Source organism: Centropristis striata, chromosome 1, assembly GCF_030273125.1.
Source record: "Centropristis striata isolate RG_2023a ecotype Rhode Island chromosome 1, C.striata_1.0, whole genome shotgun sequence".
NCBI classification, from domain to species: domain Eukaryota; kingdom Metazoa; phylum Chordata; class Actinopteri; order Perciformes; family Serranidae; genus Centropristis; species Centropristis striata.
The window spans coordinates 4,142,124-4,196,594 of record NC_081517.1 but is presented as its reverse complement, the minus strand read 5'-3'; the positions used below and the strand labels follow the sequence as shown (position 1 = coordinate 4,196,594).

The 54,471-nt window shown below is 39.6% G+C and overlaps 2 protein-coding genes across 2 annotated transcripts; both read right to left on the bottom strand.

Annotated features, from left to right (window-relative positions):
* Window positions 1–1,898: 1,898 nt before the first annotated feature.
* cep20 (centrosomal protein 20) lies at window positions 1,899–8,056 on the bottom strand. The gene is made up of 4 exons (XM_059355004.1): window positions 8,008–8,056; window positions 5,101–5,298; window positions 3,270–3,354; window positions 1,899–2,460 (listed from the first exon to the last, which is right to left on the bottom strand). The coding sequence occupies exons 1-4, from the start codon at window positions 8,033–8,035 to the stop codon at window positions 2,337–2,339; spliced, it is 435 nt and encodes a 144-aa protein (XP_059210987.1). The 5' UTR covers window positions 8,036–8,056; the 3' UTR covers window positions 1,899–2,336.
* Window positions 8,057–12,346: 4,290 nt separating this feature from the next.
* Window positions 12,347–49,397, bottom strand: abcc6a (ATP-binding cassette, sub-family C (CFTR/MRP), member 6a). Its single transcript, XM_059354543.1, has 31 exons — window positions 48,923–49,397; window positions 45,547–45,723; window positions 45,318–45,443; window positions 38,469–38,606; window positions 34,473–34,595; window positions 33,337–33,398; window positions 33,079–33,210; window positions 31,261–31,467; window positions 29,052–29,229; window positions 28,699–28,860; window positions 28,516–28,608; window positions 27,767–27,970; window positions 27,163–27,309; window positions 26,943–27,030; window positions 26,308–26,377; window positions 25,364–25,490; window positions 25,091–25,267; window positions 23,839–24,006; window positions 23,505–23,688; window positions 22,529–22,613; window positions 22,309–22,426; window positions 21,049–21,256; window positions 19,782–20,092; window positions 18,719–18,918; window positions 18,405–18,531; window positions 17,488–17,589; window positions 16,002–16,148; window positions 15,720–15,878; window positions 15,036–15,202; window positions 14,702–14,896; window positions 12,347–13,770 (listed from the first exon to the last, which is right to left on the bottom strand). The coding sequence occupies exons 1-31, from the start codon at window positions 48,962–48,964 to the stop codon at window positions 13,662–13,664; spliced, it is 4,533 nt and encodes a 1,510-aa protein (XP_059210526.1). The 5' UTR covers window positions 48,965–49,397; the 3' UTR covers window positions 12,347–13,661.
* Window positions 49,398–54,471: the final 5,074 nt, after the last annotated feature.

Here is a 54,471-nt window from a genome sequence, read left to right as displayed (position 1 = left end):
GAACGAAAACCTGCAGCCACACGGCCCTTTGTGGAATAGTTTGGACATGCCTGTTCTAGACCCTACTCTCTCTTTCCACTCCCACATCGAAGCCATGACTAAAACTGCATTCCTCCACCCCCTGACTCCGTTGCAAAGGCATTGGTCCATGTCTTTGTTACATCCCGTTTGGACTACAGTAATGGAGTCTTGTCTGGGGTTCCCAAAAAAGCCCTGGACAGACTCCAGTACGTCCAGAACTCAGCTGCCAGGGTTCCTACTGGCACAAAGACCTGGCAGCACATCACTCCCACCCTCATCCACCACCACTGGCTCCCCATCAAATCCCGCATTGACTACAAAATACTCCTGCTTACATACAAATCCTTCCACTCCCTTGCCCCCCAGTACCTAGCTGATGTCCTCCACCATTATATCCCGTCAGACACAGGTCTGCTCTCCATCCCCTACACCAGACTGCAGACTTTTGGATACAGAGCTTTCAGTGCAACAGCCCCCAGACTCTGGAACTCTCTTCCACCAGAAATCAACACGACCTCATCCCTGGACCCTTTCAACACCACCTTGAAAGGCACTATATAAATTAAAGTTATTATTATAATTAAAGAGAGTTGACTTGTTTGTGTGTCCAGCAAGGAGCATATATGTTGGTTGTTCTTTGTGTGTCTTGTTTCTTTATTGTATATTTGTGTTGATGTATCTTTTATGAGTTTCCTGTACATTTCAGTATTGCTATCATAGCTGTGATCGAGGTTAAAAGCATTAAACAGCCCTGGTTGCTGCAGACAGCAAAAGAGGTGAACAGCCAGGAGAGTGGCCACATAAAAATATCTGGAAGATGTTTCATTGAACTCAGCATAAACATGTGGACTGCCAACTATGTGAGCACGCGATAAGAAAGCTTAAAGTGGAACACCTCCTAAATTAAGAATTCAGATATGTTATTTCCATGGCCCGAGAAAGTTCAATCAATATCTGTGATAAAGAGCCAGGAAAGTCTGCAGCTGTTCCACAGACGATGAATGGGAAACTGACTTTGTGGTCCCATAGAGGGTTTGTTTTCATTTTTTTTAATATCCAAATGAGCTTTATTCTATTGCGATGATCTCAGTTCTGAAACAGAAAATGTTCCCATATACTCAGACGTTCCCCTGGGTGCTCTCAATGTCATCTACACCATATTTTCCCAATTTGTCAACTATGGAGCAGCTCCAGACTTTATACTTGATGACATTTCAAATTTGTTTTCTAGCACTCAAGTTTTTTTGGATTTGTTTGCTAGTTGTTTATGTTAACTAACATGTTTTAACTCTTTTAGACCATATGAATAACATGTATGACTATCCCCTTAAATAATAATAATAATAATAATAATAATGTATCTGACTATTACAGACCAACAGGGCTTAAGTTGATTTGAAAAAAGGGGCAACATGGGTGGGTTTAGCTGCACAGACCAACACAATGAGTGTCAAAATGTTAAGACAATCACAGGAAAGCAACTGAATATAAATTTAGAAAAACATATTAGGTGCATGCTGAAATAAATATTTCAGCACTATTTAAACTGTAGTGTGATGAACTGTACAGCATAAAGCAAATACTCAAAAGAACTAACTGCACTTGCAAATACAGTTCTGATTACAAATGGTACATTTTAAGTTTAATAAAGAGTTAACTCTGTATCTTCATATAGTTGGACTGACATCATGTAAGTAGCTAGATCTTTTAAACCAAAGGATTAGATTAACCTGTTTTTATATGGATGAACCGAGCAGATAATGGCCATGAGGCTTCAACAGCTGTATGTTTAGTGTTCAGCCTTGTCTTTGGTGAGGCTGCCACCATGTGGTAGCGGATAAAATAACACTTTCACAAATGTTTTTGACTCAATGAAGTGAATAAATATAAAACATTTATTTATGAACAACTAAAAGACAATATAAAAGTAGCAGACATTTGTAAATTAAAACAGAGAAGCCACAGAAAAATGCTATCTCAGATAACATTTGGCCTGAATTAACTGAGAGAACAAGCAATATGAATTAATGCAAGCAGTACCACCATGACTGATGATTAAAAAAAACGTACTAGTAAAACCGAACATTCAAACTTAAACAAAAAAGGCCATCTGGGATCATTGGCAAAATGAGATCAATAACAAAACATTTGTGCATTTTTATCAGCAGAATTGATATAGTCCATGCTGTAATGCCTTTAGATTACACTTAGGTGAACAAAAGTTGGAAAAACTATGGAAAGAACATTTAAATCCCCTAAAAAAAGTATGTGCAAAGGCATGTCTTAGTCCATACTGTGACAGTTCTCTCAGTTTTTTAGGCGTCAGGTCCAGGTACTGTGTTGCTGGCAGTGGAAGCAGCAGGCAGAGAGCCCCGCAGAAACACCTTCCCACCACTCTCACTGTTCACAAAGTGGCTCACCAAGCCGTAGAGAAGAGGTCTGGGAAGTAAAATGTAAAACATTTTAAATTGTGATTAACCCTTAATAGGGCACTCATTGAAATACTTGCAAATTCCAAATTTGGAGGACATTACATACAGCCAGAATGTGTCTGACTGTGGAATGTGTAAAAACACACACGGACCCAGGGGAGGGGGATAATATTTTGAGAAATAAATTTACGAGATTAAAGTGGCAAATCTATGAGAAAAAATGCGCAGATTTATGAGATTTAAAGTGGTGAATCTGCGAGGAAAAGTTGCTTTTTTCCCACTTTTTTCTCGTAAATCTGCGACTTTTTTTCTTGTAGATTTGCCACTTTAATCTAGGAAATTTGCAATTTTTTCTCAAAATATTTTTTATTTTTTATTTTGTATATCCGCTGAAGTTACCAAATACAGTTCTTTGCCCGATAAAGGGTTACATTTCTGTAAATTATTACTATAATTTTAGCAAAGACAGAGTATGAGAAAATAGGTTGGTTGATAAGGTCCTGGACCAGAATCAAACCCAGGTCGTTATGGTTACACTGGTACACATTCTAACCAAGTGAATCACCAGTAAATATTCAACTTGTGTGTTTTTCAGTTCCCCCCCCAGAGTGATTAATCATCATGTTTTTCCAAAGCAGTGCTGCGGACAAGCTGAAATTATTATTTTTTAAATCTTGAGGTATTTCAAGGTGGAACTACGAAGCCGGTGATGATTCACAGAGTTTATGAGATGATTATCCCGTAACTGACCATACCCACAGGGAGTTTAGGAAAAGTTTGAATGCTGTGTTGGACAGCAGACTGTACTGCACTTACACAGACTTGGAGCTTGTATCCTCTGTGACTTTAAGCTCATTTGCCAGGAACTGTCTGTCCAAGGGAACTTCAGGTTGGCCTGACTCTGAGAAAACAAACACAGCTGAGTTTAGAAGGAGTGAACTTTGCTCTAAAATAGTGAGCCTCAAAAACAAAAGCAACTGGAATCTGAAATGTCTTACTTAGAGTCGTTATTGTTTTGAAGTGTTAAGGTCGTAAGGTTCGTAAATTGGAAGCCCAGAGAAAACACACACCGAAAAAAAAGTCTGGTCTCAATGCAGGCCTTTTATTAGGTCACATGTAAATTTATGCAGCCCGATCTCTGTAATAATTCACATTTTCATTCTTCTACAGAAGTTGGACTGATACGCAAACCAAATCCTATTGGTCAGTTACTTATGACAGTTCAAGTCTCTTGGAAGGTTGTGATACACATAGTCGGGCGACTTAGGACCAGATTTAAGAAGAACGGGGACACACCGGACAAAAGCACCACATTTTTCCCACATGCTCTCTATCACTATATGTTTCAATTTTTGGTAGGAGCCACTTCATCAAGATTATGGATCAGAGATGGCAGCCATATAAAGTCTATGAGAACCAATATATCTTCCAAGCCACTTTGGAGGTAAATCTTCTGTGTCAAAATATACATTTTCTGTTGGGAAAAATTTATATACAAGATCCGACATGAGATGAAAGCATTCCCTTGATTTTTTTGAGCAGTGTAAATTGCAGCTAATCCCACTCTCCCGTGAAGATAGAGTCCAAACATTTTCAACTCAGGATTCCCTGCTGTAGCACTTGAAGCGAGTTGCCTACCAGTCTGGGTGAAAATGAACATATCTATTTGATCAAATAATCATCTTGTGATATTCTCAATAGCTTTAAATGATTCCTAGGCCCAGAAAATTTAGATTTTGACACCAAGATTGACCTTCTAAGTGGCTTGGAAGATATATTGGTTCTCATAGACTTTATATGGCTGCCATCTCTGATCTGCAATCTTGATGAAGTGGGAACACACTGCCCTGTCTCATGCCTGTCGGTGAAAGAAGGACAGAGCTACAGTGAAGAAAAACACATTGGCAATCTGTCTTCATATACTTTTTCAAATATGAAAACATGTCTCCACTTGTTGTTTTTACTCATTGATTCTTAAGTAACAATCCAATACACTTGATGAGCAAAATCTCCAAAATAAATCAGATTTTCGACTAGGGCTGGGTGTTATATCGATATAAAAAATATATTGATATATTTTGAAATGTGATATGGAATTAGACTATATCGCATATATATAGTTCTTTTTTTTTTTCTTTCTTTATATGTAAATGCTGCCCTTACTAGGGTTTGTCACACTTAGTTATTTTGTAATGCTCGTTATTCTTTTCTCAAATAAATATATTTATTTCAGAAAAAAAGATTGGCCTATTTTGTTTTATTTAAGATTTTTTTTATTTAAATGTGCACTTGATAAAAAAAGAAAAGGTACTCCTGTTTTTATACAGTATTTATGTTCACTTAAATAAACTGTTTGAATAAAACTACTTGTGACATGTCATATTTGGCTTTGACTTTGACTGAACATTTGCTCTCACTTTGCGATTAAAAAAAATATCAGGATATAAATCGTATATCGATATTCAGCCTGAATATATCAGGATATGACTTTTGGTCCATATCGCCCAGCCCTATTTTTGACACATAGTGCACCAAGTGGTACTTAAACCTAAATAGACAGTAAATACATATCATGAATTTGTGGAGAAATGTTCCCCCAGTTTGTAAAGACAGTAGTTGTGAGGGCCTTTAATTTTTTCCCACTCACCTGCTGTCAGGACTGACGCAGTGTATCTGTACTTGTTGAACTCCAGGTACTCCCTGATGAGCTCATTGATGAGCAGGTTTTCGTGGGACAGCGGCGGCCGAGGTTCCCGCTGATCATCCAGGGCGCTGAACACCTCTGCCCGGATACGAGCCTTCAGCTGGCCAAGCACACCTCGGGACTCCAGCGTTTCCCTCACGGCTAAAATATTCACATTTCGTCACACTGTTAAAATAATTGCCTAAATCATTTTTTGTCAAAATTGTTTTTTGTTTTTTTCCCCTAAATCATCTCCTCATGACGCCGGCCACCTATGATAAAATCACCTACATCCTCAGTTGATCAGATCATGTGATTTTACCCCGTTAACCCATTGACGCCTGAAAATGCCTGTAAAACCTCTGGGCGATTTTAAAATCAGCCCCTAAAACCTGAAGTTTTTCTGGAAATTCAACAGAAGTGTCAACGCTTCTACTAAATAATAGATTTTTCAGCCTCTGTTGCAGATAGAAATGAAATTCAAAAAGTATTTGAGAGCTTATACAAATACTACAAAACAACATATCCGCTTTCCAGGCTTCAATGGGTTAAGATCATCACTTCTTTGACAATTTGCCACATTCATAGACATCAGATAAGAACCCAGCAAAGAAGAGCTGGAGGGAGATTGTTTACTTATCAGTTTAGTTTATCAGTGTTTTATTGTTGACACTAATATTGGTAACACTTAAGCAACAAACAATAAAAACAGCATTGACCCTCGTTTTTAAAAATATTCATACATATTAAGCTGATGATGTCATTTTTTTGTCAAAATTGTTTTTTTTTTGCCTAAATGTCCTCATGATGGCGGCCACCTATGGTAAAATCACCTCCATCCTCAGTTGATCAGATCATGTGATTTTACCCCTTTAAGATAATGGCCTATGTCAAGTGTGTGACTTAAGCAGATTTATTAAAATCAAAATAAAATGTGACTTTGGCAATTTTTTGAACATGCCTTTGTGACTTAAGCAAGATATGGTAACATTTTATTTTGAAGGTGTCTACATAGTGACATGTGACATGAGCATGTCATAAACATGACATGGGATGTGTCATGAACATTAATGACACTTTGAAGTAACATTACTGCTCATGATACTTGTTATGTCATGTTTCTGACAGGCTTGTGTGACTCTTATGTAGAAACACCTTCAAAATAAAGTGTTACCATATCTTGCTTAAGTCACAAAGGCATGTTCAAAAAATTGCCTAAGTCATTTATTTCTCTTAAGTTACATAATTTACACACAGTGTTATCACTATGCCAATAGCCATCCTTTGTTACATCCTTTTTGAGCGAAATGATCAACAAATGTCATAAGTTTTTTTGTGTTTGCTACAAAACTTGAAAAAAAAAATGAGTTAGGCGATAATTTTAACAATTTTGACGATTTTATTTGATTAATAAGATGGTGTGTTAAAATGATCGGGCTTACTTTGCGTTCTGGTGGGTTAATATAGTTAGTAAAATTAGCGTTAACGTTTGGCCAAATGGGCGGTCTTTTTCTCTCTCGCCGTACTCCACTCATTAATGTGTGAATTTAATGCTCTCTAACCTATTACCAAAAATAAAGACATGTTCAAATATGATTCAATATCGCATTTGAATCACCTGGAACTAGTCTGCAGATCGGCATATATGTGACGATTCAAACTGTCTTGATTAAATAAATGTACTTTACTATTTTGGTTATTCATACAATAGCAACCTCGCTTACAGGTACTGTAGCTCAGTAGTTCTCAACCTTTTTGAGTCGCGACCCCACACGCAGAGTTCAGATCACCCAAAAGACACAAAATGACCAAAAAAAGGAAACAAAATGACCATAAAAGACACGAATGGACCACAAAATGATTTAAAAAAAGACACAAATTGAGCAAAAAAGACACAAAATGACCAGAAAAGACACAAAATGACCAAAAAAAGACACAAAATGACAAAAGAAAAGACACAAATTGACCAAAAAAGACACGAAATGACCAAAAAAAGACACGAAATGACCCAAAAAAGAAACAAAATTACCAAAAAAAGACACAAAATGACCAAAAAAAGACACAAAATGTCCAAAAAAATAAACAAAATGACCAAAAAAGACACAAAATGACTAAAAAAAGACACAAAATGTCAAAAAAATAAACAAAATGACCTAAAAAGACACAAAATGACTAAAAAAAAGACACAAAATTACCAAAAAAAGACACAAAATGTCCAAAAAAATAAACAAAATGACCAAAAAAGACACAAAATGACTAAAAAAAAGACACAAAATGTAAAAAAAAATAAACAAAATGACCTAAAAAGACACAAAATGACCAAAAAAAACCGACAATGACCAAAATTAAGTGACCAAAAAGACTAAAAAACATTAACACATGAACACTTTAACACAGTGGAGACAGAGCTGACTTCCAAAATGATTTGGCGACCCCCAGAAATCATCTCGCGACCCCAATTGGGGTCCCGACCCCAAGGTTGAGAATAGCTGCTGTAGCTAACCTTGCTAACGTTAGCCGGCTACTGTAAACTGGTGAGTAACCCGTTAAAAACTACATGTGCGTTTTACATAGGTTGTTTTTATGTATGCCGAATTGAAATATAGATATTATCAGTAGAGACAATCTTGAGTCGCGTCAAGGCGTCAATTTGATAACAACTAAAGCGTCTTAGCTTCCAAAATTGTTGTTTTTTTGAATGGAGATCCATTTACACGAGTGTGTAATGTTGTTCTGGGTGGGCTAGGGTTACCTTAGCCAACCAGTGTTATTAGAAATTTGACAAACGTGTACAGTAAAATAACCTGTCGTTTATCTACACTAGTTTGATTTAAGGATGTGGTAAACTCAGAGATGCTCCTGAGCACTTACCACACTTCAGCTCAGTGATGGTCGCCATTGCAACAAGTGTAAACAAACTGTCTGCCAGCTACGTCATCTAGTGACGGAGCTGCGGAACTACAACTGACTGCTTCATTGGACTACAGACACCACCAGAGGTGGAAAAAGTATTCAGATCTCTTACTTAAGTAAAAGTACTAATACCACACTGTGAAATTACTCCACTACAAGTAAAAGTCCTGCATTCAAAACATACTGGAGTAAAAAGTACAAAAGTATCAGCATCAAAATGTACTTAAAGTACCAAAAGTAAAAGTACTTGTTGTGCAGAATGTAGCCACTTAGATTGTTTTATATATTCCAAATATCATATTATATTATTATTATTGATGCATTTATGTATACAGCGTTTTAATTTTCTCAAGTTAGGGCTCATATTGACTATTTAATATTCTGTTATGAGGTTTATTTAAAAAAGTGTCTAATCACCTAAATTTATTGTGTTTTTTATGTTAAACCTCGAGTGAAAAGTAACTAAAGCTGTCAGCTAAATGTAGTGGAGTAAAAAGTACAATATTTGCCTCAAAATGTAGTGAAGTAGAAGTATAAAGTGACATAAAATGGAAATACTCAAGTAAAGTACAAGTACCTCAAAATTGTACTTAAGTACAGTACTTGAGTAAAAGTACTTAGTTACTTTCCACCACTGGACACCACATACATTATCGTCACGCTGTGAAAATAATCGCCTAACTCATTTTTTCAAGTTTTGCAGGAAACACAACAAAAGCCACCAAAAGTGTAACATAACAATGACATTTATTGATCATTTCACTCAAAAAGGATGTAACAAAGGATGGCTATTGGCATAGTAATAACACTGTGTGTAAATTATGTAACTTAAGAGAAATAAATGACTTAGGCAATTTTTTTGAACATGCCTTTGTGACTTAAGCAAGATATGGTAACACTTTATTTTGAAGGTGTCTACATAAGAGCCACACAAGCCTGTCAGAAACATGACATGACAAGTCATCATCATCATCCTTCGACTGTCGTCGAGATCCTAGATGACACGTCTTTCCATCGGGTCCTGTCGGCCATTGCTGCTCCCAGCTCCTGGATTGTAAGTCCGGTGTCCCTGGAGATTGTGTCAGGATATGTATAAGGCCTGGTACCTCTGGACGATTGGGGGAGCCGCCATAGCAGGATGTCGGATATTACTTGATCCTTGGCACGATAGCAGTGACCAGCAAAGATCGCTCTTCGACGTGCTACAGTTGTTGTTATAGGCGGCAGTTCACCATAGATTTGCTCTTTGGTTGGATGACTTTTCCAGGAGATGTTTCTGACACACATGAGGAGTCTTGTATATGTGCCATCAAGCCGGTCTTGTAGTTCTTTCTTCATAGTCCAGGTCTCCGCACCATATAGCAAGATGCTTTCAACACAGGCTCTGAAGAAAGAGACCTTGATGGAGGTTGAAATGCCGGACTGCCAGACTCCGAGGAGTTTGTTGCAGGCATTCCAGGCTTGTCCCTTTCTGGCTAGAAAGTCCTTTCTGCTGTCAGCCACATATGAACCAAGATATTTAAAGTCCTTGACTTCCTTAATGTGTGATCCATCCTTTGATGTGATAGGGTTGATAGGGTCCTCATTCATCAGCATGCATTCGGTTTTCTTTGAATTTAGCTTGAGTCCCACTTTGGCAGCGGCCTCTTCAAATGAGATGAGCAGAGTCTGGGCAGATGATGTGTGTTCTGCGGTCAGGGCGACATCATCCGCATAGTCGAGGTCGGTCAGATATTTCTCGCTCTGGCGACCAGATCTTCTTCCAACCATGAGGCCGTGGTCTTTGATGTTGTCCACTGATTGCCGCAGAGCATAGTCCACCATGATGACAAACAAGAAAGGTGCAAGCGTGTCACCTTGGAGAATTCCCGCTGTTGTTTGGAATTCTTTTGTTGGACCATCGTGGCTCTGAACATGACAAGTATCATGAGCATTAATGTCACTTCAAAGTGTCATTAATGTTCATGACACATCCCATGTCATGTTTATGACACGCTCATGTCACTCTTTTGTAAAAGAAAAAAAAATTCAAAAAATTGACAAAGTCACATTTTATTTTGACTTTAATAAATCTGCTTAAGTCACACACTTGACATAGGCCATTATCTTAAAGGGGTAAAATCACATGATCTGATCAACTGAAGATGTAGGCGATTTTACCATAGGTGGCCGGCATCATGAAGAGATGATTTAGGCAAAAAAACAAACAATTTTGACAAAAAAAGGACATCCTCAGCTTAATATGTATGAATATTTTTAAAAATGAGGGTCAATGCTGTTTTTACTGTTTATCATCATTAGAAGACAGACAAGCTGAATGTATGTAAGCTCACATACCTAGTTGTTTGTATGAATCAAAATATGGACCTTTTCTTTATTTTTTATATAACCTTTGATGCAAAATGAGTGTGTTATTAAGAGATGCAGAGTTGATAAGTTATACTGTGCATCACAAAAATTAGTATTTAAGACATTTTAAGACTTAAGATTTAAGACTTGAATGACATAAATATGTGACAAGAGACATGAAAAAGCAGAAGTCTTAAGTTTAACCTGTGGAAATCAAGGAACAATACACTTATAAAGATATAAAATAAGCAAATTAATAAGAAAGCATCAAACAGGCCTTGCTATGTTTTTATGTTTTTTATGTGTATACATGCATATTTTATTTTGTGCGGGCAGTAGATTTAATTTATTTTATTTTATTCTATTCTATTTATTTTTATCTTATTGTATTTTACTGTTCTATTGTTTACCTCATCTATTTGTATTGTGTTATCTATTTATTGTTGTGCAGCACTTTAGAAATCTTATGTTCGCTAAAATTGTGCTATATAAATAAAGGGGATTGGATTGGATTGCTTTACCTCACACTTTGAATCAGGCATATGAAGGGTCAGTGATGTAAAGTAACATTACATGTACATTTACCCAAGTACACTACTTAAGGGCACATTTGAGGAACTTGTGCTTTAGTATTTCTATTTTATGTGATTTTATACTTCTCATCCACTCCTGTTTTTTCTGGCACTATGAAAATATGTTTTCAGAAATGCTCACAGCAAAGCCACACTCCACACATATCATTATCTATAGAATGTAATGCATTGCTTTAGAGTAAACTGCCCAAAAGTATATGGAGTTAAAATTAGCAAAACCATAAACATATACAGCAGTAAAATGCATCATAAACATTGATGCAACATTTTACTGCACAATGAATACTTTTACTTTTCATACTTTAAGTACATTTTGCTGATAGTACTCACATCATTTTACTTAAGAATGCAGGAGTTTTACTTGTAGTGGAGTATTTTCATAGTGTGGTATTAGTGAAGGATTTTAATACTTCTTCCATCACTATGCATGGTTAGTACTATTTATTTTTAATTTAATTTTTTTGTTTTTGTTTCTTCGACTTTTGTCGATTCTGTATTTTATTGCACTTTTTGCACTCTTATGTGAAGCACTTTGCTGCGGCTCAGCTGTCTGTAAATGCGCTATATAAATAAATTTGACTTTGATTTTGAGTACTATCAACATATCTTTGAAACAAATATCCTCAAACATTGTTTTAATAGCCAATTTTCAGAGAAAGACTTCACTTCACTTATAATATTAAGATCTGATGTTAGTTCTACTGCAGTTGTCAGCCATCATTTGGATCTGGTTACTCTAGAGCAGGGGTGTCAAACTCTGGCCTGTGGGCCAAATTTGGCCCGCAGTGTAATTTTATTTGGCCCGCGAGGCAATACCAAATTATTATATTATTATTGTACTATAAAAGCTGACCTGCCGGTATTATACGGTGCATTTAACGCTAATACTAGATTTATTATTGTTATTTTATTTTTAAATGTATCAACCTGTTGAAAAACTTTATTTTGATATTTAAATCAGAAGGATGCAAATAGAAAAGAGGCATACGATTTTTATTTAATTTTTATTTAATAAATTAATGACATTGATGTGTTTGTCTGCACTATTTAGTTATATATTGTATGTTTATAAGCGTTGCTGGTTCCATATTTAATGTTAAAGCAAAACATGTTTGGTATATATTAAAAGGTTTATTTGTTCAATGTTGGCCCGCGATTTTATTCAAGTTTTAAATTTTGGCCCATTGTGTATTTGAGTTTGACACCCCTGATCTAGAGCACCCTTTTCAGACACATTTTTATTTCTATCTCTTCTATTTTTCTATTTTTTTATTTATTTAAATGAGTACTGAAAGCATATCCGTCTAGTCCCCACACTCATTTACAAAGACATGAATTAAAGCATCACCACACTATAGATTCAAATAAATTTTATTATTCAGCATGATGTATGGAACAAGACAGTACATTATTAACAGTACAAGTGAAAAAGTGAACAAGCTTGTTATAAAAAGTATAAATATAATACAATCCTCAGAATCCTAAGGACACTTAATACATTTTCTCATACGACATAAATAAACTATAGGGTTTCTCTTACAATACATTGTCTAAACCAGTAAGACAAAAACAGTAAATGCCTCTTCTCTTTGAAAAGTTCATAGGGTTCTTTCTTTGAATTGAGAATAAAGGTCAACGTGGACTATTTACAGTCTGTCATGTCAGCACCATAAGAACCATAATGATTTTTTTTCTTCTCTGCATATGGCCTGAGTTGTGTGGTGGAGGCAGAGACAATCACACAAAGATTTATCACCATTGTTTTGAAGAGGCATTCTCCTCATTCATGGTGGTTTCCACTACCGGCGTCAGGTTAAATCTGACCAGCAAGGTCTCTATTGACTTTTTTATGTGTTTACTTTGACAGAAATAAACAACAGCCACAACATAGTTGGACGCTTCCTAATGTCTTGGCTCACTTCAATGTTTTCCTCCTCTTCCCTGACATATAAAACTCCAAATTGGCTGCTTCCAGCTCAGATTTTGAAGGCAGTGAAAACCTCACTTCCCCTGCGTTTGCCAGGGTGAACCTTTTGAAGGTTAGTGTGTCAAGAGTATTTCCTGTCCCAGTTTCTGGGACAAGTAGACAAAATAGACTTGTATCAGTTTACAATTACAAAATTGCCTCTTTCTTGGTATACAAGGCTAAAAAAAAAAAAAAAAAAAGTGTGAGTAAACATCAACATTTAAGCCTGAGACAACATCTGAGACAACATCAAAAAAATATGTCATGTGCTTTATAACACTTACAAAAACTACAAAAATAATATAGCTCCCATTCAGAAAGAGAATGAAAATCCTTTAGATTTGTGGTACTCTTAGCTTGTATCTTTTGGTTTAATCCTTTGCTGGAATAAACAGACTTCACTACTTTATATACAACTTTTATAGCTTGGAGACTCTCAACAATCCGCTGCAGCTTTCTGTTCAATGTTCATCATCTGCGGTTAACAAAGTCTTCAGTACAGCATGTGTGCGTGTGTTCAATAACCAACAAATAGGGACTGTGTCAGCAGCTGCTCTGGAGATTCATTGACAATGCCCTTATGGAGAGGCGCTTTGAGCTGCCACAAAGCTTGGAATGGCCCGATTTAACGTGTGCTGGAGAGCCACACAAATAAGGTGCCACATCTGCACACCAGCTGCACGGTGCGAAGCCTCGGAGAAGACTTAGATGAGCCCAGCTTCCCGGCACATTCGGTAAAAGTGTCCCCGCTGTGCGATGAGGTTGGCTGGAGAGTCCATCTCAGCGATGTGGCCTCTGTCCATGACGATCACTCTGTGGAGAAGAAACGGGTTTTAGATTCAGCAGCTTTTATTACACCTGATCTAACGTAGACTTCTGTTTCTCTGTTTGAACAAACATCACTGGAGTGCAGTGGTAGCAAATCATCGGATGTTAAAATCATGTCAGAGAAGAGATGAGAAGTTTTGTTTTGAAACACAATTTTGAACTGAGCCATGTTGGTTTTGAAAAAGCTGACTCTTCACAAAAAAAAGTTTAAATCATGAAAACGTGAAAATAGTCATGAGAAAAAGTCAAAATGAGAATAAGTAAGACGAAGTCACGAGAAATTATTCAAAATGAGAAAGAAAAGTCGAAATCACGAAAAAAGTCAAGATAACGAGAAAAAAGTAAAAATAACGAGAAAAAAGTCAAAATAACGAGAAAAAAGCCAAAATAATGAGAAAAAAGTTAAAGTCACAAGAAAATTGTCAAAATAATGATAGAAAAAGTTAAAGTCACAAGAAAATTGTCAAAATAATGATAGAAAAAGTTAAAGTCACAAGAAAAAGTCAAGTCGAAATCATGAAAAAAAGGACAAAATGAGGAGAAGAAGAAAGTCGAAGTCACAAGAAATGATTCAAAATGAGGAAAAAAAAGTCGAAATCACAAAAAAAAGTCAAAATAACAAGAAAGAAGTTAAAGTCACGGGTAAAAAGTCTAAACAGAAACAAAACACTTTTACATTTCTGTTTCCAGTCACACAGTTTACGTCACTTAGGGATTTAATGAGTGAAGGTGAAGCATAAAGCTGAATATGGGAGATTCTAGAAGATTTAAAGTGTTTGATACACAGGTGTCACCGTGGGTTCTTATGGGTTAAATTAATGATTAAATGATTAATAATCCAAATGATCATTTATTAGTTTGGTCAGTCCACTAAAATACCTTTAAAATATTACTTCCTGAGTGGATTGTAATGTACCTGGTGTAGTCCATGATAGTGTTGAGGCGGTGAGCGACGGTGAGGACGGTGCAGTCCTCAAACTGCGTGCGGATGGTGGACTGGATGAGCGTGTCCGTCTCCAGGTCCACAGCAGCCGTCGCCTCGTCCAAAACCAGGATCTTGGTTTTCCTCAGCAGGGCTCGAGCCAGGCACACGAGCTGGCGCTGACCCAGACTACACAGACAAAGGAGAGGGACAGAATCACATATTAGACTCTGTCCTGTGTGCACGCTGACGCCTCGTGTGGATATCCCCGTAATAATACACTGGTGACTGACTCAGCGGAACAATGGATGGCATTTGATCTTTATACCTGAGGTTTTCTCCTCCCTCCGAGCATTCATGGTTGAGCTTGTCAGGCAGGTTGGAGATAAAGTTTTTGAGGTGAGCGAGCTCCAGTGACCGCCACACCTCCTCATCGCTGTAGGTGTCAAAGGGGTCAAGATTCATCCGGAGGGATCCTGAGAACAGCACGGGGTCCTGGGAGAGAACCAGCAGATGTTTTTCATCACCACACAGGATTATTGCACTTTACAATGGCTTATTTAACATTGGATACAGATTGCATCTATTGCAAACAGTTTATGTGATGAAAGCCAGGGCTCAGTTTCTGTTATTGCTGCTGCCGCACCTGAGGAATGATAGTGATGCGTGATCTGAGGTTGTGGAGTTTTTTTTTTAAATTGCTTTTATTTTTTTACCACCATTCTGTTCTTTCGTGTTGATTTCAAGCATAAATGAACATGTACCTTCTTTATTTTTGTATGTGAACGAAAGAAAAAAAAAAACAATAAAGAGAAATAAAAAAAATTGCATTAAACCTTATTATTGTTTTGATATTTGATTGGACTCCACTTAGGGTTTTTGTTTGTTTGTTTGTTTTTTAATTTTTAAATTACTTCACAATGGCTTATTTAACACTGGATACAGATTTCTATTGCAAACAGTTTATGTGATGAAAGCCAGGGCTCAGTTTCTGTTATTGCTACTGCCGCACCTGAGGAATGATAGTAATGCGTGATCTGAGGTCGTGGAGTCCGATGTCGGCGATGTCGACTCCATCGATAAAGATCTTTCCCTTCGCCGCCTCCAAGATCCGGAAGATACCCAGGGCAAGTGAGGACTTCCCCGCTCCTGTACGACCCACAATCCCAACCTGGAAAAGAGGTTTTTAGTTAGGATTTATGAAGAGTATAATTCTGCAATTCAAGCAATTTAAGTCATCAGTCGGGATTAAGACTGGTAGAGATTGCTGTTTGCATCAAACATGATGACTCACCCTCTCTCTTTCATGAATATGCAGGGTAATGCCCTTCAGAGCCAGCTCCAGGCCTTTACGGTACTGCAGCCCGTAGTCCTGGAACTCGATGGTCCCTCTCTGGGGCCAGGCCAGGGGCAGAGAGCTGCCCTCCACGGTCCAACTCGCCTGAAAAGACAATAAGAAAGAATGAGTAGAGAACAAGGAAAGCTTTGTAGCACCGGAAAATGGATTAAAATTTGCACTAAACCTTGTTATTGTTTTGATATTTGATTTGACTCCACCTAGGTTTTTTTTGTTTGTTTGTTTGTTTTTTTAATTGCTTTTATTTTTTTACTACCATTCTGTTCTTTCGTGTTGATTGATGCTTCGTGTTGAAGCATAAATGAACATGCACCTTCTTTATTTTTGTATGTGAACCAAAGAAAAAAAAAAAACCCCAAAAAAAACAATAAAGAGAAATTAAAAAAAAATTGCATTAAACCTTATTATTGTTTTGATATTTGATTTGACTCCACTTAGGGTTTTTTTTTTTTTTTTTTTTAATTGCTTTTATTTTTTTTTACCACCATTCTGTTCTTTCGTGTTGATTTCAAGCATAAATGAACATGTACCTTCTTTATTTTTGTATGTGAATGAAAGAAAAAAAATTGCATTAAACCTTATTATTGTTTTGATATTTGATTTGACTCCACCTTGGTTTTTGTTAGTTTGTTTGTTGTTGTTTTTTTGTTTTTTAAAAAATTGTTTTTATTTTTTTACTACCATTCTGTTCCTTCATGTTGATTTCAAGCATAAATGAACATGTACCTTCTTTATTTTTGTATGTGAACGAAAGAAAAAAAAACCCAATAAAGAGAAATTAAAAAAAAAATTGCATTAAACCTTATTATTGTTTTGATATTTGATTTGACTCCACTTAGGTTTTTTTTTTGTTTGTTTTTTAATTTAAAAAAAAAATTGCTTTCAAGTTTTTACTACCATTCTGTTCTTTCGTGTTGATTTCAAGCATCAATGAACATGTACCTTCTTTATTTTTGTATGTGAACGAAAGAAAAAAAAAACAATAAAGAGAAATTAAAAAAAAATTTGCATTAAACCTTATTATTGTTTTGATATTTGATTTGACTCCACCTAGGTTTTTTTTTTGCTTGTTTGTTTGTTTTTTAATTTTAAAAAAAATTGCTTTCAAGTTTTTACTACCATTCTGTTCTTTCGTGTTGATTTCGAGCATAAATGAACATGTACCTTCTTTATTTTTGTACTGCTCGTCAAATGTTGTAAAACTAAGCAGCGCTGATCAAATATGAATTAAGATTCTGTTAATGATCTCATATTTTAGTGACCGTTTAGCTGTAAAATATTCTCAAATTTCAAATCTCCTGCCTACTTCAGCTTTAAGTGCACACTTATATTATTTCTCCAATAGGTGCTACATGCCTTCTTGTTATACGTTATACGTTTAGTGTCCTGAGCAGTTTTATGTTTATGTGGCGGGAACACTCACCTCTTTCTCAGTCTCTGCGTACTCATTGACTCTCTCCACAGACACAATGTTGTTTTCCACATCAGTCCAGGATCTCACGATCCAGCTCAGGATCCCAGTCACCTGCGAAATCAAACAGAATGAGGTTAAAATCACTTACTTTCCTGCACTGAAACTTGCTGATTTAGCAAAGCGATGCATTTATATTCCACTTTTCCCAGTTTAACCTCTAATTGCCACATGCAGCATGCAACTGGAGCGAAGTCCCACAATGTGTGCGGTGTCTTTGATGTTAATAATTCGGGTATTGGGACACCTCCAGAACTACTGTGTGTGTGTGTGTGTTCTTGTACTTCCTACATAGTGAGGACCAGAACACATTTTTAACCAACAGAGTGAGGACATTTGGCCGGTCCTCACTTCTTTAAAGGCTTTTTGGATATTTCAGACTTTGTTTTAAGGGTTAAAGGTTACATGATAATGATATTTAACTGAAACTGTATTGTGTGGTTACAAAACTAACAAAAATTATAGTGAAAATGTCCTTCGTTTTCGTCTTTGTCAACTTTTTTCATACATAATCAAGATGGATAAGACAAAGGAAATAAAGGCAAAATTTACTGTGACCTCTTTTAATCTCCCACCCAACAAATATCCCATTATAAAAAACTAATACTAACACTAAAACTAATAAAAACTGAACTAAAACTAGCAAACTCAGTCTAAAAACGAATTAAAACTAACTGAATTTGAAAACAAAAATTGACAATGAAAATTAAAACCAAAACTAATGAAAAATCCCAAACTATTATAACCTTGCCAGGGAATTTACTATTCCAATGAGGGCCCTCACAAAGATAGAAAAACAAGAATGTGTGTGTGTGTGTGTGTGTGTGTGTGTGTGTGTGTGTGTGTGTGTGTGAGTGTGAGCCTCTTACCTGGAGGGAGTGTGACACAGCCAAACCGACGATGCCTGGGCTCAGGGTGCCTTTTCCCATCACAGAGAGAATGGCAGCAGCTAAGACCACACCATTACCAATAAACTCCAGATTGACTGCCAGCCACCTGAGGATGTAACATTGATTTAGCTGTGGGCAGGCAAGCACCAAAATGTTCCTCATTACTAAAGGCAGAAGTCATTTTGTGTAACCATGCAACATAAAGCAATCGCTGCAACTCTTGGTGCCATAAATCATGAGCAAATGGATGCACAGATGAAATGAAAGCACATTATAATCACATATCATCTCACCGAGTGGCCACAAATCGGGGGAAATAGGAGGTCTGATTGAAGTCGACCCTCTCATTAGCCTGCAGAATGAACCTGGACTGCTCGCCAAAGGCCCGGATGACGCTGGCGCCCTGCACCGTCTCGTTGAAGTGGGTGTAGATGGGCGAGCGGCTCACAGCTTCCAGCCTCCGCAGCTGACAGGATGTGGCAACGTAGAAGCTCTGTAGCCCACAGTGGAAAAGTAAAACACCGACTTTAATGAGTGAAACCAAGAGGGAGCGCTGAGGGCTTTCCCATAATTCATAGTGAATGTGTGTTACATCTATGTCAGCAGGCCGAGAACAAAATACAAGTGAACGGCAAAATCAGCAGGGTTGGTTTTGGAGCCCGGAGCGTTCCAAAAACACACTGTAATGGATCCCAGCGCTCGCTGAGCCGCCTCGAACATTACGCTCTCCAAGAAACAATAACGATCAAAGCAAATTATAGTTAACGAAATAACAAAAACTAGAATTGAAAAAACATTTTCGTTAACTGAAATAAAAATAAAAACTAACTGAAACTGAATTTTGTGGTTACAAATCTAACTAAAACTAACTAAAATTAGAGTGAAAATGTCCTTCGTTTTTAAACTAAACTTAAACTTAAAAACACTAAAACTAATAAAAACTAAACTAAAACTAAGCAGTAATGTGCAGCCCACTGCTCCTTGCTGCTAACTCTTATTTCTTTGTTGTGAAATTTGGTCATTAGCGAAAGCTAGCGGCTAACTGATGCTAGCGGCTACCTGATGCTAGCGGCTAACTGATGCTAGCGGCTAACTGATGCTCGTGGCGCTGCTTGTTACAGCTACAAGAGTAGCCATTAGCGTATCAATGCTAACTCAAAATTGTGGTCACAACATTAGCTAACATTCATAGCGGCTTTAAAGTCATGCCAGAGAAACTCAGAGTTGAGCAAACTCAAAAACAAAACTTAAAATATTTAGTTTAAATGTCCAACATAAAATTTTATCGAAGTTTGTTGCCTTGAAATTTTGAGTTCACCCAACTTTTCTTTTTTTGCAGTGTGGGGATAAACGTACCTGGACGAAGGCGTAAAGGAAGGCGAGAGGCAGGATGATGGCGGCTGCAAACGGTGTCGCCATCAGCACGATGATGCAGACCTCCATGAGTTTAAAGGCGTAGCCCAACATCATCTTCAAGCCGTCGGGGACCATGCAGTCGATGGCGTCGATCTCTTTGGCGAAGCGGTTGAGTAGGTTTCCGCTGGGCGTTCGCTCGAAGAAAGACATGGGGGAGCGCAGCACGTTGTTCAGCAGGTCCATGTGCAAGTGGCGAGAGGCGATGATGCCGCAGAGGGAGATGGCGACAGTCGTCCCAAAGATGGCGATACCTAAAGAGAAAGGAAGGATGTTTGATTAACCCTCTGAAATCTTGGGCTAAATGTCCATTAAAAATCTGTTTAAAGATCGTTACCATGCCATGTTGGTATCAGTTTTTTCTGCACAACCTCATTATTAAAAACCTATTTATTCTCCTTGGCGTTCAGTCCCAGCTAGGCAAGAATCCTTGGCTTTCTTTTTACTTTTTTTTTTTACCCTTTTATTTGTCTTTTGTATCTCTAACTCTATTTTGGATTGAGTTTTTATTATACTATTTTATTCTATCTTATTTTATTGTTTTACTGTTTTTGGTGTTTTCATTGTTTTTATTTATACCTATTTGTGTATGATTTATTCTATTTTAATAACTGTACAGCACCTCACCGAGCGGTAACCTCTCCTAGCGGTAACCTCGCCTAGCGGTAACCTCGCCTAGCAGTAACCTCTCCTAGCGGTGACCTCACCTAGCGGTAACCTCTCCTAGCAGTAACCTCACCTAGCGGTAACCTCTCCTAGCGGTAACCTCGCCTAGCGGTAACCTCTCCTAGCGGTAACCTCACCTAGCGGTAACCTCTCCTAGCAGTAACCTCCCCTAGCGGTAACCTCTCCTAGCGGTAACCTCACCTAACAACAGAAACACAGAGCTAATGGAAAAATGGCGAAGCGTCAGGGAGACAAAAATGCTGAATATCTCAAAAAGAAAAAGAGAGGGTACCATGAAAGTTACATTGAGTTCGGCTTCATAGAAGCAATGGACAATGGGGGGGTCGCCAAAGTTTACAATGGTAAAAATGTGGGTCCCTCAAGAAAAAGGTTGGGAACCACTGCTTTAGAGGGAAGGTGACGGAAAGGCAGGACTTGTTTTTTTTATGTCGTGACGTCATGAAGAAGTGATGCGCCCATGATTTCACTGACTCATGAGGATTAACAAACGTTCATTTGAGCCACGAGGAATCACCAAACTGACCTTGCACGAAGCCGAGTGCACCGAACACGGTGAGTTTCAGTTCTGCGTCAGTCTGGGTGCCGTTAACGACGGGATCGTCGGCCCACATGCTCAGCCAGTAGTTGTAGGCCAACGAGGCGCCCTGCTGAAAGGCGTAGAGGAAGACGATGGGGATGATGATGGCCAAGCCGATGGTCTGGAAGTACTTCTTGTACATGGACAACCTCACCTGTTGTAGAGAAAACAGATGTTACAGTCACTTCTGAAATGTCCTCTCAGTCAGCGCCCCTTTTATTCACACACTGGTACATTTAATTGTTTTCTATCTTTTGTAGTTTTTCAAAATGTCACTTCAAAATTACAGAGCAGATCCATCCAGCGTGCTTCTTTTCTTTTAGAAATACTTCTGAGGCTTGGGTTACATGAGAATTATGACAGATTGTTTTCAACAGGGATTAATTGAGGCATCTGTCATGGGTTCATTTTTAACAATAAACATGCGCATTGTGCACAATCAATGATTTTTAAGTTGACTGATACATTTTGTAAATGTGTGTTGGGCTTTTATTCAATAAAATATTGGATGGATTTACAATTTTTTTAAAACCAAACAGACGTTACAGTCAGTCTCAAGGAATTAGATCATCATTGTATCAACAATTGTATGTTAGCTAAGAAAGCTTTTAGTTACGCCGCCCCTTTACTATGGAACAATTTGCAAAAGGAATTGAAATTGTCTGAACTGATCACAATCTGTGAATTTAAATCGATTCTAAAGGATAAAGAAATCACTTCTACTGAGGCTCCTTCAGTGTTGTTGTGATGCTGTATTCGTATTTAACTGTTTATTATAACTGTGTTTAAATGTTGTGACTTGTCTCTTTTTATGCTGCTTTTTTTGGTCAGGTCTCTCTGGGAAAAGAGATTTTTTTTTATCTCAGTGAGACTTTTACCTGGTTAAATAAAATATATATATAATGTTCATTACATCAGGCAAGGAGGCATTTTTCGGGTTCTTTTTGTTTGTTTGTCAGCAGGATTACAGAAAATCTACTTGCTCAATTTTCATGAAACTTGGTGCAAGGCTGTAGCACTGGCCGAGGATGAACCCATAACATTTTGGAGCAGATCCAAATCTCTAAACATTGCATGATGGGGCATGGCCTTGGCAGAGGTCTGTGCACTCAGAGCACCCCTTTAGATAAACATGCAACAACTGTAATAACCTTTTGATCCACTGACACTATTTAAGATGAAATGACAAGCCATTTTCAAACTTACCTTCCCAACACGGGCTTTGTCAGCCTCAGTCAGCTTGCCCAAGTCCTCTGGAACTTGTTCCTGGTCTGTTTCAGTCACGGGCTCCATATTTTGCAGGTTGGTATTTGTGGTGTCACCCCTGGAGGATACAGAGAGGCCAGAGGTCAGTTTTGTAAAAGAGATGCTTGGAATGCCAAACAAATTTATGACAGTTTTACAATTTACAAGTTTGTTGGCATACCCAATGAGCTGCTCCTGTGACAGGTCCCTGGAGAACGGCATGAAGTCGACCATGCTGAGACGAGCATTGGACCTTCTGGAACCAGCTGCAAAAAAGGACATGTTTTTTGTTTTTTAATCATGATTAGTTTATTTGTATGATAATGTTCTAATTATGGCTGGGACTTTAACGGTGCAAAAATAAGTGTGATTAAAATGCGTCCATTTTTTTAACACGTTCATTTTTGTGTAATTAATTCATCTTAATTAACGCGTTAAAAAAATTGACACATTTTAATCACACTTATTTTTGCACCGCGGAACGTTTCTCACTGGATGAGTTTCTGGCGGACCGATTATACTGGAGCACCAACTAGCGTTGATGAGTTCAGACAACAACAAACCACAGTGAACATGAAGGAAGAAGCTGATGAGACCTTTGGTTGGCCCCGTGGATGATGGGACATTTAGTTACTAAAAACCAACGGATGGAAGCGTCGATAAGAGCATGGTTGTGTTGCTAGGCAACAAGGAATTCACATATCACCATAGCAGCACATCCAGCCTCAAGTATCACCTCAATGCTAAACATATAGCAGCTAGCGGCTAGTGTGGTAGCTAGCATGGATTGTGTTTTACTTAAAAAACCAAAGTATTCTAGTTTAGAGAAGGTCTACCTACCTATAGGCTACCTGGATTTATGAAATGTACTATATTTATAAATATGCTATTGCTACACTTAATGGCAAAAATTGCACTGGTCTGTTGGACTTGAACAAAAATAAACAATATTTTTTGTTGCTTAAGCTTTTGTATTCAGTCATTATTCAATGGTATACTAAAAATCCACGTGAAAAAAATGACTTCTCACTGTTCTCAGGTCAAATATTGATATGCGATTAAAATGCGATTAATTTCGATTAATTAATTACAAAGCCTCTAATTAATTAGATACATTTTTTTAATCGAGTCCCGGCCCTAGTTCTAACGTCTCTTACCTCTCTGAATGGCGCTCTCTTTCCGCTCTGTGCTGGCGAAGGTGTGAATGAAGTCAGCGAAGGCGCCATGGCGGCTGAGGAGCTCCTGATAGGAGCCGCTCTCTGTGATCTCTCCGTCTCCCAGAACGAGGATGAGGTCAGCCTGTGGCAGGAAGCTCATCCCATGGGTCACTAGGATGCGGGTCTGTTGAGCGAGCCACACAAAGTCAGAAAAACATCATGTAAGCACAATCCAATACTAAATTGAAGCTTCCTCAGCAAAGTGGTGGCTGCCATACTATGATAACAATAGCACATGCCACATGCTTGTAAGCGGTGAAGTGTTTTGGCTTACCTTGTCTCTGAGGACTCCTTTCGGTCCAATGACTTTGTCAAAGATGTGTTGGCCCACATGTGCATCAACAGCAGACAGTGGATCGTCCATGAGGTACACATCAGCCTTTCTGTAGACGGCCCGGGCCAGGCTCACCCTCTGCTTCTGCCCGCCGGAGAGGTTCAGACCCTGCAGGGACACAAATATTCAAAAGTTTAGATAAACTCAGAGGATTAACCCATTGAAGCCTGGAAAGCGGATACGTCGTTTTGTAGTATTTGTATAAGCTCTCAAATACTTTTTGAATTTCATTTCTATCTGCTACAGAGGCTGAAAAAGTAGAAGTGTTGACACTTCTGTTGAATTTCCAGAAAAACTTCAGGTTTTAGGGGGTTATTTTAAAATCGCCCAGAGGTTTTACAGGCGTTTTAGGCGTCAATGGGTTAAGAGCAGAGCCCAACTCTTTGACACTTGGGTTTTTGTAGTGTTGATAGTTTTATGCAAGGTGTTTTATTTTTCCAATAGTATTTAGATATTGCTGGGTAACGCTTTATAATAAGGTCCTTAATAACCATTAATTAACAAGTAATAAGGCATTGTTCTCGCTTTAGATCCTGTAGTTGCAAAAAGCATAGTTAACTTATAGTTAACTTATAATAGATGAGCAATAAAGTATATTTTAATATCAATAAGCAAACAAAATAAGATTAATAAAGGCATGGCAAAGACATAATGGGTGGCTCATGGGTGTTTGTAATGCCATTTTACATTCTCAACCAATACTAGAAATCTGAAGAAACCTGAGAAAATAAAGATTTTTTTAGAAAAAATAAATAGCTACATAAAGATCTATAATAATAATAATAAAAATACTAATAATAGTAATAATAATAATACATTGCATTTATATAGCGCACTCACAGACGCTTAACAGGCAGTAAAAAAATAGACAAAATAAAAAAATAATAAAATAAAATAAATAATAAAAAAAATCAGTGCTTGTAGGCAGATATGTACTATGTTCAGTACCAGTCAATTGCTGAACATTTAAATAAAGAATAAATAGAAATAAAACAAATAGTTAACACCATTTCTGAATCAACCCAAGCATTGTTTCCTGCATTATGTTCTGTAAAAAAAACTTTTCATATTGGCGAGTATCAGAGAACATAAACGCAGATATTGATTAATACCTACATTCCTGTAATAGGACCAATAAATTGATCTCGTTCTTGATTACAGGACAAAAAAAAATTATTTTGCATTTCCATACCTTCTCTCCGATTTCTGTAGCATCTCCAGCAGGCAGGATGTCGAGGTCGGGCAGCAGTGCGCAGGCCTCCAGCACCCGGTGGTACCATGTCTTCAGCTTCTCACGGCCAAAAATGACGTTATCTTGCACTGTGGCGTTCTGGATCCAGGCCTGCTGGGGCACATATGCCACAGAACCCTGCGAAAACAGATGCCAACAGAGAGACGGTCAGTATTTATTAAATGAAAGCCACAACCAAGAATAGAACCTGCACGTGGAACATGAGCTCAGTACCTTAACGGTGACATGGCCGCTTCTTTTCTCCGTTTCACCGAGCATGGCGGACAACAGAGAAGACTTTCCACTGCCCACATGTCCGACCACAGCAACAAGGGAACCTCGTGGCACATGGATACTGATCCTGTCAACAAACACAGGGATTGTCCTGTAAGTTTCTCACTGTTTTCTTATTGGAGATTATGCAATATGTAATGTTTTTTAACCCTCTGGAGTCTCCAAAAGCTCCAAATCATGACTTCTTCATGACATCCAGATTAGAAAACAAAGCAGCGTGGAGCCCTACTGTAAATTTACCTCTAAAGTTCTGGCTGTAAACTCCATGAGGCCAGTTTCAGTTTGATGATGATATACCAAGAAAAATTGGAGACAAGCTCAAATATATTTAGTATAAAATGATAGAACTGGATGTAACCCTCTTATATGTTAGATTTGACACCTTTGTTCACATTTGCAACATTTAAAATTATTAATTGAGCATGATAGTGTTTTGAAAGTAAAAAAAAGATTCAAAATCACATTTTATGTTGGACTAAAGGACTAAAAAAAGACACAAAATGACCAAAAAAGACACAAAATGACCAATAAAAAGTCACAAAATGACAAAAAAAGACACAAAATGACCAATAAAAAGTCACAAAATGACAAAAAAAAAGACACAAAATGACAAAAAAAGACACAAATGACCAAAAAAGACACAAAATGACTAAAAAAAGACACAAAATAACCAAAAATGACACAAAATAACTAAAAAAAGACACAAAATAACTAAAAAAGACACAATAACGGACACAAAATGACCAAAAAAGACACAAATGACTAAAAAAGACACAAATGACCAAAAAAGACACAAAATGACTAACAAAGACACGAAAAGACAATAAGAAGGAGTCAAAAATGGACAAAATAGCCCAAGACTCCATAGAGCTAATATCTTATACCTTTTAAGACATGGAGGTCCCTCTGCAGACCAGCTAAAAGTGCCGTTTTCTATCACCACGTCTTCCCCATCTAAGCAAGAAAGAAAAGTTGAGTAAAATGAACAAAACCTGCAAAAACACAGAAGACAGGACATGCTCTTTTATCCTGAGCCACAAACACAAACTTTCAAAACAAAATTCCCCCTTGAAGTTACGCGTCAGAGTGCAGCCTGGGCGTAATTACAAGTGAATTTGCTTAATCATACAAATTACAGAGCTGTTGCTTTTTCACAAGCTGTCTTAGGAAGTGTTGACAGATTACAGACAGAAGACTGCAGTATTTTCTTTTTTATTTCTCTATGAATCATATGTCTGAATTCATGCTGTGATTTACGTTCAACCACTAAATGGGAACATCCTATAATTACCCTGTCTACCAGTCAGCCAGGGACCCAGGAAGTGACAGTGCATATGATCCATACAAGGTTGTGGTACTCCACAGATATAAACAACAAAATCATGTGGGCAGCTTATATTGATTATGACAGCCTATGATTTTAGGCAGTATAGAGGACAAATTGTGGAAATTGTTGAAATGAAACAGTTGAGAATAGTAGTTTATTCATTTTAATGTTATACATGGGTGCGGTTCTTACCAGTACTCAATGGAGCCTTTGAGACATTGTCCCCTTTCAGTTCCTCAGAGCACAGGTACTTTCCCAGACGTCTCAGTGAAACCATAGCCTAAAACAGAGTCAGTGGTTAGTTAACTGACCTATATCCATTATATAGGACCATAAAAATATACATCATCATGCACCACAGATGGAAAACATCTCAGAGCAATCACAAGCATTCAATTAAAATGTCATCTACCTGCATCGTCGTGCTTATGGCGAATGGGAGCTGGCTGAGTGGGGTCTTCAGGATGTTGATCAGCGCCATTGAGACAAAAACTTTCTGTGCATCCAGAACGTTGCGCTCATCGAGCGTCACGTAGACGCCGAACATGGCGAAGGCAATCTTGGGGAATAATGAAAAAAGACGCTAAATGTTAACCTTTCCAGGCAAAACTTTGATGGTCTTTAGAGACACAATTTAAAGGATAAGGCGGGGGTTATTCTAAATTTCTCTAATTGTGAAAATATCCCATGAAAAGACCAAAACCAACAACAATGCATTAGTCTGTCTCTCAGTCGTCTCTGACTTCCCCGCCCTGTCTGTGGCACTCAGCCCCGAGCACTTTTATTTCTGCTGCAGATATGAATCTTTAAAAACAGGTCACAATTATGTAATTTCATCTTCATTTTTGTTGTGCCAGCAGCATGGCTCGGGCTGTTTTCATACACAGTTTGAAGCTATCCCACAAAATTTCCCAATGACTCACCAAACATAGCTATTGGAAAGCATGACCAGTACTAATTTTCCCTATTTGAACCAATCTCATCCCTCATGTCTAATCTCAACCAACCCAACTCACCAGGAAAGAAGAGGAGTTGAAGGATGCGATCGAGATGGAATACAGGACTTGAGACTTTTTCAGGGCTTTGAGCTCCTTTTCTCTGTGGCCCAAAACCTGCTCAAGGAAGGCCTTCTCCCAGGCATAAAACTTCAAGATCTTTATTCCATTCAGGATCTCATTCATCAGTCTGATGCGGCCGTCCATGAACTTCATCTGGATCTCCTGTTGACCAGACAAAGAGGTTTTACTATCAGAAAAATAAACCATCCAAAGCGGTAGCACAGTGGAAAGACAATTACCAGACCAAAGTAAATACAAGCATTTGTGAACATGGGTTTGTCTGCTCTCATTACAGCTGTAGTAGTTTTCCTGAACATCAGGAAACTTGTTTAATCCAGTAAGAATTTATTGCTTGTTACATTTTAGTGATTTTTATGACAAGGAAACAACAAAGGGCCAGGAATGCGGTCACTGCATTCAAGACTAAGTTCGATTAAATTGGCACCCAAATTTACAGAACCGTCTGTTGTTTTTCCAAAGAAATGAAAAATTATGTCTTCCTACTGCCCACCCTTTCCTTTCATTGTTTTTCAAACACGTTATATGGGGCAGACATCAAAAGGACAAGAGAGAATGTACCATCCAGGCCAAACACCCACGCGGCTCTTCAGCCACTATCTAAACCAGCTGTGGCATCCCTGACCCAACATGCCAGATGTCAGGGCAAGTGGAGCGAAATTGTGAAGGATTGCTGTAACTGTTTTTACCTGCAGCTTGCTTCTTTTCTTCGCTATGAATCCGTTGAGTGGAAAAATGAGAATGACAGTGGCGATTCCTGCCAAAGCCGACGGTCCAAGATGCTAAAAAAACAAAGAATGAAATGGTGTCAAGGGCCTTACAGTAAACGCAGTCGCACGAATGAGCGGCATTGTGAAAACATGTCGACATACCTGCCAGAGGAAGAAGAGACAGAGAGCAATTTCAATCGGAGCCAGCCAGACAGCGTTGAAGTACACCACAAAGTCCATGAGCTTCTGAGTGTCTGCTGAAACCAGATTCACAATCTCGCCAACAGTGCAAGTCCTCCTGGCCGAGCTGTTTATCACTAAAGACTGGATTGACAACAGAGACAAAGACATTTTAGCCCTCGATTGTCCCAATATAAATTAACACTGTCGTTAAGATTTCAGCAGATCATTTATCTTAGGTAAATACTGTTTATCGTGTGGTGTTATTCCTGTCTGGAAGGAGAGTCAGCTATTGTTTTTTCGCCGGGAGAAAATCTAGATATAGATTTACCCACCTTTCTGTAAACCAAGCCCATGACAGCTGTCTTCACCCTCATTCCCACTGTGAAGCAGGTGTACATGTACTGGTGGTTGAAGAGGGACTGGAGACACGACAGCAGGAACATCAAGGTGCCGTAGAAGTAGCCTTTCCACAGCGGAGCATCTTCGTCTCTTATGAAGTCCAGAAGAAGACTGTGGAGGAAGAGGTGAATAGGTAAAGTTTGACTCCAGAAGAAACTCTGCTATGGTACTGTTTCTCCCTCCGCCCCGCCACTGGGACTGCTCGTGCTATGTTGACCAGTGAAAGAGCAGTGCTAGCTAACCACAGAGCTCTGCACCCGGCTCCCGATCTGCAGAAGGCAGAGGAAGTTTAGAATTTGGTCTTTTTTTGTTACAACTTCGGGGGATATTTGAGCATCCAGACTCAGATAAGGTGTTTGTTGTGCACCAAATTAGCAGACGTATCAGGATCGCAAGTGTAGTTAGCAACTATTAGCTTGTTAGCTTGTAACTGGCAGCGCCCAGTGCACAACACAAGAGCTATTTCTCTCTCCGGCCGCCCACCGAAACTGCTCGTGCTATGTTGACCAGGGAAAGAGCAGTGCTAGCTAACCACAGAGCTCTTCACCCGGCTCCCAATCTGCAGAATGCAGAGAAAGTTTAGCATTTGGTCTTTTTTTGTTAGAATTTCGGGGGATATTTGAGCCTCCAGACTCAGATGAAGAGTTTGTTGTGCACCAAAATAGCAGACGTATCAGGATCGCAAGTGTAGTTAGCAACTATTAGCTTGTTAGCTTGTAATCGGCAGCGCCCAGTGTTGTGCACATGTTCTGTAAGTGTTTTCAACAGCTGCAATCAATAAGAGCTACCACAACACAGTCACACGATAAATCACTGTGTCTGAGTATCTTTTGCATAAGTTTACAATGCACATTTGCGTTTATTAGCTTACAAGTTCAAATAGGGTTATGACTATACTGTATCAAAGCCCTATTTCTATGTTTGAATATCCCTGGAAAGTAGTGAATGAAACAAATCAAAGCAAACAGGTTTTTACGCTGTCAACATGATTTTTTTACTGTGTTTTTTCATTTACTGTGGTATTATGTGACTTTCATTGTGAAACTTAAACCAATGGCCGTGAGTGCTGCTGTGGCTGCTGGCCGACTGGTCTGCGCAAAGTAGCTTGGGTTGCACAACAGTGCTCAGCTTGCGGCCGGGCTGCCCTCACACTTGGCCAGCGGCTCCCTTATTGTGGTCCGACAGCATTTCTGCCATTTAGAGCCTCCTCTCCCTCTACGCCTGTCCTCCTTACAGGAGCACAGAAGGCTGTGGTCTTGTCTAAGTTTCCCGCTCACAGCTCCACGACCGTAATTAACACTTCCACTGATTCTGTGCTGTGCATCAACAACAACATTCCAGTCTGGCTAGTGGGATTGTGCAGCGGGTGGCGGGGTCAGCCATGACCTGTTTTCACTGCTGCCAGCTTCTGTTGTTGTTTGGTTGTCTGAGTCACAAATCATTGAAAATAGGACAATGAAGGTGATATCTGAGGTGTTAACCAAGGACTTGTTTATACAGTAATATATATCTATCTAGAATGTGGTGGTAGTTTTGTTTTTGCCACAATCTGCTAAAGCCATGTTTCTTTAAATCATCATGCCAGGGAAATATAATCTCTTCCTCTTAAATCTCCAAATTGCATTGGATACTTCGAACCCCCCAAAACCACAATAAAACCTATTTTTACTCAAGCCTGGACTGCAGTCCATCCAGGTAATTTCAGTCCGTGCTGAGGTTTGGAAATATTGGCTGCAGCTTCCTTAATACAGCGCATGCAATGCCTTTTGGTTTGTGGGACTCTGAGCGCTGAAAAAGTTATATTTAAAAAACTCAACAACAACAACATCACTCTTTCCAAATATAACGACACAGTTACTTGAGATAGTGACCCACATATAAACGCTTTTATTGAGAGCTTTTTGTTGTCTCAGCGCAACTCCCTGATTTCTATATTTATACAAACTATACACAAGAGCATTTGTGGGTTATCTTATTATTTTGAGTGCTGTCTGCACCACAAACCAAATACCCCTGAGCTTCATGGTTCTTGGTTGACATGCAGCTAATATCTCCAAAATCTCACCGCAGTTGTTTATTGCCAGATTGCACTCATGGCGAGAGCAGTTTTAGGTGTTGGTGCACTCTTCCTGTAAGTCTTACCTGAGCACCTGGGGGATGGCGAACATGAAGGCGTCGTGGCATATGATACACAGGGTACCGGTCAGAAAGTATGGACCGAACTTGCGTGCAAGTGTCCTGAGCAGGAAGAAGCCAGAGCTCTGCTCCTTCTGCAGCTTCCTGAGGAGCTGAGCCTGGTCTGGCAGTCTGCTCCCCAGCGCCACACCCGACTCTAAGGCCTTCTCCTGCCTGCCAGAGGGGGAGAGAACGCAAACAGTTACAGACAAGACATCTGTGTCAAGAGATGCACAACATGATGCTGGCGCCTTTCAAGTCTTTAATGTAAAACAGACGGTAAAGCAAACCCTGTTGTTATTCCTACCATCACTGATGACCTCAAGAATTTCAGCAGCAGTAAAAAGCATTATTCACTGACATAATTATTGGACTTAACGAGGGATCTTCAAAGCGCTGCATCATGTTAACAAGCTTTGACACTGCGCTCTTGTGTTGACATTATGGTTCTGTATGTCCTTAAGGGACTCCTTTGGACCTATTTTTGGTGAAAAGATGTCCTGAATTTCAATTTACCGCAATCATGGCTTAGTCAGGCTCTGCTTGGGTCATTAATTCCGTCAGCACCATGCTGACGTTTGACTGCTTTGCAATAAAATGGAATTGATTCTTTGGCTGTTAAAATGTGACAATGGCAAGGCAGTATATGGTGGATCACTGGCCTGTGTGTCCAAACAGCCAACAAGACAACACGCCATGTCCTGCATGTCTTTTCTCTGTGCAGATTGATATAAAATATTATGGAGGTTTGGCAGCCAATCACTATGCTTATTAAAGGGGCAGATTTTATGCATAAATGTACATTTATTCATCATGAGAGCTACTACATACATTCATGGAAAAATTATTAGACCACCCTTGTTTTCTCCTTGCTTTCTTGTTCATTTTAATGCCTGGTACAACTAAAGGTGCATTTGTTTGGACAAATATAATGATAACAACAAAAATAGCTCATAAGAGTTTAATTTAAGAGCTGATATCTAGACATTTTCCATGGTTTTCTTGATAGTGAGTTTGGTTATTATCAAGAAAACCATGGAAAATGTCTAGATATCCGCTCTTAAATTAAACTCTTATGAGCTATTTTTGTTGTTATCATTATATTTGTCCAAAAAATGCACCTTTAGTTGTAGAAGGCATTAAAATGAAGAAGAAATCGAAGAAAACAAGGGTCTAATATCTGTTTCCATGACTGTATCATATGAAAACAACAGGTTCAGTTCTATATATAATGCTTTCTGTGACTCTAGATGGATTTCCAATAACACTAGAAAAGTGCAATTAGTAGAGTTCCGACTACCAGGTGTGTATTTCTCTCCTTTCCCAAACAAAGAGTTGAAATTCACTCAATGTCCCGCTCGGCTCCCTTACAGTCAAAGTATGCTGTTTGTTGCATTCTGGGACATGTATGGTTTTGAATTTATGACCAAATACCTGAAAAACTGTTGACATTCCAATTAGCCTCAGCTAAACTTTGTGTTTTGTGCTACTTGGGTAATGTTAGCATGGTAATACGCTCAACTAAGCAAGTTAAGTGTGTTTCCCAGTTGAATATCCTGTTACCACACATTATACCTATTGTGTTCAGGTGAAGTTGGACCCATTTCAAGTTCAAATATCTCATAAATCTGTTCCCCCTTACTCTAACTCTAACAAATTAGGCCATTACAGAGCTGGGGATGATATTTTCCAGGTTCCCAAACTGTCTTTTGAGAGTCTCCCACCATTATGAAAGTTCAATACTAAATTGCTGAGGCAAAACTGTCAATAATTAGTTGTTCTCACTTTTTAAGTTTGGCACATTCATCTGTCCAGTCTTCTTCCAGCTCAGAGATGATCTTGCGTGACGTGTCTTCCTCCCTCAGGGTCCACAGGTCCTCTGCTGCCAGTGGGGTGCGATATCCCTTCACAACAAGCCTGAGGTGGATGATTCATACACATTATCGTCAACAAAACACACATATTATTGTAAACAAGTACAAACTGTCGCTGTAGTGAGTCAGCCGAAGCCAAAAAATGAGGGGTTTTGAAGAACCATCTTACCCAGTGAACCACCAGAAGAGAATCTTTGACAGGAAAGAGGCATCCTTTACTGGACAGGGATTCTGCAACAGATTAAAGACCAGACTTACTGTTGTTTTCGCAGTAAATCTCTCACCACTTTAAGGCCTTCGAGACATACACAGCTTCACAGAAGCCACCGGTTGATGGTTGAATGGTGCACTTGTGAGGAGTGTTTAAGAATGCTAATGTGTGTAAACAGCACTGTACAGTCAGGTGGTCCATTGTGGGGAGCAGAGGTTATGAACTCCCACAGGGTAGAATAAATAGAGTTCAGTGTTAGCGCGAGTGAAAATGACGTGTTGCGTTCGAGCGCAGACAGGGCGGAAATGTATCATCACAAACTGTCCAACGAGTGGATACCCACACACGCAGACACACAGAAAGTTTGTCCTCTCACGCATTCTTTATGGCATCTCTCCACCCTGCCACCCCCTCACCAGGGTGTTTGCTCTCTTCATTACTCCTCGTCCCCTCGCTTCCTCTCTTCCTGTGAGTAACTCTAACCAGAGCGTGGTGCGGAGAGGAGGAGGAGGTGGAGGAAGACGACGAGGACACACCAAGGAGCAACCAATGGGTGTGTCCACCACGCCAGACTGCGGCTTCTGCACCCTCAGCCTCCTCACTACCGGCCAAAGAGTTTCTTAGGGACTTTTCCAGCTATTTTGATTGTTCGTTACCGGGGAAATATTACGTCACACGTCTGTTTGATTGATTAGAAGCTAATTTTCATTCACCTGTCAGTTCTTTCCGGAAACAACATGCTATTAGAAGCCTGATTTAGTGTTGCCAGGCTCATGTTTGATGGCATAGTGAGATGTGTATTGAGTAACGGCTGTGTTGCTGTGTGGTCGTGATGTTATCCAACGATGGAGCGAGTGATTCGCGTTCATGGTATGCAGGAGAACAACGACAAACACACATTCACACTCCCCTCATAAGGAGCAAAAGTGAGAGTGGAAGGAGGGAGGGAGGGAGGTGAATCACATCATTTCCTCCAAAAGGGAAAAATGTCTCGACAACAAAAGTTGAAAACCACAAGATAGCTTCTCAGGCATTTTCTTTTCTGTGTATTGGACTTTTTTTGACGGAAGTGGGATACATTCTTCTCTGCCTACCTTTTCCAAGACGGTTTTTCCCTCTGGAGGCTGGTCAGCAAAACAACACAGGATTAGCTGGAACAGTTGGATAGAGAAGTAGGAGAAGAAGGCGAGGTATCGCACGATGTCCGAGGCAATGCCCTGAGGAATAAGAAAAGCACAGATTAGGGAGGTTACTGCAGGGCTGAAAAACAATAGTCAGAGTTCCTTCGGTTCATTCATTTAAAGCTATTCCAGACACGTTTTGCAAATTAATTTAAGCCAGGAATAAATTAATTTTGTGGCCCTGCACATGCCACAGTAAAATAACTTGAAATCAAGACGTAAAGTTTTCAACAGGATCAAAATGTCTTTTGCTTGTTTAATCTCTTTCAGCATAGCAAATCACACAACATCCTGTGGTATACAGTGTAATTTATCTTTATGGCGGCTTTGTTTGCAGTTTCACAACAACATGAGAATTCATTACATGGTTTTCCCCCATGCTTACACATTGTATAGTAGAGGATATGGTTTATACACCAAGATCACAGACACAATAAAGAGTATTTTGGACCTTTAAGCTAAATCAGAGTGAAAACCAAAAGTCTTTAATGGTGTACTTTATATAAATGAAGCGATAGTTAAAGCTGCCTCTCAGTCACGCTAAGAGCCTGTATCTGTAAATAGGGAGATTGTGGTTTTACAAACCAGCGCCCTGACATTCAATCAAGGGAGCAGCTGCGATATTAACCACTCAGAGACTTTTGTGAAATGTAGGACTCGTATGTTATTCTTGACGTACAGAAATTGTGGGGTTTGGCAGAGGCATTGTTTACTACTGGGTCAGGGCCACTGCCACAGCCAGTCTGTTATGCAGCAATATGGGTATGCATGAAAGTCAGAGCCATGGTAAACAGTAAAACGACTTTCTCTGAAAAGTGTGGTGCTGTGCCCAGAAAGGAGATACAAAGGGGCCAAATGGATCCGGCCACACTGTGAAAAACAGGGTCAGATTGGTCGGAGAGTGGGTGGGGAAAATGTAGGTCAAGCGTCTAAAAATGGCCAAGGGTCCACAAACACGAACCCAGTCAACTTGAGCCATCAACACTGTAATGTGAATTAGGCACTTTCTTTATAAATATTTAGAAAATGTGTCAGTACAATAGCTAAATGGGAGCCGGGACAGTAGACAGGGAAAACATTTTTGTTCTTGTTATATCTATATACAAGATAAACATACCATTTTACCACTGTTTCAGACGAAGAAAATGATCCTGCAACAGTATAGGTATCAGAAGCTATAGGAAAACATTCTCCAAGACATACTGACACATATATCCTATAAAAAAACACCTATCAAATACAGACTGAGGGCAATTAAATCCTGCCTACACCGGAGGGAAAAACTATACAACGCTTTCTCTTGAGTTTGTATTGAAAGAAGGGGCCTCCTTGTCAATTCGATCTACAGAAAAATGTCTAAAAGCTGCTGTGTGGTGGGATGCAATAGAGTAAAAAACCCGTATGTTTTTCATTAGCAATTGAACCTAAAACTAAGCCTTGGATAAATAAAAGGCTGTATTGTGTGCCTTAGCTAGCTAACATTACCTTCCTAACAGCTAACGTATCGTCTCTGGAAGATAAAGGAACTAAAAACTCCTTTGACATGCTTTAATCTAATGTCTTTAGCTAGCTACAGGCATTTGGTTAGCGTTTCAGCTTGGCTACATGTTGTTTTGCCAATATTGACCCGATGGTTCATGGACATGTTCAGAGTACGACCTGTTTTACTCTGAGTTAGCAGCCGCTAAGCTTAGTTTAGCACAAAGACTGGAAACAGTTCATTTTGTAGATTTTGTATCCCATATGTTTGTCTTTTACTCTGTATTATTGTACATATTTGTATTTCGATTAAACAAATGAGATATGGTTCCTTGGCGAGCTATTAATTGGATTTTGTCATGTTTGGACAGAGCAGGCTGACTGTTTCACTCTATTTCAAGTCTTTGAACTAAAGTAAGCTAATTAGCTTATGTAGCTAGCTAGATGTTAGCTACAAGACAGTGGACGCATTCATCTAACTCTTGGCAAGAAATTGAATATACATGTTTCCCCCAAATGTTGAACTAATGCTTTTCATTTACGTTTGCTTTTGAGTGAAAGTTAATGATAACATCCTATGTTTTATTGGTTTTAGGGTGCAGTGAACTAGCCCTTCTCCATCTTATAAACTTTTGAAACATTTTTGTAGTCTTCATTGTCTCCATCTTTGAATGTATCTTCTACCAATCTGACACTGCAGTAAACCATTTCATTTCAGTTTACATTGTGTATAATGGTAGATTTCACTCCCATGACCAAGCAAAAGATGCAGGATGGTTTTGATTGATGAACCCATTTGGATTTGCCAATCAAGAGATATATGATAGGCTGGAGGAATATATGGGCGGTCACGTGTGTAACCTATCTGCACGCGTGTGGTTGAATGAAATGAAAACATCTGTGTCTTAATTCTAAATGGCATCACATTATGTGCGGATGCATAGATTTCCATCTGGCTGTGTTTACAGCAGTGTAGGCCCATAAACACAGCGCTGACGTTCCTCTGGTCTGACCCAGGGCTGCCATGTCTCACCAGCATTTATCCCAGGGCCATCATTACTCTCCCCCAAGCAGTGTGGGAATGTCACACTGAAGACGATAAAACAGAAATATGGATGTGTGTGTGTTTGTGTGTTTTTATAGAAATGCAAATGCGACTGCCCCACGGCTGCGTGGGCTTAAATAGAAACTTAAACCCGTACGACAATGATTGCAGTGTCTGACACGAGACACAGGAAGAAAAGGGAAAACTTAAACACACACAGGCTTGACCAGAATTGGCAGTGTCATCCTCCAACACTTGGTTAACTTTGGGTTACCTTGGTTGAAATTGGGGGGATGAAACAGAAACTCTTTGCTGACATAGGGTATCTCAAGCTGTGCTGCTGGAGTCTTGTGTCTAGACTTTGGATAGCAGTAGACCTGATTAGATATCCCTGAATGGTGCTTTGACACTGCGAGTTCATTGAGTTCAAACGTGACAAACACATTCACTTTTACTCAACTCTCTATTTTCAACGTGGAGAGTTTTTGGATGATATAGCATTGGATATAATCATGCCTTGCTATAGTACACACAAACTAAAATAATGCTCCTTGACTTATCCCAACCCATTATCTTAAAGTCACTTCCAAAATCGTGACTAGAAGAATGTCCATGCATGGGCCTAATTATACAGCTAATTGGCCAATATGTTACAATAAAATGTGCTTAACTAGTTTGTCATTAGGGATAGGTGCTGTAAATTGATTTTCCATGGGTTATCTAGTCCAGTGGTTCCCAACCTTTTTCTTGAAGGACCCACATTTTTACCATTGTAAACTTTGGCGACCCCCCCATTGTCCATTGCTTCTATGAAGCCGAACTCAGTGTAACTTTCGTGGTACCCTCTCTTTTTCTTTTTGAGATATTCAGCATTTTCGTCTCCCTGATGCTTCGCCATTTTTCCATTAGCTCTGTGTTTCTGTTGCTAGGTGAGGTTACCGCTAGGTGAGGTTACCGCCAGGTGAGGTTACCGTTAGGTGAGGTTACCGCCAGGTGAGGTTACCGTTAGGTGAGGTTACCACTAGGTGAGGTTACCTCTGTGTATACTGCAGGAGGGATGTTACACATGTCCTTATTCTCGCGATATAGCCTTTATTTTTAAACTTTTCTATAGTGATTTTTCTATTTAAATAAATGAAACATTTAATGTAGCCATTATTTAGTAGTTTTTGTCCCACTAATGAATTAAATGCTGACTCATCTATATTTAACACATTAGATTTATTACATCCCTTAAAATCAAGTTCCCCCCTGTTGGGAATCACTGATCTAGTCCACATAATAGTACAAGGCTTAATTTATCTTTGCTAATAATATGTTGGATCCATGTTTCCCCCCTTGGGGTCGCGGACCCACTGTTGAAGACCCAGGAGCTAGAGACATACCTCATCCATGGCCAGCTGGATCTTCGCTCTGAGAGGCACCAGGGAACAGACAACAGCCAGGACCCAGAACAGGAAGAGGAATACAGAGGAACGACAACCTCTTATTCTTTCCAACTGGATGATGCATAAGGCCAAGATCTAGACAGAGACAAAGAGAGACTTAATGTAAGAATTCACGTGTTGTTCTTACAGCACAGGACAGGAAACAACTCTATCCCTGAGAGCCAGGAAGTTCACAAATCTGTGATGCCACGTTTAAGAACAGCCTGAAACGACTCAACAACGACAGGGAAATGTGGTTGAACTGAACTAAAAAATATCTGATTTACTTAACCAGTTACCATTCAAGGTCCTTTTTTTGGAGGATTGGTGGTTGTGTTTAGGGGGAGATAGCAGGTCAACAATAAATGCCACATAGAGGTTGTGACATCATCTTAAAGCTGGGAACCTGAAGATTAATTTGATTAGATTTCGTCTCCAGTAAGTGTGTCAAATCTAAAGCAGCGCCACCCAGTGATGAGGATGAATGGTTGCATGCACCCATACCTATTCATTCTTATGCATTTCCTTGGCCATAACTGTTAACCAGTTACCATTCAAGGTCCTTTTTTTGGAGAATTGGTGGTTGTGTTTAGGGGGAGATAGCAGGTCAACAATAAATGCCACATAGAAGTGGTGACATCAGCTGAAAGATGGGATTAATTTGATGCGTGTGAAGTTGTTCTGGTCAAAAATATCTGATAAATTGACTTATATTAATGTTATGAACCCCTTATACACCTGAATAGGTTTAAATAAATAAATAAATATGTCCCTTTGAAGTCCATTTCCATGTTCAACTATGTCCCATGAGTTGTTGCAACAGTTTTGGGGTTGATACCATTTGTTTCACATAGTTTTTGCTGATTAATGCAATTTTATTCATACCGAGGATGGATAAATATGGTCAGAAGTAACCTCCAGAATATTACATCAATATGTCAAGACCTTTGGAACAACATAGTAGAATCCATGCTGAGATATGGGTTCAAAAACTTTGACCATTTTGGAGATTTCTGTATTTTCAACGATTGGATGACGAGCACTTCTGTTCTTCAAAGTGCTGAGCGGGATTTTAACAGGTTAACAGTGAGCTTTACAACATAGTGACAGTATCAGTTCTCAACTTCAAACCAAACCATTTTCTTTTTAGTGCTGAATTGAGTTGCTCTGGGAAAAACTTCTTTCATTGCTGCCATCCACTTGAATTCAGTATTAAGTGCAAATGTTAATGTTCTCAACACAGCATAGAGTATATAATCACATTTAGTCTGATCTAATGCAGCTGATGGTGGTTTTTAGAAAGAACTCGGGTTTCTGGGATTTCCCTGGCCGCAGACGCAGATGTGATCTGGCTGACTTCCGCCTATAATAAAATGACACATATATGGTGTGCCGCATGCCCTGAACACATTGCTTGCTGCTTTTATATACTTTGCTTTAAAGAAAAAAAATATATAGGGTGACGTTTTCTCAAAAATTCTCCTGATTCAGTGTTTGGACGCTGCTGTCTGTCTGTCTGTCCTCAGAGCAGTCTTGCATTTGCCGTTGAAGCACTATAATTGGTCTCTCTCTGCGTGGTTGGCCAAGTGAGACGTCACTTTGTCATGCCAGCTCATCACCAAGTGGGGAGAAAGCGGGTTTAGGTTTCATAATGAATACCACATTGGTTTCTTTGGGATGAGCCACAGTACTGTCCTGTTATAAACTATAGCTGCCTGGTGATTATATAAGTTTTCACATCAACAACCTTATACATTTTATGGTTGGATGTATACAGATTTCTGTGTGGCGGCCAACATCTTTATGAGCTCTGGTGGATATAAATAAACAACATACTGGGTCTCATTTACTTGCTGTGGTGACACACTGATTATTTATTCTTTTCTTCATTTATTTTCCCCACACAGTGCTTACTTGCCAGTCTATTGAAGGATGAAGACAGACATATAGACTCTTACAGTCATACCTATGGGGAATTTAGAGTGTCCAGTCCATGTTGGAGCCAAAAGTACACCTATAGAAGGGATGTGAGCACGTGCCAACTCAAAACACGTGAATGTCCAAGATATCGATGTGCTTTAGAGGTGAAAATACTTCACGTACTAGTAACTAGTAGCTTTTTAATTTCATACTTTTACTAGTTTTCAACACAACTGCATAAATTGATTTTGGACACTTGGCTGGCTCACATCAAGCTGTAAAGAAAATATGACTTATCTCCTTATAAAGTTTATATTGTGAAAATGCAAACTCATTTAGACATGCAGACGTGAAGCAACGCTAGCATTCCTTTGAAATCAAGTGTCTGCCCACCTGATGAATTTATGTCCAATATTCACTTTTCTTTTACCTCTAATTTGGTCTCCACTAACTCTGAAAAAAAATGTCTTTTAAGCATTTAAATGCTCCACTATGTTCTCCAGCTTATTGCTTATTTTGTCTGCCTGCTGTTCGGCACTGGCCATGTAGCACACAGTGGGTTTTTAAGGGTTTTATTCTCTCCTAGAAACAGCTGCCTCTGTGTCTGGAAATGAGATTTGGGGCCATAAAAACCAACACAATGTATTGGAAGATGCTAAAAAAACCAAAACAACAGGAACTGCAGAGCTAGGTGATAATTCTCTGTGGGTTCATCACTATGTGAAATATCTTTTACAACATTTACGTCATTTGGTCCTTTGTGAATTTAAAAAATATTGACGACTGCAGATCTAAGTAGTATTTTAAGTCATCAACAACACATACTTTTTTTAAAACCAGGTTTTGATCAACTCAAGCCTTCTATGGGACCAGGGGCATAGCAACATGCTGTAAACAGCTCAAACCAGCCAACAATTGGTACATCATTTGGGTTGGGATAGTTGCAAAGAAAAAGGTAAAGGTAAAAACAAACATAGGGTGGGAATTCGGCATAAACAGCATTACTCATCTTGAAACCTATTTTTTTGTTGTTGTTTTATACCGGAGTTCACAGAATGAATGTTCAGCTGATCATCTTCTACATTTGAATCCATCCCATAAGAATCTGGGCAGCTCTATTGCAAAATCAAGGGCCCCACCAATTCCACGTAGCTATTGAATTAAAGAAATAGTCCAATAGAAGAATCTTTACTCAATTATATTAGATTTCGTTAAGGAACATTGTAGTGGTAGTATGAAAGAACAACCCCCACGTGATAATCTTATCGTGGTAACTATGGCGATATTTCTTTGGCACTATTGAGTTGTTGTCTCAATCAGAGAGACTAAGGGGAAATGCTAAAAGTATTTTTAGATCCTGGAAGATTTGTGGCTTTGGAGAAATCATTTGAGGCTTGAGGGCCGGAAGCAACCCCACCGCTCCGCCCCGTATAGGACTGCATATCTCCCAGCCTCCACCTCAGTCAGCACCACCAGCCCACGGTAAGAACGTTATGTCCTCCACTGCTGGTACTTTACGTACTAAACTGATGAGGTTGAGGCTTCATCAACCTCAAACCAAACCTTAACATAAGTGAGGGGGATCGTAAAGCTGACCTTGGTTGAGCATCTGAGGGCAATAAGGACCCTCCTATTCCTAGCCTTCCGCCCTGACTTGCCATATTGCTGCAAACCATCAGCCCATCTGTTTGTAGAAGTCAGTGGGTGGAACTAAGTCCATCACTGAGCCCCGGATCAAAACCCTGCCTTATAATTACATGGGAAGTGTGCTGTGCTTGGGGAAGGAAAAGGACTTTTACATCATGGTATTGCTGATTATAGTCAGTGTCATGTGTGTGCTTTTCATCAATAGTGACCGCGACTTGTACGAGGGCTGAAAACTGTTCCCATGCGTTAAGTTGAGTTTAAGGGCAACAAAACAAGTCGGTCAGAGCAACAAGAGCACAGTGTTCCAGGCTGTACGCAGGCAACCGGTGGTGGTGGTGGTGGGTGGCTACAATCGGCATCAAGAAAATGATATCCTTTAATAAAGATAGGTCTGGGAAGTAGATTTAAAAATTGGTGACAAGCGCTTCATCTGATATAGTAGATGCTTGTTGTCTGGCCCCTTTGCTCTGATTAATTATACCCTCAAAATAAATTACCTTTTTTGAAATGTATCCCTTGATACAAGAGACGTCTCAGTGTATTTTTGCTATTTACTCAGGAGTCTGAGAAGACCACAGGTGGGCAAGGCTGTCTGACTTAGAGGGACCTGAGAGGAAGCATTGTGAGTAAAAGTATACGGTTCTGACGGTCAGCTTTAGAGGCTCACTGGGCAACAGCAGCCCTTCCTATCCGGACTCAGCACTAGGCAGTGTGCTGCATTGTTATTCCGACATCACTCCTGCTCAGCATAAACAGCATTTTAAATTGGTCGTGCCACCCATGCTGCCAGCTGCACCCTCTTCTGTTTGCTCCTACTCAGTTAAGTATCATTTAAAATCTGCAGAAAATGAGTGGGATCGATGTTCAGAGAAACAGTCAGGGTTGTTTCCATCAACACGAGCCACTGAAAAACATTTCTCTGATTGCCACCTTATCTTCCATAATTTATGTTCTGTAGCCCACCCTACATGGCGTATAGTTAGGCTCAAGATGTTTGAAAGGGCGAAGAGACAAACAACATCTGTAAAGATTAAAGATCTCATCTAGACTTCATAAATGTACACAGGTCTTGCTCTGATTTGGATCGAAACATTGGGGCTGTTTCTCCGCAGACCTGAGCGAATCAATGTGCACAAAACCTCAGATTCTCACTCCGAAATAAACTCAATGAATGTTTTGTTCTTTATCTTTTCTTCCTTTCTGCATTGCAATTAAACACGTTGCACCTTACTGTAAATACAGTTTTGGTCAGAACAATGGCGCTCAAAGAAGGAGTTGGCGTCAAAGCTTCCAGTCCAACAGCACACCTGTAGCCTATATAAAGACCGGACGTCTCTGTGTAATTAGGTTTAACATAGGCTACAATTGTGTTCCATCACTTTTGTATTCGGTGGTTTTGATGGGTTGGAAGAGATGCAAATGAGTCATTTGCATGCAACTAAATGTGAATGAATAACTTGATTCAATAAACTAGTAGACGAGCACTGACCATCCACCTTAAGTTTATTATTATATTATTATTATTACATTTATGTTGTATATTTTAACTCTATTTTATTTAATCTAATTTTGTGAGATTTTTTAATTTTTGATTTTTTAATAATTATTATTAACAAAGCTTTTGAATTTTTTTTATTGTATTTTATTGTCATTTTTATTCTTGTTTTTTTTCTTTTTATGTAATTATTTAATCTTTTGTCTTTACTTACTAAATATACATATTTATTACATTTTCATAATTTTAATTGGTTTTCATTTATTTCCTAAAACCTTCTGAAATACTTTGATCTATATACATTCTTTCTTTATGACATATGGTCTCTTACTTGCACAGCACATTTGTTAGTGTATTGAAACTTTGCACATACGTAGGCACACTGATTCCACATCAAATATTAACTGATGTCACTACACATGTACTCTGCACCCTGATGAGTGCTGCTCAAATACTGGCGGCGTTTGCAGGGAACTGTAATATTTGCATTGCCTGCAACACTATAAATCTAACCCTGGTTGGGCAACTTTGCACCTCAGTGTCTGGCCAACATACAGTATAGACTATATATTCTTTCATTTGTCTGCACGTCCACATGTGAGCCAGCAGGACTGTTCCCAAAACTTCTCTGTTACCCCGAGCAACACAGGAGGGATGTCAGATGTGCGATTTGAGCTACAAATCAGCTGCATTGCTCAATAGTTAAAGTGTTTTCCATACACACCCAATGTGGATGCACTGGGACTGTGTAAAACTAATGCACAATTACATGATTCCTTGGCGTGTTGTGCTTGTACCTTCTCATTTCATTACCTCTTAAAGTTTTATCAGGGATAAACAACAGGGCATATTCCATTTGCTTATCACTTGGGACTTGTGAAACAGCAAGCTATTTCAGTTATTCATGAACTGTCAACAGTTTTACACTTTCCAAGGGTTTAACAATTATTTCATGATTAGATTTCAGAGGTATGAATGAAATGCACAACTGGGATCGCCTCCAGCCCCCTGCAACCTGAGTTTGGATAAGCGGTTAAGAATAATGAGGATGAAGACGAGGAATGAAATGGACCTTTTTGTTTTCTGGTAAACCTTAAACCATACATGCATTAGTTGTTTTCAAGTTGATGAGCCCAGAAAACTGAAATGTCAAATGTCTGGCGTTCTCTTTTTCCTTTTTTTTTTTTTAGAAAACTGTCTATACCAGCTTCATGCCAATATGTGCATTTAAAATGGACCTTGATTTAGAGCTCAAAATCACATACATTTATATGACTTCATTCTGTTAATTGTCTATTTTGATACATATTAAAGTGTAGGTACACTAAAGTACACTGTAAAAAAAAATCTGTTTAATTTACGGTAAAATACTGGCAGCTGTGGTTGCCAGAACATCACTGTAAAAAATACAGTGAGCGTATGTAAATGTAAATATCAGCAAAAACTGTAATTTATACAGAATAATCCCATTATTTTTAGGATAATTGTGTCATCATGGTATTTCTCCATTAACTTTACATGGAAATTTTATATTTTTACAGCAAAACTGTGTGTTTTCTACAGTTTATGGCGGTAGAATTTAAAGTTTTATACTATTCTTTCATTTACAGTAATTAAAAGTATCTACTACGGTGATGTACAATGTTTAATTTTACGAGCTATTTTTGATGCAATTTGACAGTTTTTTACTGTAATTTCCACAAACATTTTTTACAGTGTAAAACCAGGAAAGAGACAGTATTTACCACAGTCATGCTGCGTATGATGGGGCTGAGTAGGAAGACCATGTGCTGCTGGATCTCCTGGCTTCTCTCCAGCAGGATGTAGAAGAACTCAACAAAACCAAAGGAGGCCAGCAGGAAACCCAACACCTGAGGAGAGGAATAAAAGACTGAGTGGAGAAACTTTACAGTCCTTTACAAAAAACCTTCGACAGTAAATCGAAGGCTCGCCAAAGTCTGTGCAGAGTCTCACCATCTTGGCGGTGCAGAGGCAAGACATTCGGATGCGTCCACGATCATGGCAGTAGAGGTGAAGGCAGTAGAAAGGGGCCAGCAGCCACAGATAGATACAGGGCACCCACACCAGTACTGTGTTCTGGAAGCACTGGGTCAGGTCTGGGTTGGCTGTGTACCACGTACGGTTCCAGTCCTACAACAAAGACAAAGTCAGAAAGTTTAGATCAAGAGAATATGAGAGTCAAACTGTGAGTTTGAATCCATCATCAGACAGACAGAGCATGTGAGAGCCAGAGAATTCAGACTTGGTGGAGGTCCTACGTTTCATCCATCAAGGCGGTGGAGAGTGAAACCACAGCAAGTCAACAGAGAAAGTGTCTGTGCCCAATCCTGTGTGAGTGTGAGCTGGGAGAAGAGGGCTTCTTTTGCTAAAATGCTGAGTCTGTGTTGGGATTTTTTTCCTGACCACGTCTCTGGCTCGTTTCCTAATTTGAGGAGGACAATGTAAACTGTCAACACGTTAAAATGCGACGTCCAGGATTATACTAATAATGGAGCATATAAACAATAAAAGTCCAGGCAGACGAGGTGTGTTGGGCCCATGATGCCAAAAGTTTGAGATTATGTAACGGCAGCAGAGGTCGTCTTTTGGGTTAAGTGGCTTGTTGTTGTCTTGCTGCCCTTGTTTATCACCTCGCTGGCCTAATGAGGGGCAGGGTGTCTGGCTGTGCTAACGAGGCTGCCCTGCGGAGTCACCACAGGAAGTGGTTTTAAAGCTTCTAGCATGGCAGAGTAGTCTGGCCCTGCTGGTAGACTCCCAAGGGAGAAGAGAGAGAGGCCACAATTGGTGGCAGCTGCAGGGTCATTATGTAACTCAGCGCTGCAGATGAACCACGTCAGGTGAGACGCAACTTTAGTAGTTCTGCTGCTTACGGGAGGGAGGCATGTCTCAGCATGAATAGTGATTAATTCAAGTTTACCATCAATTGCTACTGTTCCCCACCTCTGGAGCCACAAGGGCCTGAATCATGGATGAGTGTTCAAACAGAGGTGGCACACATCTCACAAAAATTCCCACGTAGATTGGTATGAAACAGGTGGTTTAGATTATGAAACAAACACACCATACTGTGAGCACTGATGTACCAAAATCCATTGAAGTGATAAATCTCTCTCGGTGCGTGGGAGGCTACTTTCGCAGACCCTTCTGACTCCTGTGGTCAGTGGCAGGCAGATGAACAGAACACTGCAACTTGTCAAACTCTCTCCAAGGACTTTCTTGTGCATTTTGCTCACCATTTATCTGTTTCTCCCCCTTAGCTGAAGTGGTTGCAGTAAACTTACAGATGCCAACAGCTCGGGTACCGCAAGGGACCTATTTTTACCTGACAGACTCAGTGATGGGAAGCAGTGGAGACTTTTACTGTGCTGGGAATCTGCTGAATGTGCCTTTTTTAGGTCCTTTAGATCAGTCATACTCAAACTTTTTCAAGGAGCCCTTAATTGATAGAACATTTGGGTCCCATTTGATAAGATTTCACTTCAGGGACCTCCACACTGCAAAAAAGGTGTGTCTAAAAACAAGATAAAAACACTAAATCTGAGGGAAATTATCCTGCTGCATGGACAGATAATTTCACTTGACAATATTTCTTGAATTAAGATTGTTGAATCTAGTAATAAGCATGTTGAACACTTAAAAAAAAAGAAATGAACTCTTAAACAAGGTAAACTATCTAACACTTCTAAATCAAAGTTTTTTAATCTTGGCAAGAACCCAATCATTTGCAGTGCGTTTGAAAGGTTTTGGTTGTTAGATTTGATTCAGACCAGGATTCTATAGTTGTCAACTACAGCTGAGGAGAAAACAGTGGAGGAAATGAAACCTATGATCAGAGTAGTCCCTCTTATGACTTACTATGAGCTCACTTGTAGCCAAAATGAACTATTCTAACCCCTGGTTGAGAACCACGTCTCAAATCTTGCACTGGCTTGTGAGCAAAGCATGGTGTATAGAACTAAGGACACTGTCATTTTAGAGGGCATGGATCACTTTCTTGACAGTTTCACCTTGACTTTGATCTGTTTTTTTTTCCAAATTACAGGCCGGCTTCTTTTATATAGAAACAAACTAAATACTAGCTCCTAAATTGTCCTCGTTGAAACGTGTTACTGTATCAAACCTCTTCTGCTGAGCTGGACTGTGCATGCTCACTTTAGCATTAAATCCCCATCACTTCCCCGAGGCTATGACTAGTGAGAAAGCAGCAATGACGCTGTTCCAAAAGTATGTGAAAGGTTGATTACTACAGTGAATAACTGAAAGCATTTTGCAGCCAACACGAGACAAAAACATCTGTTAAAACACCCCCTGTGCTTTGTGATGGATGCGATGTGGCTGAGAACATCACGTCTGTACTTTGAACTTTCAGAGCTTTACTTTCACTTTCTCAACACACTTTGATGGCTATTGTTTTGAGGTTTTGCAGGAGAAAGGACCATAATGAGAAACAGAAACTCAGAGGGAGAGAGAGGGGGGGGGAAAGGAGGCAAGTTGGGAGCATTCAATAATTTTGGCATTAGAGTTGGATCGCGGCCATTTCGAGCCGGGATTCAGAATGTGGAGGTTTGCTTATATACAAGACTAAAAAGCCTTTCCAACAACAGCAAGTGGCTCAGTGTGACGCACCTCCACCTTCTCAGCATCTCGTTGTGCTGAATCACAGAGCGGAGAGACGGTGAACCCGACTCTGACACACATCAAAGCTAAACTCTGCCATTCACACTTGCTTTAGATAAGATTCCTAATGCACTCACATACGTACAGGCTGCAAACTGAGAAGGTCAGTGCATGTGACTTTCTTCCTGCAGTGCTGAGAGCTGCCAGCTTACATTTTAGGTGAACCCATTCCCTTTTTTTCCTCTCCTACACACAAGATTATCATCTTTTATTTCATTTTTTAGTACTAGACAGCACAAACCTGTTTAATGCTAACAAGTAGCACAGATAGTTTGCAAAAATTCACAAGAACAGCATGCTAATGTGGCTAATGCTAATTGCATTAAACACTCAATTGCATCAATGCTGAGGATTAAAGTAAAATAAGTTCAAGCCAAGAGCTGAAAATGATTGTTTTATGCATTTTGATTTACATAAATGACAGTGTGTGCTCATAGTACAGGCTTGGAAAGACAAAAGCAAACTTTTACATACATATTCATAAATTAATACGGGCTTATATAAAATGAGCAGGAATTTTGTGACAGCAAAAACTTGCCTGATGCACCCAAAATATAACTCTTTATAACCCAAACTGCATACGCTGCTACGTTAAAAGTTCTTGGCAAAAACCTGAAACAGTCCAGGGTCATTGAACTCATCACCAACTCACCCACAGAGGGTCCAGGCCGCTGAGTCTGCAAAAGGCATCCATCCACTCGCTTGCTCCTTCCTCCCTGATGCTCCACTTGTTGGGGTCGGTCAGCCCTGCTCCTCACACTGCCTAACACACACTCAGCACCAGTATGTGTGTGTGTGTATATGTGTGTAAAGTGTGGTGAAAGACTTCACTATGTGTGTCCTTATTAGACTTTCCCTCTCTAGCTAATCGCAGTAAGTCTTGTGTTTAGCTGGTTCCTGCCTGCCTGTCTGGGTGGCACGCTGTGTGTTTATTCGTGTGTGTGTGTGTGTGTGTGTTTGAGTGTGTCTGACTTTTTCCTCCCCTTTAATAAAACATCTTCTCTCAATGAAACTCTGTTTTCTGTCTTGCCTCGCTGTTTGAACTGCTGCTGCCCTGAGATCCTGTGTCTTTCTGACTCTCACTCCGTCTGCCTGCTGTTTATGAGTGTGTCTCCTTGTTGGGTGGGTGGAAATCTCTCTCTTTCTCTCCCTCCCTCTCTCTCTCTCTTTCTCTCTCTCTCTCTCTCTCTCTCTCACCCCTCTCTCCTCTCCCACATCTGCTGGACTTCGATCAAAACACCACAGCTACTCCCCTCAATGGGATGACAGTCCCACACCCAGACAACACTCCTCCCACTTTCACTGCCCCTTACCTCCTTTCTTACTCCTTCTCTCCCCCCCCTTCTTTCCCCACATCCCAAACCAGTCGTCTCACCACACAGTGTCTGTTTGTGCACATACATACCTTTTAAACTGAGACCAAATGCCATGCTTTTAAAAAACCTTTACTCAAACCCAGTATATTAGCACAACTGTTGTTTGACTATTCATATTCATATGTATCACCAGTGTGGTGCAAAGCTTAACATATTAGCATATATGTGTGGAAAGCCTTTGCAAGTGGACACTAGCACTAATTTATAACACACTGCATGAGTCACAAAATTACTTTTTTTTTAGTCCAGACATTCAGTGGAAAGTATATGCATCACATGCACTTCCAAGTATTGCACAAAAAGTTGCTGATATGGGAAGAAAAGCAGAATGTATTTGGTTAATAAGTCATTGCACTGGACTGGAAAAAAGCAAAGTAAGTGGAAAATGTGTAATCATCGTCATTGAACTTTGTCACAAAGTGTCATGTTGAATTAAAAAGGGGTGAAGTACTCTTTATTTATACATTTAGCTTATAAAGCAGGTACTTGATTATTATAAAAGTGGTGTTCTTGCGCCTAAGGGAGGAGTTCATACTGAAATTCAGGGATTTCAGGGACATACTTGCATTATTAAATTAAAATGACAAGAAAATAGACATATTTTTAAACTCGCAGTAACCAGAGCATGTGTCCTTGCTCTTTGTAGTCTGCAGAGAAGCATCATCGAATGGCGTGATGATGGTCACTGGTCAGGACGCAGGGGAAAACTTCAGCACGGCAGCTGTGCAGGAAAGTATGACACCGTCTCCACTGGGACTAACAGCACCACCGCCATCATCACCGCAGAGAAGAAACATGGAAAGTTCGGCAGAGAGGCAGACCACCACCGGGCCCTGTGTCTCGCCATGTGCAAATACGAGATTATTATTCTTTTAAATATGAGTCATCACTTTATGTTTCTCCTCCAGCCTGGAGAGTGTTTTTTATTCAGCACTTCAGCTGGGTGCTAAATGATGAGAATTGTGTAACATGACACGTGTGAATTCATATGAAAAAGAACATTTTCTATGAAGGCCATGCCTATAATGCATCAAAACATACTGCATAATATAGTTATTAACCCTCATAAATATTCATAATGCTTTATACCAATGATCACAACACATTATAAAGCATTATATAATGTCTTCATAACTGCTGGTCACTCACTGGCTTACATACATCTCTAAGTAATGCAGAAATTATTCTATGAGCTATAATTTAAGTCAATTTAGTGTTTAGAGTGAATTTTTGGGTAAACATTACATTAGTGAAGTGTAAATGTCCATTATTGAGCTTTCAGGAGTGTCAAATTGGAGTATGGGAGATGGGTTGGCATGATTTGGTGCGATGTCTTGCTTATTTCTATTGAGTCATTTTGTGTAAAACACAAATAGCATTCAGGTGAGGAGAAATCCTGTCATTTTTATGTGTGAGTAATTTTTTATTTTAGTGTTTTCTTGTAATTAAGGTTTGCAGGCAATATAATACGTTATAATATATATGTATTATGACTGCTTTATGAGTGCTTATAACTGTACAGGTTGTTTTTAGCAGATATTAATGTCTTAAAGGTATGTTTTTAATGCATTATAGACCTTGGGCTGAAGGAAAAGTTGGATTTGAATGTGTTGTTTTATGGTACAACTGTAGGTTACATTAGGACGGGAAACCAGAGCTATAATTGTGGTACAAATATTGGTTAGAAATAAATATTTTGAACTGATGTCGGCTGTGCTTTGTTATGAGGTGCGGTCAGAAGGTCAGAAAGTTCAAAATCACCTTCTACTGTCCTTAATGCTGCCTTCAACATTAACCAGTAAGGAGCTAAAAGAACATTAATTACAGTAACAAAAGCTAATGTAGCTGCCAGACAGATGTAAACAAAAATATATCCATGGGCGAACCCGCTGTTGTGTTATGTCTCCGTCCCTCAGCATGAGTTGAGTGTTTCTACCACCAAGAAATGGTCCGAAACACCTCAGGCAGTGTACCACAACCAGTGAAGGTGGGCGGTGTGTGTATATGTGTGTGACTGTAGCACAGGCTGCAGTGTTTACAGTACACCTTTTTGTCCTAAATAACACGCAGGGTCCAAACACGGAGAGGGCAAGAGACTCAGCATGTCTTCCATTTCTGTTTTAACTCACGTAGTTGACGTGCTTGAATCTCTGCGGCCGCGTGTGTTTGTGTTTTCTAATCAACAGTAGACAGATGACAACATCTGGTGCTTGGCTGCAGGCGTCAGGAAGACATTTTTAGGGGTGCATGAGAACTTTCTTCGAAAGGGGCCCTGTGGTCTCCCCTGTTGTTAGCGAATGTGCATATATATTCTATGGGCTTTCTGTTTGCAGTGAGTTTAATATCCCCCCTGTCGCGTCCAGAATAAACTCCTTTGCAGCATCTGAGCCAAGTCTCGTCAGCTGATCGGTCCCAGACAGCAGCTTGAGGTTGGGGGGGTGTTGCAACTCAAGGAGAAAAAGTAGCACAAAAACACACACAGTGGTGCAGATGCAATGAAGAGCAAAAGCTGTGAAAAGTGCTGGCCCCAGGCGGGTTAACATACACAAATATACGTACATTTGGCCTGAAAATACGACCAAAATGATCATAGTGCCAGCCGATGGCTAGACGACAGGCTGTTTACACCAATGGGGAGAGAGAAAGCGCCTAGCATGGACCTGATGGGAAGCTGGCACTGGAGGAGCGCCACTTGTGGTCATGGCGTGTAGTAATGTGTAGTAGTAATGTGGACCTGGCAGGCGGTGGATGCAGAGGGTGGCTGCGGGGGTGGCAGTGCCCCAGCCAACTCGTGGCGAAGCGGTGGTTAACCAGTCTAGGTCACCTACACTTCCTCTGGCCTCTCTCCCTGGGAGGAAAAACAGTCTAGTCAAAATAATGGTGTCATTTTGGCTTCTTACGTTTGAGCAAGGGGAGACAAATTTAGCAACAGCAAAGCAAAGGGAGGGGCCTAAAACAGATTAAGAAACAAGTGAACAAAATATCTGCTCTGTATTTTCTCTCTCTTTCTCTCTCAGCTCTTAAATAAGCAGTTTTAGATGAGTGGCGCAGCTCCAGTTCAGCCTGTAAATTCAGATGTGTCAGCCTACGCAAGCAATTATAACTGGGCTTCGTCTTCCGCTTTTTCCCTCCCGCTTTTACCCGCAGTGCCATCTTAATCGGTCCGCGCTGCTTCGCTCTGCAGTTGAGCCTGACCTTTGACTCTGACATGCTTCCTGTTTGTCAACGGGACCACTGTGCTGTTCAAGTGTGCTTGATATGTTGATGTGAGTACTGTATGTGTGTAATTGTGTGTGTCAGAGCTGTTTCCTCAGTGTGTAGACTCCAGATCCGTCTCACATGCCGCTGTGAGTGATATGAGCCTACAGGTATTTATCACCTTACTGCCTTGGCAGCTGCTGAGGAGTCATTCATAAGAAATCCAAATACTCGCAGCTTGATTATTCACAGACTGTTAGAGAAATAGACACAAGTACACACTCACACAATAAAGTTTTCACTTAAATTTCTAATGTCTTTTCCTGTCTTCTTCAATACGGTATTGTATTCAGTGTTCTTTTGTAAATTATGGTCCCATTGAGAATAAAATAGACAATAGAGCAGAGATGTTTTTCGATTGAAAATGAATTGTAACAATGTGGTTGCATAAAAAATGTCTTGTTCAGCATTTGGTTGTTTTACTACATGATACTACAAGAGTTGGCTGGTTGTTCATTTTTGCATCTTGCTAACAAAGCTAGCTAATGCTGTTGACATATGTAGCTCCAACCAAAGATGATCATTTCTGACTCCAAAAACAAGATGGTGACTTCCAAAATGCTGAATTTGAGGCTCTAAAACAGCACTCTTTTAACAAAGTTTCTGGCTACATCCAGTTAGCTTAGCTTAGCATCACGGCAGGAAACAAGGTAACATCTGCCTGCCTCTGTCCGAAGGTCAGACAATCTGAGTTCATACAAAATGAGTGGCAAACTTTAGCGGCTGCACAGCCTACAAAGTCATTGGAAAACATGAGTGGGCAAACTGAGGGAAAGACGTGTCTGTGTGATTGGAAAATGTTTTCACTGAAGTGGAAAATTATGAATCTGCTTCATTAAAAATACATGAGACAAGAGAACAATATTTTTTGCGGTACACAGTGGCTGCGTCTTTCTGATTGGATGTTCTGTTGGAATGAGTGTTGCGATAAAGCATGGTGAAATTAGCAAGCTAGCTAGCTAACTTTATTATGTTATCGTTGTGTACTTTGTCTTGTATCGTTGTGTACCTTGTCTTGTGTGTCCTGCTGCAAAACAAATCTCCCGTTAAGGGACTAATAAAGTGATTCTGATTCTGATTCTGATTCTGATAACTAAACAGCTGCTAAATTGGTAAAATGTAATGCTTCATCCACACAGTCATTGGTAAGCACATTACTATTTCCAGATAATCTGCCACTCGAAACACAGTAGGATAGGACAAGGCGAAACACCAAAAAATAACTTGTTTACCACTGTTTCCTGTCTTTACGCTAACAGGTGGCTGGCTGCAGCTGTATATTTACCAGACAGATGTGAAAGCAGTCTTTAACTTCTCATCCAACTCTCGGCAAAAGAGCAAAAGAGCATGTTTCCCAAAATGTAGCACCCTTGCTTTAATGCCACATGGAGAACCAAGCTCGTTAGAGAAGCTCTGCGTCTTCACCAGCTTCGTCTCAGGACAATCATATTTACTCCAAAATGATGATCGCCCACAACATTAGAGACGCTTCGGTTGCATAACCAAATCAGAATAAGTAAGGTAATTGCTGGGCCCAGTTGTTTTTTGTTTTTTCTTTGGTGATTCT

Bases quoted from the DNA above. Each gene is read 5' to 3' on its own strand.
- abcc6a (XM_059354543.1), bottom strand. From the start codon at position 48,964: ATGGATGCCTTTTGCAGACTCAGCGGCCTGGACCCTCTGTGG. The intron at 26,378-26,942 runs GTAAGAACCGCA...TTTCTTGCTTAG, and splicing joins AAAGGCTCCATTGAGTACTG to ATGGGGAAGACGTGGTGATA. The intron at 16,149-17,487 runs GTGAGTGTTCCC...TTGTCTTTTCAG, and splicing joins ACGCAGAGACTGAGAAAGAG to GCGAGTTGGACCGTGGAGGG.
- cep20 (XM_059355004.1), bottom strand. From the start codon at position 8,035: ATGGCGACCATCACTGAGCTGAAGTGTG. The intron at 3,355-5,100 runs GTGAGTGGGAAA...TTGTTTTCTCAG, and splicing joins TGCGTCAGTCCTGACAGCAG to AGTCAGGCCAACCTGAAGTT. The intron at 2,461-3,269 runs GTAAGTGCAGTA...TTTACTTCCCAG, and splicing joins GATACAAGCTCCAAGTCTGT to ACCTCTTCTCTACGGCTTGG.